Source organism: Colias philodice, chromosome 9, assembly GCF_061535455.1.
Source record: "Colias philodice isolate Cphi_HAF_F1 chromosome 9, ilColPhil1 Martin Lab GWU primary, whole genome shotgun sequence".
NCBI lineage: Eukaryota > Metazoa > Arthropoda > Insecta > Lepidoptera > Pieridae > Colias > Colias philodice.
In genome coordinates, this window is record NC_143094.1 from 238,294 (window position 1) to 310,382 (window position 72,089).

The 72,089-nt window shown below is 33.5% G+C and overlaps 3 protein-coding genes across 4 annotated transcripts; 1 reads left to right on the forward strand and 2 right to left on the reverse strand.

Annotated features, from left to right (window-relative positions):
* The first annotated feature begins 8,444 nt into the window (after nt 1-8,444).
* Nucleotides 8,445-38,164, forward strand: LOC149485525 (rhomboid-related protein 2-like). Of its 2 annotated transcripts, none has more exons than XM_089698777.1 (7): nt 8,445-8,523; nt 34,446-34,542; nt 34,897-35,262; nt 35,370-35,522; nt 35,942-36,117; nt 36,395-36,576; nt 36,818-38,164. In XM_089698777.1, exons 2-7 carry the CDS (start codon nt 34,513-34,515, stop codon nt 36,940-36,942), a joined length of 1,032 nt encoding a protein of 343 aa, XP_089554903.1. In that variant the 5' UTR covers nt 8,445-8,523; nt 34,446-34,512; the 3' UTR covers nt 36,943-38,164. The 2 variants fall into 2 exon arrangements, with proteins under 2 accessions (XP_089554903.1, XP_089554902.1); XM_089698776.1 differs by lacking the exon at nt 8,445-8,523 and adding an exon at nt 20,110-20,363.
* Nucleotides 38,165-43,285: 5,121 nt separating this feature from the next.
* Nucleotides 43,286-57,807, reverse strand: LOC149485526 (uncharacterized). Its single transcript, XM_089698778.1, has 11 exons — nt 57,742-57,807; nt 48,836-48,883; nt 48,174-48,386; nt 47,852-47,926; nt 47,449-47,679; nt 46,937-47,155; nt 46,037-46,805; nt 45,555-45,964; nt 45,334-45,447; nt 45,050-45,235; nt 43,286-44,898 (listed from the first exon to the last, which is right to left on the reverse strand). The coding sequence occupies exons 1-11, from the start codon at nt 57,782-57,784 to the stop codon at nt 43,943-43,945; spliced, it is 3,264 nt and encodes a 1,087-aa protein (XP_089554904.1). The 5' UTR covers nt 57,785-57,807; the 3' UTR covers nt 43,286-43,942.
* An 8,802-nt stretch (nt 57,808-66,609) lies between these two features.
* On the reverse strand, nt 66,610-67,976 carry LOC149485527 (uncharacterized). The gene is made up of 2 exons (XM_089698779.1): nt 67,792-67,976; nt 66,610-67,141 (listed from the first exon to the last, which is right to left on the reverse strand). Exons 1-2 carry the CDS (start codon nt 67,930-67,932, stop codon nt 66,998-67,000), a joined length of 285 nt encoding a protein of 94 aa, XP_089554905.1. The 5' UTR covers nt 67,933-67,976; the 3' UTR covers nt 66,610-66,997.
* Between the last annotated feature and the right edge of the window lie 4,113 nt (nt 67,977-72,089).

The following is a 72,089-nucleotide window of genomic DNA, read 5'->3' on the forward strand; positions in this document are numbered from 1 at the left end:
GGAATTTTCTGTGACAATAAAATGAACTTTAACTTCGTTAATCAATGATCGGGACATGAAATGACTGTAAAGGTATATGAAAGAAAATTTAAGGTAATCAATATATATTCCTACTAATATTATAAATGCGAAAGTAACTCTGACTGTCTGTCTGTCTGTTACGCTTTCCCGCTTAAACCTCTCAACCGATTCTGATGAAATTTGGCACAGACAATCTTTAGACCCTGAGAAAGAACATAGGCTACCTTTTATTAAAACACCACGCGGGCGAAGCAGCGGGCGGAAGCTAGTGGTAAATATATTTTCCAGAGTTACAAGACAAAAGCTTCTCTTAGTATTCCTATTTTAACACTAACTTACAGTTATAATGCGGATTAGACATAACAAGCCCTAGTTCAACCACTCTACTCTACAAACAGAGCACTGTAAGAGCTCTGAGTGGACAAACACTTTACAAGGAAAACATTCTAATTCACATCTCTTCTGGTCAAGTGAAGCGTTAGTAATGTTTAGAGGCGATTTTACATTATTATAATATTAATGGTCAAAAATTTCCAAAGTTCATATTATTATGGTTGTATGTTCAAATATAATTTGGAGAAATTTAAAAAGACAGTGTTTTGTTCAATGGTTTTTGAGACAAATTATTATTTAACACGAATAAATTTAGATTCAGATTTTGCTCAATTACGTGAAAAGAACTGAATCGATTTTGAATTATAACACTTAATAAATAAGTTATACTGTGAATTAAAATATTATGCTCTATAATAGCCTTTACATTAAATTATCAATACTTATGACGATTCTTTAAAAGGCATTGCAAAGTAAATGCAATATACAATGATGACGTCAGAGTTCGTTCCCTGAGGGAAATGAGAGCGTGTTTATATGACGATCGCTTCCTTCTTTAAATTATACGCTCAAAGCTCAAAGCTGCACTAGTTTCATACAATAATAAGCTTTTCTTTCTTGAGTGTTGTTTCCTTTGAAGAATAATGCATTAAGTGTTACAACACAAAATTTGGATCAAATTTATTCATTTGGAACCTACCTAACGATAGATAATGTTTAAAATTTTATTTGCAACCTACCTAAAGGTAATGTTTAAAACAGGTTGCATTTCAAGGCACTTACCTAGATTTTTTAAATTCTTACTTCATACTCAAATGGTCATTACAATCCATATAATATGGAATTTTCTAGACTTGGACATTTGATTAACTCAAAGTTACCTTTAATAGAATATTTATGTGTTACAATCAAGTTACAATATAATTTTCTTTGATAATATGAATTCGTATCTACATTTAGGTGTTAGATAAAATCACATAATTATCTTCGAATTTGTTTTAATATGTTGTGGAAAAATGAAATAACGATTCTTAATTACAGAAAAATTCAATCATCTTCTGCTCTTTATGCTTTTATGGCAATCATTAGAAATTGTAGAGCGTCTTCAACGATTATACGCACGTAGAATTTGTAGTTATTGAAATGTGTGCATGTATTTAAACTATATATTAGAAGAGTCACGGGAACATTTTATTCACCTTTTTCATCATCATCATCATCATCAGCTCTCTATGTTCCCACTGCAAGGACACGGGCCTTCTTTGAGGGTTCAGGCCATCCACCACGCTGGCCAAGTTCGGTTCGGTTTCTGTATCTTCGACATGAGGTTAAAATCAACTTTTTACTAATGCTTATTTTCCTAGAACAACAAATTTGTTTCATGCAGAACGCGAATACTTTTGTAACCAAAACACACGAACATAGTAATATAAATTAGCGTGTTCCAGTTATTGGTACAGTAATATGATAGCGGAAGTTATTCCACGGTTCGCTCATTTTCCAATGTTTGCTGACGTACGTACAGACACACATAATACATAGTAGCGACCTAGATTAGCATCGGTTTAACAGACAACGAATTGCTGTTCGCGTTGTATAAACTTTTTAAATGGTTTCAAAGAAAATTGAATGATATGTTAAAAGAGCTGGTGTAAATGGTTGTTCTGCAACTTATGGATCGAGACAATTATATAGAAAAAACTGAAACTAAAAGCATCTTATAGAAAGGTGATCTTTGGTCTATTTGTTTGTAACGAACAGTTCTTGATCAGGAATTTTGTTATAGAGTACTTCTGAGATTTCTATATTCATCCATCAATAAATTTTAGCGAAAAACTAATTTTCATCGAAAAACTTTCCCTTCATTAACTCCGCTTTGATATAAGTAATATCGTGATTGGATAAGATTTATTACGACATTCCCACGAGCCTGCGATTGCGATAACTTATGCCATACAAATAAGGAATGTTCGTAAATAGATATGATTTACGGTATTTTCCAAGATTTTTCTTTCCCTTTTATAGCTTGACACTTCGTTATGTGAGCATTATATTCTATAATTTTATAAAACTGAAACTCTTAACTCTAATGAAATATTTATTTTTACTTGACGATCATTATCTTCTTCTTTCTTTTACCGGTATGACATTCTTATACTCTATTTATGCAGATTTTCAGATAAGATTTTTATAAAAACGTCCAGCTAGAGTCTATCATTTTCAAATAGGTAAATAAATATTTGAAATAAAGACATATAGCAAGATTACCATAATAGCAAGTATACAAAAACAATGTCATAAACATTTCATATTAACCCAAAGAAAACACCTTTATATGAATGTTACAATCAAAGCAAGCGATGACAAACAATTTAACGACCCTTTAATAAAATTTTAATTACGAAATATTATAGTTAGAGTTCAAGGTGAGCGGTTTATTGCTATTCCTCACGCCAGGCGCTACGTGAGGGCGCCGTAAATATCACATTAACTGAAGGGTCAAATGTTATGAATACAGAAAATCTAGCACGCGATTGTGAATAATCCTTTATCATTTTTATTATTATTTCACTAAAATTCGTAAAATTATACGCTTCTTTACATCTAGCGTGTTATTTTATGTTTATTAAAGTTAATTTTAACGTAGAAGATCATAATACATATAATCGTGAGAGATAAAATAAAAAACTTAAGATAATACCACAGATAATATAATACTATACATAGATAGTACGTTACTTAAACGAAACATACTACCTATAACGTTTAGTTTGTACTGCAACTAATAAATTCAACATTAAAATATTTATAAAACACTCTAATAAGGGGTGTCTGGGAAGAACTGAAAAACTGAAACTTAATGAATTATATCTCAGTAGATTAGCCATCTGGTAACAGTCGCAATGATTTATGTTTTTGGTATAGAATTCATTAATTATTTGGTTTTTTCTATCTGGATTTAGTCTGAAACTGCTTGTTATTTTTAAAAGAGAGATTTATACTTTATTGTATACATATAGGCCTTAAATTTATCTACTACATAATCAACCTGTAGATATGATAATTTATATACCTACTAAGGCAATATGATATGGACAATCTCGGCCCTCGGGGCAATAGAGGCGTACAGTCATGTTATGCTAATTGTTGTACATATTACCTATCAACATTAGTCTTTGTAATAATAATTGAATTAACGCACTGTACGGTCATGTTGACTAACTTACAACCGTTCCATTGTCAAACAATGGTATATGGTGACATGATGTTATTCATTTATACCGTTGCTTTATAGTGTACATAGGGAAAGAAATTCGATCTTCTCGCTAATGACTCTGACTCGCATGCCATAGCACGTATCGCGATAGGTAAACATACTTTCGGAAAACTGCATACCTACCTAGTTCAAAATTGGCGATACGTGGAGGTAACATTCTAAAATAAATTTTATAAAAATAACTTACTTTTTTTCAAAGATCAATACATAGAAAATATAAAAATATCTCGCTCGACGTAATTCAAATTCTTGGTAAAACCGAAAACAGTCCTAGAAGACAGGATAGAGGGCTGGGCAGCGCTTATAATATTCTTTAATACCTACCTATTTATTGTCTCTTGATTTTGCAGCAGACTTTTCAGTTTTTACTCATTAAAATATCTACCAATAACAAACGAACGAATTTCACAATAACTCTTAAGTACCTTAAAGATGAAAGGTATTCGATCGAAACCAAGGTTAACACATTTCTATAATATATTTCTACTGTAGTCTGTAGGCTAAACCGCAGGCCACAGCATTCGCAGACAATACACATCAAAGGGTAGGTACCTTATAGCACTGATCTATTATGTAATTATTTATTACAGCTATAGTTGAGCCATTAAATGTTTATGATTACAGATAATTCACACTCTAAAAAACATTTTTCTAAAACATGAAGCGCTACTAAGAAATCTAGCTAAATTAATGTTTCGATTCTGGATTTGTAAAAATAATTTGGAGAATTTTATGATCCTTTTTTAATACAAGTGTTATTTCAGTTTGTACATCTAAATTCTACAAGGCATTTAGTGATATACCTATACAATTTAGATTCTACTACTCTGCTGATTCTTCTTTAAAAATAAAATAAAATTATTTTTACATGTATGTGGGATTTAATTTCAATTAATAAGTGTCACAATAAACACATGCATTTAATAAAGATTTTATCGTTTAATCAACAGAATATAAAATCAGCAGCTGTGAAAATAAATAATTGCCTGTAAGTATATTACGAAGATTTATTTCACAAACCAAAACACCTCAGTTCGTTGCCCAGAGTCCAGACTAAAATGAACATTATGCCGCTTTCGTCAGATTTGCAGTGACGTATTTGGGTTATACTAAAATAATAAAATAAGGGTTTTTTATGGCTTTCTTTGGTCAGCGAGAGAATTAAAACAAAGCAGTCTGCTGTCTGATTCATAAACTTATATCCCAAACGCTCACTACACAACACAAGATGGTGGGACACTAAATATAAAATAATAAAAATTTCACAAAATATAATCGGGTAAAACGTAGTAATCCACATAGTGAAACCACTAATTACATACCACACTGCAGTTTGCATTTTTCAGTCGAGTTCTATTCAACGTACGAAATTGTTACTTCAAATAGACCTTAGACATTTAAATTTTGTGAATAAAAAGTCCCGTAATTACTATGTTTTATCTAATCCCGAGGAATTATGTTAAAGCATACCTGCAATTACAGCTATAAATTAGCATCAATAATAAATTGATGGTAATGATATACATTAATGTCGAATCTGGGAATAGTAACGGCTTAGTTAAAATGGTGTAGATAAAAATATATCGTGGAAAGCTTCTCAAAATATACGAACGTACTCGCGGCAATAATTCTCTGAAACCTGGAAAGGATCAGCGTCACTTTGGGTAAATAAGCAATATTTATAAACTGGCAACTTTAAATTTGCCAGAATTTTTTTGCAAAGTTTTCAAACGATTTGTTTTGGCGGTTCGTTAATATATTCGTGTACTTTATTCGAAGTATTGTAATAGCACAGACTAATAATAATAAACTACGTATACAAATAGGTATACCTAGTACAAGACTATCTGGTCAGCTTAAATAGACAAAAATAAATACTACCTATTTGCGTATTACACATAAAAATAAATAGTAATTTTTAAGTAGGTACCAACATTTCCATAAAGCTATGTGTGCTGTCATTTCGCCGTTACACTGTACGTACGCGGTGCTTCTGTGTGCGTGTTATGTTACTAGATAATGAAAAATTTCCCAAATTTTTGCCCGACTACGGAAGAAAGAGGGTTATGTTTTTCGAGTGTAGGTATGTATGTATAATATTTCTTTGACACGCCCTGTAGTATAAACTGTTGGATCGATTTTGAGTTGTGACTTGTGAGGTGTCATTGCAATCATCTGAATTATGAAGGTAGCTGTGGTGGTAGTGACGTAGGCTACATAAATTATTAGCAGTCATGTTTTAATTTTTATTTTAATATAAATTCGGGTTTTTGATATTATTTTATAATATTGTAAAAATTATTTTATCACCTATCTAGTATCTACTAAAGTTATACATGGACAAAATAATTTTATTCAATTTTTATTAAATAAATTACATTAAATTTATTAAATAAATTACATTAAAAAAAGTTTTTATTTTTCAAAACATATATATATATATATATATATAAGAATATCTTTTAACCATTTTACCCCTAAAAATGGCAAATTCATTTTCAAAATACTGGCAGCATACGTTGAAGTTTTGAATTCCTTCGTATTTGTAAAATTATTATTTGTATACAAAATTAAATAAGCCAAATAATCTACAGAAAATCTGTAAAACGATGTTTTATCTTTTTGTTTGTTTTCGGGAACAAACTAAAATATCAAACCCCTTTTGACGTATTGCATGACACTAGAATCGCTTATAGCACTAGCGGAGGAAATTCGTTTTTGATTTCGTATTTTCTTTGACAAGGGCGATGAATGATTGACATGCTCCATCTGTATTTTATTTTGTAATCTAAGGTATTCATAAACATTCTATAAAAAATCAAATTTAAAAAATACTATGTAGTACTTGGTTGTAGTTCAATCTTTTTTAAATGATTAAAAATAAATCGAAATAATATTATTTCGTGACATCTATCGGTAAGCACAAAAAACGCAATAACGTTGGGAATTGAAAACATTAATGTGCTTTAGAATAAAACACTAGATGGCGCTACTTATTTAAATTAAACAGATCATCATTTTATAATATTTCCAATTGTTCCTATTTTTGAATTTCATAAAATATTCCCGAATAATTAAGTAGGTAAACTTTGGTGGTCTAATTTTAATTAATTATAACATAAAAAGTACTAGAGTATCACTACATATTATATTAGAAACAGCGCCATCTACTGTTTTACGTCGTAACTTTTAGAATCGTCAGTTTAGAATGATGTTAGTAACGTGGTCTCAATGTCCTTCTAAAAGGTGGCAGCACTCATTAGTGCCTTGGTGTGTGATCCGAGTACAATAATCATTTTTGTTTTTCAAATATTATAAATGGGAAATTTTTCTATGGGCTACTATATTCTAATCTGTGCTATGGGGGAATCTTTGCATAATAATTATTAATGTGTGTACATCAATATTATTAATTCTAACTGTAAAGTAAGTTCTTGATAGAATAAATTTTGTTATGTAAAACCATGGACAAATATAATTTATATTTGTCTATGGTAAAACTCTAGTAGTAGGTACCCTTTAGGTACCTATTATAATAATATTATTTTTGGTAAAACTAAATAAAACAGTGTTTATTATATAATATATATATTACCTACCAAATGGAGCAGATATGCTCGCAGTTAAATAAAATAGCAAATAACTCGAATAGCACACAGATTCATTTGAATCAATATTGAAATCCGAAAACCATCTTTCATCGAATCTTTAAAGATTACTTATTTATTTTAATTCGATTTTAATTCGAGAACTATGTGAAGGTCGACTTCAAAGCTTGGCGATTGAAGAAAACCACTAGTACGTAAATTTATTAATTTATTTTTAATTTTTACAAGAAAATGTTATAAATAATAATAAATCTTCGTTAGGTACTTAATAACATTTTGTATATTTATTAAAACAGAAAATTCCTTAAGTTGCTACTGTATTTCAATGATTCCTAACATATTTTTTTTATTGTCCAGTCAGTGTAATATAGTTTGAATTTCAGTAATGGAATTCCAAGGGAATTCCGATGTTTTTAGAAAACGGAGGCCTCAACAAGTTAAATAAAAAAAATGTTGTGTGCTACAAAACTTTTTTCTTTATTAAGTTACATATAAGTTTAATTGTGAAAAAAACCGTATATAATTTGATTGTATTAGAAAACCAGCGCCAGAAATTTATTAATTATAAATCATTGAGATAATATTAATACGTACTAATATTATCTCAATGTTATAAATACATATTTCAGATTATTTTATTATGATTACTTTATAGGGATTGGAAAAAAATTTAGTGTAACATTTTTTCGTTACGCGTGACATTTTACCGTTACGAGCCATCTTTTTCTTATCCCTACCACGCGTGATTCGACGTATTTCTGTAAAGTTGCATATAGTAAATAATTTTTTGAAAAATAAGATCATAAAGAAGTTTCACTTCTTACGTGTGTACACTAGTACACGCACACATTTTTTTAATTAGGTACTCAATCTCAAAATTAAAGCATAATTCCAATCATATATTCAATGTTTATTATCAGGCACATTTCAATAAATTATTTTCAAGTGCAATCGAACCTAACCTTCATGCGCACACACGCTTTCAGATCTTTTTCAGATTTCCACGCGTTTGGCGCCACCTGCATCATGGGACTGCACTGAAGCTTTCAGGATTTGCAGTCTGTAGCAGGACGTTGCCATGGCAACGCACCGGCCGATGACCCCGCCGTCGCGACGACGCGGACGCCCCGTATTTTATTTGTAAACACAAAACCTATTCATAGTTCTCAACAAGGAATAGCTCGGGCTGATGACGTTTCAAATAATCGCGGATAATGGTGGGATAGGGATCAATGTGAATTAGTGTAGTGTAGTGTTGGTGAAATTCGCACGTTGGAGATATTGGTAAGTCTTTAAGGTCGTATTGCTCGACATTTGTCAATATGCTGAAATTGTCATAGCGTTTTGCTGATAGTGCGCCTGAAATCCCCAAGGAAATCTCTATCATATACATATCAACAATTCATGATGGACGCAGTACTTCGTAACAGTATAGTTTTTTTTGTCCTTTCATGAATTTAGTAGACCTAGGTATATAAATGTATACCAAAATAAAATTGTAGCAATAATTTATGTCTCACTTAGAATTGTTACCTACTTTCTTATAAAGTGGGAGATATTATTAATATTATGTTTGAAACAGGATGCTCACATCTACATCGTATGACATCGTATGTTGTAGAGACCATTATTATGTATGCATCATTCTTGCATGATTTTACCTTATTATTGTGTTATTCTGATCTTCGACTTATTCTCCAAAATCTTACCTATTAAAGTCTTGAGGTTTATGACCAATGATATTTTATGTATAGATACGTTATATACTCACAATATATCCAAAAAAAATGCTTCATATGCAGTGTCAGGCACACACAAATACAATTTTCATTTTACTTTTTATTACATTGACAGACTGTATAAGAGAGACACGGCTCTAATAAAATGATATAAATAAAAAAGACAAAGATAGTTTGTCACTTCCGCGCAGGTGTAAGCAAAAGTCATAAGAATTCACCAATTAAATATAAATAAACAAATAGTTGCCATGGTAATTGGCATAGATAAACGACACAGAAGGTTCAATGTTAGATTTCCTGCACAAGTAAATAAATGTGACAATTTCATTTACTATTTTATGATTATTATGATGTCGTACTAAAATGAAAAAAAAAAATAAAAAACTTTTTTGGAGATATAACTGTATTAAGTATTTATTACTAGCTGTGGTGTTCGTTTAAGTCATCATCATTTCACCCGATAATCACCCACTGCTGAGTAGTGCTGAGCATACTGCATATAGTCCTCCTTATAGAACTCCATAAGGACCGATCTTACGCTATTCGTTTCAAGGCAGTTCCTGAAACCCGTACAAGGTCATCACTCCAACTTGTAGGATAATTATAATAATAGTGGTGCCTAGATAAAAAAAAAATGTGTGCGTGTACTAGAGTACACACGTAAGAAGTGAAACTTCTTTATGACCTTATTTTTCAAAAAATAATTTACTATCTACAGTAATATTATAAAGAGGAAAACTTTGTTTGTTTGTTTGTTTGATTGATTGTAATGAATAGGCTCATAAACTACTGGACCGATTTTAAAAATTCTTTCACCATTCGAAAGCTACATTATCCACGAGTAATATAGGCTATATATTATCACGCTAAGACCAACAGGAGCATAGCCACGCGGGTGAAACCGCGCGGCACAGCTTGTATACAATATTACAGAAATACGTTAGTCTAACACGCTCGTCGTTTCGCTCCTTGCTACCTATTTAAATATTTACACCAGCCGCTGCTGCAACTCGCTCGCTTCGCTCGCTCGGCTCGTGCGGTAGTTCAAAAATCAAAAGTTAACCTAAGATGCTCGTCGCTTTGCTCCTCGCTACCTATTTAAATATTTACACCGGCCGCTACTGCAACTCGCTCGCTTCGCTCGCTCGGCTCGTGCGGTAGTTCAAAAGTTAACCTAAGATGCTCGTCGCTTCGCTCCTCGCTACCTATTTGAATATTTACGCCGGCCACTGCCGCGACTCGCTCGCTTCGCTCGCTCAGCTCGTGCGGTAGTTCAAAAGACCAAGGGAGACGCCAAAAAATTCGAGTTATATAGAGTTTTCAACTTATAAAGGATTTCGACTTAGGCGGATTTTGATTGGACATAAAGAGTTTGAGGTTTATTCTTATAAATTATATTGAATTCACAAAATCATAATTGAACACCAATCAAGCAAACACGTGTTAACGTGAGTCATAGATTTATTATCGTATACTCCTAAAATGTTTTCTAAGAAACAATACTGTACTTACATTGTCGGCAAGTTCTTAAAGGCGGTAACTTATTTTTGTTCGAACAATAGAGGTAATAAATATAAATTCCTAATGTCGAAATCTCGAAACAGTCAGAAATTAATGACGCACATAGTATATACATATTATGACAGAGGTTAAGCTTAAATAACTTGAAAAATAAATAACATGATCTCGCCCACGTGTTGGTGTTTTAAAAAATTCAATCAAAAACTGAGGTTAACTTTAAATACAATTTTAGAAAAATAAATACCACAATCAACATTCAAGTATTAGAAAAAATTGATACCATAATTCCACCCACGTGTTAGTGTATTGAAAAATACAATCAAAAAGTGAGGTTAATCATAAATAACTTAGAAAAATAAATACCATTATTACACCTAAGTATTAGAAAAATAGATGTAATTACTTATTTACTTTTTTTAGAAATTCACTGGAATTAGAATTAAAACAAACCCTTTGATTTTGCTGATCACTTTAATATAACATGTATAATGTATATAGTCACGAGTACGGCGTAACGCAAAAATGTCACGAGTACGGCGTAACGCAAAAATGTCACGCGCGCGGCGTAACGCAAAAATGTTACACAAAATTTTTGTCCACCCCCGATAAAGAAGTTTCACTTCAAAAAAGGATGAAATAAAAGAAAGGATGAAGTATAAGCCTTTTTTATCTAAAACACAAATAAAATTTATGTTCAATAGCTATTTACAGAAAAGCAAATAGCCTTTTTCGTCAGTAGCGATAATCTTTTCTTCAATATATACCTACGTATATTCAACATCATTTTTGCCATCACGATTTCATTGTATATAATAAATAGATATATTTGTTAATTATATGCACTGTGTGGATTTAAATATAAAATTAATCATTACCCAAATCGAAATTAATAAAATAACCGTTCTATTTTCAATAATCGTATCTACATGATAATCTTTGAACACAGTGTGCGCTAGCTTTGTCACACTAGTGACTGAAGCAATGTTTTATCCCTTTCATTATTTCAATACACGTGTCAAGCAAGTGTCATTAATAAAGAATTGTAAATTGTTATTTTTACTCTTAAACTGTAATAATTTAATATATTTTGCTGTGATATGATATTCCTTTATCTTTCTTTATTTTTTTGCACGAATACGTGCACTTTCTGAACACACAGGAAGGCATTTTCGACAACTTTAATGTACCTATCGGCACACGCGCTCACTGGGACCGGTGACAATCTGACTGATTGCATTGGTCCCAAATAGGACCAATTCACGGAATCAGTTTTGGTGCGTTGATGACGTATCTACCTCTTGTTTCTATATATAATATCATTGTTTATGACGACATAATATTCAAATAACATTGTTTAGAATCCATACTATAAGTTATAACATGATAAATGATAAATTATGAATATCTGTCTGCATATCTAAACTAGAACACCGATTTGGATGAAATTTGGGATAAAAATAATATTTTTTTTGTAATCAACTCTTTAAATGTAATACTAACTGAAATAGTTTGGCACAGCGAGGCGATAAAATAATCCTAACCCATCATTTTTATTAGCCGTTTCACTTATAACATCTTCAAGTTTAATCCATTATCTAATTGTGTTTATAAATTAGCAAATGCTTCTGGCAAGCATCGCTTTAATTCACTAATAGATAGTAATAACATTACACCATTTAATAGCATCGCACTTGACCGAATTGAAAGCAGATGAGCCGACGTAAATATTTGCCTTGGTCTGTTGAAAATGAATGCAACATGTGTTATGGGTTGTGCAATTTATATAATAGCATTCTGTTCTAATCCTGCTAAAATTATAGGTTCGATATTCGTTGCTGTATTACGCCAGAACGGTTAGACTTTGACCGATCTGTATATGGAAATAAATTTAGAGCAGCTAAACTAAAGAGTAGATATGTAAATAAGCGTCCAAAGACTGTCAACCCGGGAAAAAATAGCCTATGTCACTCATGGATAATGTAGCTTTCTTATATTATTTTCACAACATTGCTCCTTAGCTCAGCGATAGCAACATCTATTATATTATTTATATTGTCAATAATAATGCTAACCGAATCAGTACAAAGCTAGAAACTTGTACTTAACTTAGATTTGTGTAAAAGTAGCCAAACATTATTCCTACTATGTAAGTATATAATGAAGGCACTGCACCGGTTCGAAACGAAAAACGGAAAAGCTTGTTAACCACGTGATGTCGGACATCCTTTCTGTTCGAAAAAAATATACCTCCATAGTCTATTGTATTCTCTTCGAAAAATGTAGTCTTTCTCTTCTCTGACTCACTTACGCTAAGCAGATAATATTTATAGGATTTCCCTCGTAATATTTCAAGAACACGCAGCCAAAACGAAGACAAAGGCCAGCTTATAAGGTCAGTGCCAAGTGAGTCACAATTGTTTAGCTTTTAAACTAGGTGACCCGTTTAGCAGTATGGCTGCGACCTCGGAGCGGCGACCAGCCGTCTATCTGATCGCAGCCTTACTTGCTTGTCCTTGTCTTGTACGGTAAGAGGGAGGGAGACGGATATGCCATGTCTTCTGCGATGGGAGGGAAAGAGATGGCAGTGTCTGATATCTGATCCTTCCGAATTTGCGTATGGTCAGGAATCAAGTGGTAATTAGGCAACGTATATTTGAATGTCAATTTGGTATAGGATGAATGCTGAATTAATGCTGATTGAAGGCTCTTGTTAGAGGATATGGTAAAACTGCATTAATGTTTTTCAATTCAGATGTTGATAAGGCATTCAAAGAAGACGAATCCTTTGAATGTTACTTTAGAGTTTTCTACAGTTAAATGCAAAGATTTAAACCTCAGGATTGATTTGGATGAAATTTACAATGAAATAGTGCATAATATGTCGCAGGCAAATTGTAATATTTCGCCGATTACAAGGCATTTTGTAATATGTCGAGAATTTGTAATCAGAAATTTATAGTATATTTTCAATTAATGAGCTTCGCCCTCATACACACGCATTTCAACTATTTTAGAATTTCTCACGCAATATTTTAATAAAACAATGGTGATTGGTGATATCATGCAAGTGTTTTATATCATCATGTTATAATATGTCGCATGATTTACGACGTAGGTACTTAATTACGAGGTAAAACTAGTCATAACATATTCAAGTACTTACGCAAAATTTATTGCACTCAATTTAGTAATATTATCATTACATTTAGTTTAACTCCATCGCCAGTCATTTTTTTCTTAAACCATGATAATATTTCCTATTGTACCTGCACATTCCCAGGATTGTTAAATAAAATCCACCCAAAAGATAAACGCAGAGTTACAAGTAAATGGACAATGGTCGTACTGACAAAAAGTCTGACTCATGGATCGATACCTGTAGGCTTTAACTGTGCAGAACCAGACGAACAATTATACTCGTGACTCAGAACTTGTAATTAGCAAGGAATATGACAATTACGCCTTTTTAAACAATAGGCTGCCTGGCATAAAAGCCTTCTGAGTAAGCTGTTCTATTGATTGTGAGATTTGCATGCGTAGAGTGTAGACCAATAAAAAAGTATTATTGGCCTGTGTTTCCATGTGAGTTATTTCATATTTGTTACCAGCGGCTGCATTTCGGGATGAAAAAATGTCTTAGTTATACAGTAAATAACGCATATTAAAGATTGTAAGAAACTTTGCTTGATGGACACGTGAAATTTTAATTTCAAGAATGATATAACTAAATAACTAATCTAATGTATTATAAATTATTATATAAGTCTGGCTATACAATTCAGCAGAGAATTTTAAATAGCACACACATAAATATTACAATTTACAAGTCAATTAAAAGCTCGCAATATGCGATTGCATCACGGGATGAACTACAGCTAGACGAGACGGTATCGCATGGAAATATTTTAATGAGAATGAACAAGCGGCGTAGTAATTACAATGATTATGATGCAGACGAAACGTGAAGATGTAGGGTGCTCCACGCGGGTCGATGCGGCGGCGCTTCGCCCCCGCGGCTCGCGTATGGTAATGCAGTTTGATACACTTGTTATTCATGCATGATAATTTTGATTTGGTTGATTAATGGTAAGTCTACTGATTCTGATTGGTGATCGGCGCAGAGGTAGACTTCAATTAAATTGCAGCAACAACTGCAAAAAATAACAGCATCAATTATTATTTTCTAATATTATTTTACCTATCGAATCGACAGTGCAAACTTGTTATGATTTTTCGTCATTTCATCGTACTAATATCAATTTAAATAAAGACCACGGTAACATATTATTATGCTAGAATCAAGTGTATCATACAAAATCATTATCTTCGATTTCTTCGATTCTTCTATCTACCTTTTTTATCTTCACTTAATTAATTTGATGCATGCCTGAACATAAGTACCACATGCTATTAGGTGACGGCGTTGTTCCTTCTCCTTGAATTAAAGTCCCTTTGTGTGACGTTACTTGCACCCGTGACCGAGGTCGCTTATCAGCTCTTATCAGGCGTTGACCCCTGCCCTGTGAATGCACTAAATTGGCGCTAACCAGGTTATTATAATCAGGTCACTGGATTTAGGTTTAACTTCCTAGCCATTTTGCCATTTTTTAAGTCATTTTACTGATAGTAATGTTTATTTTGCTTTTTTACGTAATTTTCGTTTCTAAATGCTGTTTGTGCTTGTAAACCTGACACAATATGTTAATGTTGTTCTTATTTTAGTGCTTTCATTAAATTAATGAGACATAGGTGACTGAGTTATAGAAAAATCGATTTTTAAGGTTTTTAATACTTATCGGTTTCTCTTCTTTATTAACGCAGAAAATATTTCAACCAGTTAGTACATTAAAGGCAGTTTGTAAGTAGCGTGATGATAATATCTCATTATTTAGCATGGTAGGCAATTAGATTTGAATTTTGATTAGGTTTCCGCCCGCGGTTTGCTTGCGTGCCTGTGCGCTACCAACCGAAACACGCATTTCACAAAAATATGTTAATTTAAATATATATCTAAAAATACATTTATTTTGTCCTAGCTAGTTATGGTATACGCGAATTAAGCCTGGTTCAAAACCAGATAGTGTAGATCGACGATCGTAGTGTTCTAACAGACGAACGGCAAGTTGCGAACGGCAGAGGCTACTTCAGCCGTCGCTCACCACCTGTCGACGTCAGTCGACGGCCGCGGCGCCTCGGTGGCAGCAGTCAATAAGTCGACGGCTGCTTGCTAATATGCTTATATTAATGCTCTAATGTGCTTGCTAAAACATACTCAAAAATAAAAAAAGACGTGTGGCACTCGGGGACTGCCGCGGTAAAGCTATTGCATGCTATGCCTTCAAGCCACACCTCCGCGCCTGTCGGAGTGGGGAGCGTGAGGTTTTTCGTTACGTTTCGTTACATTTTTGCAAGTGATTACTATCAAGCTAATTTTTCGTGAGTAGCTTTATTTTGATGAGATGCCCAATAATTTCATGTACGAAACTCTCGATTGTGGTAGCTTACAGAGGTAACAAGGATAAAAATTTTAGATTTGACGGTTCTCAAATATTTATTACGCAATTTGTAGGATTATATAAGTATTAAATAAGTGAAAATAAAAAAATCAGCTGGTTAGTAATCATTTATGATGACTTCGTCATCGATACACATTGGAAAGGGGGACTCTTTGATCAAACCATAGATTTTGTAGGACAAATATTTTTTCGAATAATTTAGATAATTATCTTGAGATTGAACAAAAAAAAAAACATTCAGTTAGTAATTAATATTTGAGAACCATCAAATCAAAATATTTTATCCTTGTTTCCTCTGGTAGCTACCACAATCGAGAGTTTTGTACATGAAATTATTGGGCATCTCATCAAAATAAAGCTACTCACGAAAAATTAGCTTGATAGTAATCACTTGCAAAAATGGGCGATGTATCCCGGACTATAAAACTACCACTTATTCTGATTGCCCGTATTTGACAGTTTACGTGACATTTTAATATTATCGTGTAATACTTTATTGGACGGATAAGTTTTATCCAAGCATTGAAAAATCGGCCCAAACAAATAAATAATTACAAACAAAAAAATTTTGTTTTAAATAAGTCCAAATAATAACAAAGGGTACTAAGATAAAAGTATTACAGGAAATTGTGACATTACAAAATGCAGAGCAAAAAGAACAGGAAAATAAATGCAATATGACAATTTTTTATGCAGACAGACTTATTTTACGGAGAAAAATGAAAAAGGGAAACGGACTGCAATAGCTGCGGATTAAATCCTTTTTAAAATGGGTTGCCTGGTAATTGTTAAAATTGCCCGGTTTATCGCTGAAAGATACAATTTTTTATTACTGCATAATTTTCTGTTTACCTCCTTAACTTTATGCACCTCAATAATGGGCTTGAATTCACTCATCACTTCACAACATAGTATATAAAACAAACTCGCTTTCCCTGTCCCTATGTCCCTATGTCCCTTTGTACGCTTAAATCTTTGAAACTACGCAACGGATTTTGATGCGGTTTTTTTTAATAGATAGAGTGATTCAAGAGGAAGGTTTATATGTATAATAACATCCATTAAATAGTGGAGAAGTACTGTTATTTTTGAGGTTTCTAATGTGATGTCGTAAAAAATTACATTTTTTCCGCTTAAATTGCAAACGCAGGCTGAACCCTACGAGTTTTATCAAAATAATGTACTAAGTATTATACACATTGAAAAGGTCTACAGAAAAGTCCGCGATGGTATATGTCTGTCACGGCTAAAGGTAGGTGAGAACATAAACTTAAGATTAGCCGGCTAAACTTAGGTTTATTTTCGACGAGGTGTTAATGTTAGTTTGTTCTATCTTTAGCCGGCTAAACTTAAGTGTAACCGCAGGCCCGTGGCTAAAAATGTCGGGGTGGGTAGATTTGGTTAGCGCCGGGCCGGTGGAGGGCTTGAGGGGCCCGCACAGTGCCAGAAAACACTCGCCCTGTTCCTTACATGTATTATAGTAACCAAATCTACCCACCCCGACTCAGGGCAGAAAGCTGGTGGCTAGGTTAGGTTAGGTTAGAACTCTTAAGACCCGCACGAGCCGAGCGAGCGCAGCGAGCGTGCTGCGGCAGCAGCCGGCGAAGTGCCAGAAAACACTCGCCCTGTTCCTTACATGTATTATAGTAACCAAATCTACCCACCCCGACATTTTTAGCCACGGGCCTGCGGTTACACTTAAGTTTAGCCGGCTAAAGATAGAACAAACTAACATTAACACCTCGTCGAAAATAAACCTAAGTTTAGCCGGCTAATCTTAAGTTTATGTTCTCACCTACCTTTAGCCGTAACATGTCTATCTCTTATGGATAACCCACAATAACTTTTTTTTGTCATTAATTACTTTTTACGACAAATAATGGCTAATTTTCGATGCGATTTTAACCAATACAGCATTAATCCTTAACCAATTAAATACCTTGAATACATTGTTCATTTAATATAGATCTATATGGCCCTTTACACCGTATGATTTAAGTGAATATTTTCGAAGATATTACAAATTTAAAAATTGCGGGACGTAGCATTTGCGGCGCTACAGGCCGGCCGCCCGGCTATCTATTTTATACCCGTGCGAAGCCGGAGCGGGACGCTACGTTTTTATATACAACGTTCACAGTTTTTCTGTAGTGTATTTAGTATCAGCATTGCACCCGTGCGAAGCCGGGGCGGGTCGCTAGTTTATCATAATTTAGAAACCTAAATTCAAAATTACATAAATCTATTTTATGCTTACTAAAGATATAATTTATGTGATAGTACTTTTTATATATTTTCACTGTTTGTTTACAATCCTTTCTCATACCATTATTAGTCCATGCTCATACGTAGCAACTAACAACGGAGTAATTTTATCTTTTTGAATATTATAAATGCGAATGCGAATGAGCAACTATGGAGTTTCTTGCCGGTTCTTCTCCATAGATACTGCTTTCCGAATCGGTGGTAAATGTTAAAAATATGTATTGACGTTTCAAAAGTGCTTCTCGAAGAAGTCTAATTGAATAAATAAATGTTTGAGTTTGAGTTTGTGAAAGTGTGTTTATTTATTCGTTTGTCTCTCTTTCAAGTCGCAACGGAGCTATGTCATGACATTCTCGTACAGCATTCCCCAGCTGCTTATCAAACGTCTCTCCCTTATCAGAGGCTGAGGATCACTCGTGCGAACTATCCGCGAGTGAATCACGTCTGATAAACTAGTGCCCTTTTGTTGTGCGAGACAATGTATTAATGTGTATTAAAGTGTATTTACGAAGCTTAGAGTATGTTATGCAGTTAGAGGGATAGCAAATGTAAACATCCATTATGAATATGTATTTCATTTCATAGCTTTCCTCCCGCGACTTCGCCCGCTTTGTCTAAAATCAAATCTATACTAATATTACAAAGCTGAAGAGTTTGTTTGTTTGAACGCGCTAATCTCGGGAACTACTTGTCCGATTTGAAAAATTCTTTCGGTGTTAGATAGCCCATTTATCGAGGAAGGTTATAGGCTATATATCATCACGCTACGACCAACAGGAGCGGAGCCACGGGGGTGAAACCGCGCGGAGCAGCTAGTAAATTATATACTTATATATTTAAAAAAAACTGCATCAAAATCCGTTGCATAGTTTTAAAGATTTAAGCATACATAGGGATATAGGGACAAGGAAAGCTACTTGTTTTAGGTATACTACTCGTATGTGATGCGTATAATTCAGCACGCAGCTCAGGTTCGCTTGCATTTTACTCTTACTGATACGCATCCTCACATCTAATATATTATATGTTTTTTACAGTATTATAATATTATATATGTGTAGTTGTAAATAATTAATAAACAAAAATATGAAGTTTAAAGAGTTAGACTCATTAATTTAAAATGCAATGCGATTCTGTAATTGAGACAAATTTATAGGTAGCTAAGAGCACGCGATTAATACTAACGAGATCAGGTTTATCTCAACCGCAATTAAAAAAATCTGCGTAAGTATAAAGTATTCATTTCTGTCGATACAAAGTAATGAATTAATCCCACATAAGGCTGGCTTTACACTGTGTTAATTCGATTCTGAATCTAAAGATCAAATGCATGTCAATTTTAAAATTTTATTTGTTTATTCTTATAGAGAATCTTGTAAATAAGTATTTCAAAACATTTTATTTTTATAGAAAACCTTTTGAAATTGTGTTCAGTAACATATTTTATTTGATAAAATCCTTCGTCCTGTAAGCACTCAACAGACGAGCAAAGGTCAAGACAAAGCAAAGTTCCAAGTTTCCGAAATTCCGATTAGTTTATACTAAGATCATACTATTCGGAATTTCTAACACTTGTCCGTATCATTTCGTCAGATAAACTTATAAATACTCTGATTAATCGTTAAGTACATGTGTTTATAAATTGTATGCGAATTGAGACGGTAAATCCAGCTAAGTGTTTCATGCACATGCACAAACATGCATTTTAGTTTGTACCTAGTTTAGTGTTATATTATCTATGGTCTGTACCGCCCTTATCTGTCAATGAGTGACGTAGGCACGTGTGAATGGTAACCAGACCTCAGTCAGCTATTTGTTATCGCATCAGTCTTGCTATCAGAGCCCAAAGGGTCGCACGTGCGGCGTGTCGCTAAAAATTGTCGTAAAACATCGTTTTTTCGTGTGAATTTGTGCGATGTTTGCGAAGAATATTGAGAGTAAATAAACTATGTTTGGTGGACTCTTGAGGAATGAAAATAAGTGCATCGAACTGCAATTTTTGTAGTATTTTCATATTTTTCTTGTTTTCGAATATGGAGTTTAAAATTTTAAATGAGGCTTGATGTCTGGCTGTCGTTTTGGTGTAAGTTTATCATTTGTTTATTTATCTAATCTTATCTAATAATTATTGTATTTACTTATCTTTTACCTACATTTCTACGACTTGAAGCAATGATGGAACATCGAGTTTTTGGATATAAATATAATTAAGGTAATGCAATATTTGAGTACAACAGAATTTCATTTTTCCATAATTTTTCTCTCAGAGGCTGTTTAATAAGTTTCACACTACACCTATGAATAACTCATAGCTTATTAAAGCATTGTGTATCTTATTTTTCATTTAATTCAATCCTATTCATTTAAGTAATTATTATGTGATTTGTGAATTGTGAATTTAACGTCTTTTAATTGAAAGTACCCGCATTCGCAGAAAAACGATAGACATATTTTTTTTTTATTGAACTCGTGGTGTTATTTTAAGTCTTAGAGCATTTAAGTGGAACCGATTAATTAATTATTGAGTATTGACTGATAAGGGAGCACCAACAAGCTCATTAGTGGCTTATCTTTTTGGGAATTGATAGGTAGCGATAATCCGTTTATAGTAATGTGTTTCACTTTTATGAAAAATAAAAGGAATATATCAATAAAATAATATGACGGATTTGTTTGCAATTTCATCATTACAGTGTCATTATTCGCCATTTATAATATTTGTTTACACCATCAAAATAATGTGTTTTATGTGAATAAATAAAATAATAATCATTAATTTATCCTTTTGTTTTGGCATCTGGAAAATGGTTGAACTGTATAAATACCTCATAAGTCATAATTAGTATAATTGTATGGAATTCTTATAGCTTTATTTGGATATATTTATAATGTTACTAGCGGTCCGCCCCGGCTTCGCCCGTGGTACATATGAAAAATAGATGTTGGCCGATTCTCAGACTTACCCGATATGCACAGAAAATTTCACGAGAATCGGTCCACCCGTTTCGGAGGAGTATGCAGACTAACATTGTGACACGAGAATTTTATATATAAGAAAGAAAAATATAACATGCGCTTTATTATGAAAATTCCGCTCATTTATACACGCAGCATTCTATCAGTCCTAAAAGGTAACCATACGTTTGTTACCTTTACCATATATCTAAGTAATGTCATATACCTAACACCTTTTTAGAATATAAATGCAGACTACCGCATAGTCTAGATTCTGGTGCAATATTTTATTCCGCGTATTGCTAAAACGCCAAAAACCTAAAGCCCCTATTTTTTAAATGCTTAATCCCAAATTACTCACGAAATTCACAACTGTAACATAGTCTAAGGATTTGTTGTGAAAAGTAGTTTGATCTGCAGTGTAAAAGAATAGTGGCAGCATAGAAGGCAGTATATTATACACCTAATGTACCTACATGATTTCAGGCTCAAAAATTTGTCGAAATTGAAACATTGTTACTATTTCACGTCGGTCAGTTTATATGTACATGTACAGTAATATGTACATAATATTAATAAACAAAATAAACATTGACCTTATAAAATATTAATGAAATAAACGTCACTTCCAAAACTACATCGATAGCCGTATCTTTAATTTTAACAAAGGGCGCCTTATCTGCAAGGACATTAATTATTGTACACTAGCAATGCCCTGCGGTTTCAACCGCATAGATAGCGATATCGTTACAGTGAAAAGTCTACTATAGGTCGGACTATAGGTTTAATTTTTAATCATCATCATCACCTTTTTTTTTTTTTGTTTTAGTGGGGAAATCTTTCATAGATACCCACGGCCTCTGGGGGAGGGGCCGTGGGTTATGTCGGATTCCTACTGACCAAAACCCCACTGTGTTCCGTCAAGACTCAAGACGCATATTGGTAGAATTCCTCCGTGACCCCCGCACTACGGCCTGCTCGAACAGTATACCTACTATTTTCTGTAGATTGACACTTTTAAAAATTCGTTATATCTTTTGAATGGAATATCCAATTCTTTTCATTTAAAAAGTATTTTGCTGGTATTGAAACAGTCTATAATAAAACATCATTTAATGGGATAAGGATTAATGTATGTGTATGGATAACATGGTTTGATTACTGTCGGCACTTCTATTTACTTTGAAAACGTAAAAAAGTTGTTGTAGTAACATAACTACTGAAGATGGATATATGGTATCGCGGACTTTCTTGTAGATATTGATCCATTCTATAATACCGTAGAACATTTTTTTGTTCTATCTTCAATAGATTCCGCAGCGCACGCGATGACAGAAATTTTATTGAGGATTTTTTTACACCTTGGGTTACATTATTGCATTTTTGGTAAGGATCTCTAATTTTTAGGGTTCCGTAGCCAAAATGGCAAAAACGGAACCCTTATAGTTTCGTCATGTCCGTCTGTCCGTCTGTCCGTCTGTCCGTCTGTCACAGCCGATTTACTCGGAAACTATAAGTACTACAGTGATGAAATTTGATGGGAATATGTGTTGTATGAACCGCTACAAAAATATGACACTAAATAGTAAAAAAAAGAATTGGGGGTGGGGCCCCCCATACATGTAACTGAGGGATGAAATTTTTTTTTTCGATGTACATACCCGTGTGGGGTATCAATGGAAAGGTCTTTTAAAATGATATAAAGTTTTCTAAAAAACATTTTTCTTAAAGTGAACGGTTTTTGAGATATCAGCTCTCAAAGTCGTAAAAAGTATGTCCCCCCCCCTCTATTTTTATAACTACGGGGTATAAAATTCTAAAAAAAATAGAGGTGATGCATGCTAATTAACTCTTTCAACGATTTTTGGTTTGATCAAAGTATCTCTTATAGTTTTTGAGATAGGTTGATTTAACTGTAATTTATTATATTTGCTGCTACGGAACCCTTTGTGCGCGAGCCCGACTCGCACTTGGCCGGTTTTTTTTTTTAAAATGCAATATAGCCTATGTTGCTCAGTAAAGATGCAGCTTTCTAATGGTGCAAGAATTTTTGAAATCGGTCCAGTAGTTTATGCGTGAAAACCATACATACATACATACATACATACATACTTACAAACTTTTTCTCTTTATAATATTAGTATAGAAGTATAGATTTGTACACTAACGCGGACACTAACTCGGTTTCATTTTTAGGCATTTTAACCGACTTCCAAAAATTAGGTTATCAATTTGACACGTATTATTATATACCTAACCTCATATTATCCTAAGTCAGCATAAAAATTATAAGTACATATTTGCATTATCTATGTTGGGCCTTCAAAAGGTGGTTTTTGCGAATAAGTCAATCGGTTGGTTCAGTTTTATTTTTTTTGTTGCATTTAGAATTCCATGGCAAATAATGCAAATTTCCCAAAATTGAATTATCTAATAATTAAATAAACAAAAATGATGTTTATAAATATAAATTAAACTGGCACGAAAACGTTTTGTAAAGCTAGCTCATCCAGGTAAGAATAGTAAGGACCCGACAAGCGTGGTGGAAATTAACAACAAAGATACTTTTGTACAGAATGAGTCTTTGTTGTGGGTTTATAATAAGCTATTGAATGTTTACCTATAATATAATAACCATACGAAGGGCATTGTTCTCGTAATAACTAAAATAACAAATGAATACTTCACTTACAACGGTTATGTGCAGTCCGCTTGAATACAAATATATTTTTATATCCTATATTGTTGTAACAATGCACACTAAATTGAGTTTAAACTGAAACATTTTATAACTTCCCTGAATTTTAATTGTATTGCAGTGCATTAATTTTTTAAATAATTCATTATTCGTAAAAAATGTGTTTCTATATTGGTAACTAGGTCAATGATTGATAAAATAGCTTAATAGGAAATATGGATATAATTTTTTCCTTGAATCAATTTTAAATGTTTAATGTTTTCCTCTGTTAAATTGCACTTATTTTGAACTAGAGCCGCATTAATAATATTTATGAGGAGGAGGATTATCCATACAACCGCTGTCGCATAAATCTAACATTGTCCGTACATTTTCTGAACATTTTTGCGAAAGATGTTTATTTAGTTTTCTTTCCTGTTGGAAAGGAAAACTAACTACATCAATACAATAAAATAAATACCTACAATAAGTTTGTAAGGTTATTATATTTTAGTTTCGTGCCTATACCAAATAATATATTATGTATAAAGCCATATATTCACACATCCATCTTCACAGCCACAGTAGTATTCTTGTACATAAAGCTATTTGTAAATAGTATGATTACTGTATTCATATACAGGGTGTCCCACTATTGGTATACTAAGCGCGAAGGGACTTGTAGGTTTGCATACACTGATCATGAAAAAAATACTTAAACAACAAAATTGCGTCAAAAAATTTTTTGCTTCATTTTTCCTGAAAATCCATGTTTTCTTCTCTGGCTTCGCGCAGCCGGCATATATCGCTTCGCTAATATGAGCATTTTGTCTATGAAAACATAATCTTAAACGTTGTACGTGTACACATAGAGTTTTAAGACTTCATCTATTAGAAAAAAAAATGCGTCTGGAATTTTATAAGTACATATTTTTTACGTACTCAGCGTATGCAAAACTATAACCTCCTTTGAGCTTAGTATACCAACAGTGGGACACCCTGTATATCTAATAGATCTAAGTATAAAATATAGCAGGGTGCTTGGTAGTATACAAATTTATAAGTTTATTATGTGTATGGTAATAAAATACGTCAATTAATGTAATTAGTTCAGCGGTAATGAGACACTTGAGGTCGACGCGCTAATTGAAAGGCTCGTAATAATGTGGTTATGACTTTTTGATTTCATCTTATCGAATTGATATGTTTTTTTTTATTTTAGTAATTATCTGCTCGTCTAGGTTTCGTCTACTATCAACTTGGGAGTATTGCAGTAGATTTAGATATCCATGGAAAATATTTCATCGAAATCGATCCAGCTTTATAATACAACAATTTATGTGCCGGCTGTACGAATAAATATTGATGTTGTGCCAAAAAATAGTTCACGATGATTTTCAGTTCGGTAAGTTTGTTCATTGTTACCATGACAACGTACATTCACACGGCCTAGGTAATCAGTCGTGTCAGTTTTGTACAAAATCTAAAAAAAAAACCATAAGCACCATAAATTATAAATCAAATGAACACCACCCACGCTCTCTATATTTTCAAGGGATTCGATTCGTAATTGTTATATTGCTTCAGTGTGTATCCTTTTTAGAGTCCAGGAGAGAACAATTGAACCTATTTCAATAATTAGACAGTGCGCGCACGAGCAACTTTGTCTCCGCAACTATTTTGTCTCCGCAACTATTTTGTCTCCGCAACTATTTTGTCTCTCCCACCTATATGGGCTAGTATGAAAGTGCGCGCACGTAGCGACGCAACTCCCCATAGAGCTAGCGCGCACGAGCAACTTTGTCTCCGCAACTATTTTGTCTCCGCAACAATTTTGTCTCTCCCACTTATGGGCTAGTATGAAAGTGCGCGCACGTAGCGACGCAACTTCCCATACAAATTGATGGGAGAGACAAAATAGTTGCGGAGACAAAGTTGCTCGTGCGCGCTAGCTCATACAAATTGATGGGAGAGACAAAATAGTTGCGGAGACAAAGTTGCTCGTGCGCGCTAGCTCTTAATTTTATTATAGAGTAGAAATTTAAGAAGAAAAATGATAGTTTTTATCAGCAGATAAGTGATGTTTAACTTCCAATTTGACGACTGAATATAATCTGTGTCCTAATAAGCTAACTTATATACGAAACCTGTACTTGAAAGTTGCAAAAGTACAGCTACTACAATACCCACAACAGCTAACCTTCAAACCGCATAATCTATCGTAACTACAACCCATGAAACATTTATAAAGCTATAATACATTCACAACCTTTCAATAGAAAAACTATTTACATAATTTTATTGCTCTCATTTATGGGCGAATACACTCAAGGGTAATAATTTTTATCTCGTGAATGCGAACCGATACTCGTACATACTTTATTATTTACGATCGAATGTAAATCATTCGAGGGAAGTCGATTTATTTTCTCTTTGACCTTCGCCTTGGCTTCTACAGTTCAACACGTTCAGGAGATTTGATTTGTGCTGTCTATAAATATTTGCGTAACGGTGCATTTACACCAAGCGAACATAGAGTTAGAGCTAGAGTATTCTTTCGTGATCTTTTAGTATAAACGAAATCTTTTAGTGTATTCAGCGTTGTTCAGTATTGAAAAGAACAACGAAAGAATGTTCTACGCCAATTTACACTGAAAGAAGTTCACATAGCAGCCAGTGGGATTAGAAAGAGCATTCGCTCGTATGATCTAAATGCATCGTAAGACATAGGTTACACGCTCAGTCTGGCGTCAGTTCAGTCCATCAGTCTGCTCAGAATGACGGGAGAATTGTCGTCTAACCGGTTGACTGACGGACTGATGGTTCAGATTATTACCGTGTTTTTCATCCATCAGTCTGGCATCAGTCTGGCATCAGTCGTTCGTTCGTTCCATCGTTCGTCGAGGCGCACAGATTCTAGGCATCGCCATATGGTTGACGTTCCATGTACCCGGACTAAGCGGTTCGGATCGTCATTCTTTATTCGAACCGCCATGCTTCCTGAATCTGTGTTCCCCGACGAGTACAATATGGGGGTCTTCAAGAGGAGAGTGAACAGGTACATTCTAGAGAAGCACGCTCCATCTTAGGCCACATCTCAGCTTACCATCAGGCGAGATAGTGGTCAAGCGCACCCCAATCGCAGCGTAAAAAAAAAAAGACTGAGCCCGTGTAACCTATGAATTAGATATATGTTACTGAGCTTTCTATTGCTACTAGTCCTTGTTAGCAATTTTGATTAAACAAAACTACAAAAAAAATAATTTGGAAAATCCAAAAGTGCACGCCTCATAATTTTTTTTTAATAAATATTTATTAATTATTATTTTTGTTTATTTAATAACAATTAAACCACATCGAATCAGACCCTGAAAAATGAAAGGGTTCTATTCCTGAGCATACTCAAGCGTAAGAGAAAAAAAAAGACTCGATTAGTAAAGTATTTCGGTCGCTATCGTGTTAACAAGAAAAAGGATCCTCACATACAGACACACGGACGTCCAAGACAGAACTTTTTTAAACTGTTTTTTAACTAGTTTAAATAACAAAAATGACATCAAAAATATCATGAACGTTAAAAATAGTGTTTTTTCTTAATATGTGTGTGTATGTATTATCTTACAAGTGCAATGTATGATACATAAAGACATTTTAAGTTTGAAAAATCAGATGTTTTGCGCGAAGTGACAGTAGTACCCACCTCAACGCTTCGCTTATGAGGCGTGCAATAGTAAGTATCTTTTCATTAAAAATTGTAATCCATTCAGGGATTTAAGTTCATCATGTGCCATGGCTATGTCATTGTAAGGTCATAATATAGATATGTACGCGAAAACATTCAATTCCGAATAACGAGGAAAACCGCTACGATTCAATAGAATCCCCTAACAAAATATCAAATTCTCGTAATATTTGTTTATTTTATCTGCATGGTAACGAATTGCATTGACGCAAAAGACGTTACACCCTTGAGGAAAAAGTCGTTTTTTATTTTGTGATTATAATTAATCTATTACGTATTTATTCACTAATGAGATACTTTAATCAAACACTATACTTTCAGACAGGCAATCACTACCTACATACGTTTTTCTACAGTTATACAGGGTGTAATCGTTAAGTGTGCACAGGCGATTTTTCCGTAAGTATTACAGATAACAAAAAACTTTAAACTGATATCGAAAGTACTTAACATAATGAGTAAAATGGCCGTAATAAATTTTTAAAAATAAATCGAGAAATATCAAAAAAATTATCTTTAAACCCTCCCATACATTATGTATGAAATATGAATATCTCATATACATTTAATATGAAATATTTTAGCTTTCTTTTTCTGTTTTGGTTTTCTGCTTTAATTACTTCGCAAATTTGAAGTGGCATTTTCCACGCTTTTTCCGGACATTTTCACGCATTTTCCGGATATTTTCCGGGGATTTTCCGAGCATATCCCTGGCATTTTCCGGGGATTTTCCACGCATTTCCCAGACATTTTCCGGACATTTCTCAGGCATTTTCCGGGGATTTCCAGGCATTTGCCGGATATTTTCCGGACATTTTCACGCATTTTCCGGGGATCTTCCAGGCATTTGCCACGCATGTCCCAACATTTTCCGGACATTTCTCAGGCATTTTTCGGGGATTTTCCAGGCATTTTCCACGCTTCTCCCGGACATTTTCACGCATTTTCCGGATATTTTCCGGACATTTTCACGCATTTTCCGGATATTTTCCAGGCATTTTCCAGGTATATTCCGGGAATTTCCCAGGCATTTTCCGGGGATTTTCCGAGCATTTTCCACGGATTTTCCAGGCATTTTCCACGGGTTTTCCGGAAATTACCACGCATATTCCAGATATTTTCCGGGAATTTCCCAGGCATTTTCCGGGGATTTTCCAGACGTTTTCCAGACATTTACAGGCTATGTCAGGGAAATGTCCGGAAAATGCCTGGTAAATATCTGGAAAATACCCGGAAAATGCGTGAAAATGTACGGAAAATGCGTGGAAATGCCTGGGAAATCCCCAGAAAATGCCTGGGAAATGTCCGGAAAATGTCCGGAAAAATCCCGGAAAATATCCGGAAAATGCGTGAAAATGTCCGGGAGAAGCGTGGAAAATGTCACCTCAAATTTGCGAACTAATTAAAGCAGAATACCAAAAAAAGAAAAAGAAAGCTAAAATCTTTCATATTAAATGTATATGGGATATTCATATTTCATACCTAATGTATGGGAGGGTTTAAAGATAATTTTTTTGATATTTCTCGATTTATTTTTAAAAATTTATTACCGCCATTTTACTCATTAGGTTAAGTACTTTCGATATCAGTTTAAAGTTTTTTGTTATCTGTAATACTTACGGAAAAATCACCTGTGCACACTTAACGATTACACCCTGTATAACTGTAGAAAAACGTATGTAGGTAGTGATTGCCTGTCTGAAAGTATAGTGTTTGATTAAAGTATCTCATTAGTGAATAAATACGTAATAGATTAATTATAATCACAAAATAAAAAACGACTTTTTCCTCAAGGGTGTAACGTCTTTTGCGTCAATGCAATTCGTTACCATGCAGATAAAATAAACAAATATTACGAGAATTTGATATTTTGTTAGGGGATTCTATTGAATCGTAGCGGTTTTCCTCGTTATTCGGAATTGAATGTTTTCGCGTACATATCTATATTATGACCTTACAATGACATAGCCATGGCACATGATGAACTTAAATCCCTGAATGGATTACAATTTTTTATGAAAAGATACTTACTATTTTTTTTGTAGTTTTGTTTAATCAAAATTGCTAACAAGGACTAGTAGCAATAGAAAGCTCAGTAACATAATATGATTGACGCAGGTGAGGGTCGTGCCCGATTAAAGCTAAGCAAGTAAGCGGCTTGTTAAACCAATTACGGGTCAATTACAAACGAATACATGTTTGCATTTTATGCAAATGTGTGTGCAGTGTGGGTGGTCTATTGTTTTGCTGCAAGTCTATAGAATATGCTGGTACAAGTGCTTAGGACGTAATCTACCACTCTGATGATGTGGGAGTTCGTAGATGTCACTGTAATATTTTACAGTTGTAATATTTTAGATTTTTTAGAAATACACGTTGTATCATGATTTTTCCTTTACCAAAGGGAGCCGTGAATAAAGTGAAGATTTTTTTAAATTGTAAGGCATAACATGTTCATAATGCGATCATGGGACTGAACATGAGTCGCCGCCCATGATCGAACATGTCAGAATTTTTTTTATTTGTTTTCTGATTCAAATTAGTCTTTACATATCTAGTACATATATCATCCTGTAAAAACAGTAAGTTTAGTAAACACTATTGTCCCCATTACCAAATTTCCACAACGACGGCTTTTCCCTCGCCTAAAACTAATGAAAATCAATGAGGTTAGTCACTGACCTAATAAGGTTACTGTACTTAAAGTATTAAATAGGGCCACAAAATGCCAAATGGCATGTTTTATGTTTCTTTAGAAACAAGGAAACTGTGACTAATAGTTACTAGATTTATTTTGTGTTTACATACTGTCTATAATTTTAACGTTATCCTGCTCCTTACGTGCCATCAGACATACAAAGTAGGTATATTATTTTCATACAGGAAAAATATTAGGAAAATGACTAAATCCAAAAACTTATTATTTAACAATCTTAACCTGAATAATATGCAGTTCTTAAAAAGTATGCACAGAATAACACATTTTTCATATATTTGAATCTAGAGGCATTAAAAGAGGAATATTATATTATAGCTTGTTTTCCTAGCTATGAAATAAGTTATTCAATACGTCTACCTATGCATGCATATTTATTATGACTAAAGCGAGCAAGTCTAAAAAGGCTATCTTCATCACGAAATACACCGCGAATATTAAGTGTTGGCACTAATTACACTAAATGTATGGTGTGGGTGCATTAGTGTGTGTCTCGCATAGCAAACACATCCCGATAATAAGTGAATTGTGCGTCGCAAAATGGGTGTGGTACACCATGCCACGTGGGCATACTTATAATTGATTTTGCGTGTAAAAGCTTTAAATGAATTGCAAACAAGCCATGGTTTACAATTCTCTACCTAAACGTGTGATCTAGAGGGATGTTAGTTGGTAATTTATATTATGTTTTACCCATAATTTTATATTATATTAAAGGTGTACACTGTACAATCATGTGCGGAATAAAATATGATCAATAAGGCATCATCAATTATGACGTCGTTGGGAATCATAATATAATGTATGAGTATGAACTTGTTTGTCTGTTTGTATTTAGATAGGTTTCCTTTAATTTTTTATTTATTTTAATACAATAATCATAGAAAAATCCATGTGCCCCTTTCTTTTATAATTTTTTTACAAACAAAAGTGCAAAAGGCGTTCATTCGAGAAATGTTTAAAAAATATTTTATACTATTCCTTTTAAATATAAATATAAACTAAGAATAAAATAATGATAAATACAGAAGTATATTCAGAAATTTAACACGTCATGAAGTTCCCGTAATCCCATTGGGGTCAATTATCTTTCGTAAAATACGTGTAGATATCACGTGTCGCGCCTCACGGTTTTCAGAATGTGATTCATTCAAATAACACACAATAGTTAATTGTTCATTAGATTTACATAAATAGAAGCGGCCTTAGCGGCTCAAGATATTAATATGGTATTTCCTCGATTTAACCGCAAACTCGAAAACCCATGAAGGTTGCTTGTTTATTATTTTTACAGGTACAAGTTTGTCTATTTAGATACTGTAAACTATATGTAGGTAGGCAGTGAATTTGTTGGTAACTGATTATAATAATAATCAACGCTGGACTACGCGTCTAGCTGAAGATCTGATTTAGTGTTGAAAATGTTTTGTATATTTAATGAGAATTTTCAACCTTTCTTTGTTTGCTTTGATATTATGTTGTATGACGCTACAAATATATGTCGGCGCAACGACGATAAACGACTACCCTCAAACTACTAAATAATTATAACTAGCTAAAGTTTACTTTGATCTTTTTAAATAAGTGGTTGATTCATTAATCAACCACTAATGAAATAATTAAATTAACGAAATAATTAATGTTTGTTAAAACTGATGAAAATTCATTGTAAAAATTCGAGTGGCAACACTCAAACTAATTCTTGTGAGTCATTGTTTGCTTTAAATACGAGCGCCCGATGGCACAGAGCACATTCACTCGCCGGCCGTCGGAGCGTTCGGAGCTCTCTCTATAATTTCCACGTAGATTAAAAGGGCAGTAAAAATACCTACGGGCGTTCTACTTCGAGTGTGAGCGCCTGCTCTGATGATGGTGACGTCAGAATCGCTGACGTCACTCTTTTTAAAAATAGCCTTTGGGCCCCTTCTTCCGTCATCAGAAGTGGGATAGAATTCAAGCTCTCTATTTTTAAATGTTAACGTTTACGTAGTTTTGTAACGGCATACTGGCGTTTGTGTTTTTTCGTGCGTTGTGTAAAGTAAAAGTTTGTTACGTGGATAATTGTAACGGGAGTGTAGTTCATCGAAGGAATTGTGTGTGTTATCTGAGCTGTGCCTCTCTTTGTGATAAGCATAAATCTACGAGAATCTCCGAGAAATCTACGAGAACCTTCGAGAATCTGCCTATATCACAAATGAGTAGGTGTTGATCACATGATACGCGAACGGACTGTGTCTGTCATGTGGAGTGTTCAGTATTCTGAAAGGTCAGTGTGGCCGAGGCAGTGTGTTTTTGAAATCCCGAGATGAACTACCGTAGTGTTGTAATACGAGAAAAGGCGTACGAGGACGTACGATTGTCAGTATGGCCGTGTTAGATTTAAAATCTACGAGAACCTCCGAGAAATCTACGAGAACCTTCGAGACTCTCCGAGAACCGACACAAAATACGCCGAGAATCGTTCTCTTCTTCTTTGTCGATTCACTCTTGGCAGAGTGGTCGTGGTCACGTTGAGACATCCACATTGGTAGTGGAGGCGGACACAGCTTTCCGCACGATCTCCCGCCATGTCTTCCTGTTACTAGACTGTCTGGTGCAGTCTGATACACAAATTCCTATAGCAGATTTCACTTGGTCAGTCCAGCGCATTAGTGACCTGCTTTTACAACGAGACATTTACAACGAGGCTGGTGCAGAGCGCGCACCGCCTGTCAGTATGGCCGTGTCGGCGCAACGACGATAAACGACTACCCTCAAACTACTAAATAATTATAACTAGCTAAAGTTTACTTTGATCTTTTTAAATAAGTGGTTGATTCATTAATCAACCACTAATGAAATAATTAAATTAACGAAATAATTAATGTTTGTTAAAACTGATGAAAATTCATTGTAAAAATTCGAGTGGCAACACTCAAACTAATTCTTGTGAGTCATTGTTTGCTTTAAATACGAGCGCCCGATGGCACAGAGCACATTCACTCGCCGGCCGTCGGAGCGTTCGGAGCTCTCTCTATAATTTCCACGTAGATTAAAAGGGCAGTAAAAATACCTACGGGCGTTCTACTTCGAGTGTGAGCGCCTGCTCTGATGATGGTGACGTCAGAATCGCTGACGTCACTCTTTTTAAAAATAGCCTTTGGGCCCCTTCTTCCGTCATATATATTTTTACAACTTACCTTTATTTATCAAGAACTTGAAAGTTGAAACGGCTTACCAAAAAACAGTAATACTGATAGAATAGGATGATGAAAAATAGGTTGCTATGATAGAAACATTATAATAATGACTGTTTATTAAATTCATAAGTGGACTGTGGAAGGATAATATTCAATTGCTTAGTTTGTTTATTCTTTCTTTGCACAAAAGCTTCGATTTCGTACATTATCGTAATCGTTTCAACAACTGTTATGTCACAGTAATATTATCATATATTTTCGTGGTTTTATTATTTATATTACCGTTGAACGAACAGATTTGTAGTCTACAAATAAATATACGGAAGACTGGCAACTAACTCTGAAAAGCTTGAAATTGTGCCAGTATTTAGAATCAAGGGCTAAATATTTATGATAAACATTTATTATAGTATCAAAATAACTATAAACTACATATTATAAAATATGTTTAAACTATGTTTCATCATTCAAATTTTAACACCATCAATATGGGGTTCAGTTTGTATGAAAATCCGACATTTTTGAAGCTAAAAGTGAATCAAATCGCGAGCAAAAATCAAGTCGAACATATCTCAAGTGAAAAATCCCGCGTATCAATAATATTTGCATTATCTAAATGTGCCTCTATAGTATATAAACCTACTTTGTAGACCGTAGGGCGTGACATATGAATAAAGACCACCTTAATCGGAACTGATAAGAATAAACGCTTGTTACTCGGGATCACGGTAAATCTCTGCTTAACTACACGATAGTAAACCGCAACAATAAATACGGACAAACTGTTTCCCGTTATATTAATATAGAGGGAAATCCTCAACAAATCCAAATATAATTTTCCTATATGTGCGGTATATATTTGATGGTTTCTGTATGTGGTGTCACTTTGTCGACAGGCGCTCAAGGCGATGCTGTGACATGATCTTCTGTGGAAGATGACAAGGGGATTGAACGACAGAGAATATGGCTCCACACGCGGAGGATTGCGAAGAGGTTATTTATGTTTATTTTTTTGCCAATATTATTTTACTCTATGATAAAATCCGATCATCTGTTTATGCTATTCAAAACTAAAAAAAAAATGTTTATACTATATCCAAAATTTTCGCATGTATATAAATTCAAGGATATTTCACATGAATGTAGAGTCTTAATTTTGTGATAATCTTTTCACTTTAACCCATTTCTTTCTTGATCTCATATCATAATATTATGTTTTATGTGTCATTGCCATCTATAGACTTGTAATAACCCTGATATACATGTTATTCCTAAACTAACTTTACATTTTTATACGATCTTTCTATTTATGAACATATATGCTAAATTAGTTTACTCGATCTACAGGAGGAGCGATTAAACGGGGAGAATTATCAGCCAGTGCCAGTACACCAGGGAAGGAGGGTACTGCCAGACGACAACGCTCCCGCGCAGGCGTGGATCGAGAACGAAGATTCGCCGCAAGGTCTCGATAGCAGGACCAATAGTCCTGGTGAAAACCGCCGCCTACTTGGACATAAACCCCTCCACAAATCCACGACAAGGCTTCAATCAGGATTAACTTTGGGAGTATGGAAGCAGTCGAAATGCTCCTTAAGCGCTAAGAGCGTGAAGATAAAGCCCAGGGTCAAGAGCAAATTTGAGAAACGAAAGGAGAAGATCGTAGAAGCTCTCCGGCCACCGTATTTCATCATCAGCATGATCATTTTTATAGTAAGTTCAGGTAGTTTACCCTAAAATATTCTTCATGTCAATGAATTAAGTGGTGATATAAATGTAGGAAGGGTTGGGCAAAGACTAATAATTATGTTTCCCTTCAGGTATTGCTGCATCTATGTGGGCCGGAAGAATGGCGCGCGCATCTAGAGTGGTCTCCCGGTGCGTGGTGGCGGGAGCCGTGGAGGCTGATCACATACGGCTGTGTACACGCTAGTACCGGCCACCTGGCACTCAACGCGCTTGTTGCTTTAGCTGTAAGTTTCATGTTCAATTTTACCATGCATATTTATGCTCTACATAGAACAAGACAAACTCATTCCACTAAAAACATGTTACGTATTTCTATTGAAATCTTATACTAATTTAAATCAAAATCAATAGATATTTAGCAGTTTAGTTTTTTAAGGTGAAACTTTTATTACATCGTCTCAAACTTTTTGGTCTGTGTAGCGCATGTCGCGTGACGGTCGGCTGCCGAGTAGGTATAAAGCAGTGTTCACTTTTACCGTGGTTTCATAAAACCACACAACATTTTGTTTATAAGTTCTTCGAAATTTACTTCATTCTTATAAAATTATTTCGTAATATTTTTCATCAACTTAAACAATTAACGGAACTGTTCAACAATTAGCGATAGGTATTACGATTATTCAATTTTAATGCTTTTTTCCAGGTTGGCTGGCGCCTAGAACGTGAACAGGGTTGGATGCGGGTTGCGCTGGTGTGGGGGGGCGGTGTGGCAGCGGGCGCGCTCGGTGCCGGCGCGCTGCAACCGCGCGTGCGAGTGGTGGGGGCCTCTGCAGCTGTGTACGCGCTCTTGACCGCTCATCTGCCTAATGTGTGTCTTAGGTAACTGTCTACATAGTATCCTTATGTTTCGTATTTTTTTTAAATAACTTAAACGTAAATGTTGCTTAAAAGATTTTTATTTCACTGATGAATGCAATTTTTAAATAAAGACTATTTTTCTGTATAATAGAAAAGTATAATGTGAATTTTTGACAATATTTATATAAATGATGATCTATACATTTTCCACCAAGAATTTGGTAGTAGCCAAATAAATTCTCTACCTCACCTATTCTTTCTACATTCTAACTGAGCAAACATTTTTGTTTTCATTTAGATTTGGGCACATTCCCCTCTGGTGGTTTCGGCCTCTAAGCGTAGTGGTGCTGGGAGCGTCAGAAGTTTGCTGGGCCTTCATCCGTGTGTCGGAAGGCAACGCTAGCTCAAATCATGTGGCTTGGGCTGCGCATACTCTGGGCGCTGCTGTCGGTGTACCGCTTGGATTTCTCGTATTTAATGGTAAGCTATTTTGTATTGACCATCTTTATTCTAGTAATAAAATTTTATATTTAATTTTGGGCCAATGGAACTAGAAGATTTTTAGAGACGTAAAAAGTTAAATATCCTCTTATTCTCTCTCAGATCCCTATATTATATAGAGTACCCCGCACATAGAACTTATAGTTTTTCTTACGCTGATAACGAAAGTGAAGAAATAAAAGTAAGACATAGTTCTAACAAATTGTTATTTTAATTACAGGCGAGAACAGCACAAGGAAAAATATGCTCTGGTGTAGAATAGTATCGAGCTTCATCATGACGGTCGGCGTGTTGGCGGCTATCTGCCACTATCTCTTCTGGTACGATGTGGACCACTACACCTGAGGAAGACTTGCCTCCTACCTCGCATCAAGGAGGAAATACAAAGTCTGACAGTTTCGATTATCGAAATATAATGTGATCTTTTGATCGACTAATGTAATACTGAGGTATTGGATTATGACTGGCTTTAGTTTCATGTAAGGAGCCTGAAAGTTGTTCTGATAAATTGGAAATTTTAATGTCAAAGTGAGTGTAATCGTTTTTTGTACTGAAGTACAAAATTGATTGTAATTATTAGCGGAACGTTTTGCATTGGATGTTTGTGCCATACGATATACAGAGAAGCAAAGAAGAAATATTATTATCTAAAAATCTAACGTACAAAACAATGTGTTCAAAAACGTTTTTACATTGTTGAAATTGTTAACATTTGGCCGATATTAAATGAAACGCACAAGAGTCTTCCTCTAATATTGTTGTATGATATTTTAGATAGGAACCTAACGAGTACTTAAGCCTAACGTGTAGGTACTATATAATATCTCAGAGAGAGATGTGTGATATTGTTGTTATAAAACGTTTGTCGTGGACCAAATATTGAAATTGTTTGTACCTTACATTGTATGAATTGCGCCATAATAATATTTGAATTTCAAGCCATTACTTGGTCTACAACACTCGTTTCTTTACCAATAGGTAACTGATTAGAATGATACAAAGACAGAGTTTGTCAATTGTACAGTAGGTATGTAAGCTAATTGTAAGAATTTTACATGTTATCGGTACTTTTTTACCATTTTTTATACTGTTCGATAAGCGATTGTTGTAGTTAAATGTTATGAACATAACCGTGTGACGTTATTTAATATTTTTAACTATGCAATGATTTCAATGAGATCTCGCGATTTGTTTTGTATCAAAACGCATTAGGAATTGATGTTTGGAGGGACAAGTTAGCGAATTATGTATTTTTATACTTGTTTTTGTGAGTTATAATTATTGTAACCAAAGAGATTATTAATCTAGTCCTATGCTTTATGTTGTTGTAGAAAAATTATGTGAATAAAGAAATTCTTTGAATTTAGTTTTAGGTTCTCCCGCATAATATGAAATTACAAAGAGGGTTTCGGCAATTAATATCATAAAACTAAAATTCATTCAAAAATATCATTTATAAACCTATGAGTCACTGATTTGATACAACCTTCTCTTAAAATTTTATTGTTATTATATAATATATCACGATGTAACTCTTCTTTGTAACTACATAAATACTTAACAAACCGTTTTTCTCTTAGGTATTGAAATACAGTAGAACCTCGATAAGTTAAAGTCCAAGGGAAACACAAAATATTTTAAGTTATAGAGGTTTTAAGTTATCAAGGGTCTATCCATTTTTCAATGCTTCTATAGCTTTTAATTTATCAGCGTAGGTGAGGGTTGTTAGTTTTCTTTTTGGACTCATTTTAAGCCAGTTTTATCACACAGTAAGTAAAGTAATGTTTCCAGGACAACAATCAAAAACTTATGATGCAAGTAAGTTGTTGTCATAAAGCTAACCGCCGCAAAGCTTTGATGAATTTCGATAAAGCAAAGAATAGGTAATGTATTGTTTACGTTAACACTACATAGTAAACACGTGCAAGCAATAAATACCGAAACCTTTTGTTTTGACACTCTTTCAAAATGACTCATTGACAAACAATTTTATGTTATAGAGGTTGTGGAAACATTTCTTGAAGTTACTGAGGGCCAATACAGAGATTATTTATTTAAGTTATAGAGGTTGCGTATTTTAAGTTAAAGAGGTTTTGGGCTCTGATGGGAAGGGAACACATTATTTTTTGAAGTTACAGAGGTTTTTATGTTACCGAGGTTTAAGTTATCGAGGTTCAACTGTACATACTTTATCTTTTCCAGATGAATTTAATTGCCGATTCCTAATTTAATGTAAAATTATGAAATTGAATATGACTTACATTCATTTATGGCCCTGAAAGTTAATAATAAGATTCGGGCCGACCTGTAATTAAATAATTTTACTACTTACAAACATGTTAACTTTATTGTAATGTCTTTTTAGTGGTCTGAATTACTTACTACATAATATTCTATAGGTATATTAAGAAGAGCTGGAACGTCAACACATTTACACATTGCACATGTTAGGCCGGGAGATACTGACACAAAATTTCGGGTCATTTGTAACAGGATGGCGGTCTAGAGGGGTCTTAGTACGCAATGACAAAAAGAAAAATGATGGTCAGAACGCTGGTACCGGTGGACTAGTCGCATGGGCGTTAGTCACACTCGTCGGATAAATAGCGAAAGTCCAACGATTTGTAACACAAAAATTTTAGAATTTACCGATAGCCCTTAAAAAAGATGTAGGCGGTAGTGTCATGCCATACTTTGACGATGTGACTTACAGTCCGCCATACCGATGTGAATGCGTTGATTTAAAAAAAACAATTCTACCATTTGTACCGGGCTAACTTTTGCACAGGTAACCATCGTCGTGCAGCCATTTACTAAAATCGCCATGCCATACTTTTCGGACGATTCCAAATGGTCGCCATACCGCGGAAAATCTGCAAATTTTTTTAATTTTTTTTTCTCGCCAAACGATTTGTACCACCCTACATTTTTTTTTCAACAACTCCTGAATGATTATAAATAGAAGTGTGATAATGCCATACCTGTGGGATGTGACGAATGTGTATAAGATTTTTTTCTTATTGTAAGATTTTATTCGTAGTTTGAACGATTTGTAGAAGTATGGCACTAATTTTTCCCTCTATTAAAAGTATGGCAAATATAATAATGGTCACGTTGCATCATATACTTTCCAAAAATGCCGTACTGGTACAAATCGCCAATTCTTTTCATTTTTTTTTACGTCTTGGCTTAAGTCTTACAATCATCCGCCCCATGTTTGCATTCTGCGATATTTTTTTCTAGGTAGAATTGTATACAAACAAACAGAATATAATGATCCCATACTGTAAAAAATTATTTTACGTATTGTACCTACAGTCGTATTTTTGAAACGTGACGAATAAATTAATTTTTCAAGTATGGCAGCACTTTTTCCCCCTACTAGAAGTATGGCAAATATAATAATGGTCACATTTTATCAAATACTCTCCAAAAATCCAAATGCAATACTGGCACAAATTGTTTGGCGAAAAAAAATTTTTTTTTGCAGATTTTCGGCGGTATGGTGGCCATTTGGAATCGTCCGAAAAGTATGGCATGGCGATTTTCGTAAATGTCTGCACGATGATGATTACCTGTGCAAATGTTAGCCTGGTACAAATGGTTGAATTGTTTTTTTTTAAATCAACGCATCGCGTCGGTATGGGGGGTTGTAAGTTACACCGGAAAAGTATGGCATGACACTACCGCATACATCTTTTTTATGGGCTATCGGTAAATTCTAAAATTTTTGTGTTACAAATCGTTTGACTTTCGCTATTTATCCGACGAGTTCGACTAACGCCCACGCGATTAGTCCGTCGGTACCAGCGTTCTGACCATCATTTTTCTTTTAGTCATTGCGTAATAAGACCTCTGTAGAACCGCCATTCTGTTACAAATGACCCGAAATTTTGTGTCAGTATCTCCCGGCCTATGTATGTGTCATATTTTGCAATTGTTTATAAATACAGGGTGATGTAATTGGTGTAGTACGAATATCTAAAAATCTATGAAGAATTTTGTGATACAGTAAATGGAAGAATTATAGACTATTTTACAGTATTTAATAAAATCATTTAATTTTTTGTTCATTTTCATTAGAAATGTCAATTTTTCTCACCAAGGTGGAAATTTGGATGATAAGGATCTTATTAGAAAAATATAAATTTTGACTAAAATCGGCATTTTTTTTTTCAAAAATCAAATTACTAATTAATAATCAGAGTTATCACATTATTAAAAAAATAAGCCAAACTATACACCATTTTTACCTACTTGATGCAATCCTCAAAGATCATGGACATAGTGTATTGCGCCTTCCACCATACCATCCAGAACTCAACCCAATAGAGTTACTATGGGGCATAATTAAAGGGAAAGTCGCATCACAAAATGTGAACTTTAACTTGAAAACTGTGGAAGAATTATTTAGAAAGGAAGCAAATGCTATTAGTCTGGATATGTTTAGTGACGTTTGGAGAAAGACGCGAGAACATGAGGAAAATATATTCAATTAGAACCAAAAGTAGATAATTAGACTGACTCATTTATAATAACACTAGCGGTCCGCCCCGGCTTCGCCCGTGGTACATATGAAAAATAGATGTTGGCCGATTCTCAGACTTACCCGATATGCACAGAAAATTTCATGAGAATCGGTCCACCCGTTTCGGAGGAGTATGCAGACTAACATTGTGACACGAGAATAATAATTGAATAATTATTAATACTTTTATCCAATTGATTATTATTAGAATAAATAATTAACTTCATCAATTGATTTACTTTTAAATTATAATTTTACAGGTAAATTATGAGAGCTTTCATAATTATATTTGCATATATTTATCTACAACGCACCCATTTTACAATTCAAGTCTAAAATGAAACTAGAGTCGCATTTATTTTTGAACATACTGTAAGTGAAATTGCATAAGTGTGAGTACTGTGAACATGCCAGCTTTCCTTAATTGACCGATAACATATCATATTTTTACATTTAACCAAGAACAAGTTGTCTGTGTGTCTTATGCGTACTTAATAAACTGGAACGAAATAAAATACTTTAAAAATCTTTATTGTTTTATTTTTGTCAGATGTTTAAATAATTTAAATTTCCTTGTTTTACAAATGGTTTTACAGGTAAATTAGCTTGGAGAAATTTTTGCATATGTAGTGGTGTGTATATTACTCAGATCTTAGAGCGCGTTTCCACTATATCGATATCCTAACATTACTATTTAATTTTATACTTATTCCTAGCAACACTTTTGTTTTCAATAAAAACAAGTTTTTATTTGAAAGAAAATGGTTTTGACTTTATAAAAAAAAATATATCATTCAATTTTACGTCCTTGAGCAAACGACAAGGCGACTACCGTGAAACAATAAAATATCGTGTCCATAATAATTTGTTTCATAATTAATATTTGACCATGATAATTACGAAACAAAACAAATAAATAAATCGTCACTTGATAGTGGAAAGTGGAAACACGCACAAAACCAGAATAAACCAGTTTACGCTGTCCGCAGGTGCCACGTGCAGTCGTTTGGTACTGTTAGAACATAAAGCACATTTCATTCAAAAATTATAATTATTATGTACGTAGTTTAATTGATAAATTTTGTATTTGTTGATTGTTGTTATTATTTGTTATTATTGTTATAATATTTGTTGAAGTGAATTACATGTCCCGCAGCCGGAGGCCCCAAATGAAAACTCAGATGTACTTAAAAACTACATTTAATAGCTAAAATCATGCTAAAATGAGACTTTTACACCCATGTCTGCACGATGCAGACCGGAGTTAAAGAATGAATTTATACAGTTTAATAATTATAAAGACGTAAGCTTGGATGCTAACTAAGGGAAATCGCATCCACATTCTATTCCCGTGCGAACGGCGTATTCAGCAGTTTTGTATGAAGGCAGGGCCATAACTAGTGTTTAATTTGTGTGTAAGTGTTGTAACTTTATATTGTTAATTCAATATGGCTCCAGTGTTAAAACATGGTCGAGGCAAGCCTTTGACTTCTCAAACTAAAGAATTAAACTTTAAATGTCGTTTCTTTTTCAGGTTAGTAAATTTTTCATTTTAGTAACATTGTTAATGTAAAAGTTATATGTATGTTAAATGTGCAAATATTAAAATAAAGTCTCATCTTTTTCAGAGGAGAAACACATATAGTTTAATTTAAAATCCCTTATATATACAGGGTTACTTGTAAAACACCGGCAACCTCGCAGGACAAGATAGCTAACATCATAAGTAACAACATTTCGACTTTTGATAATTTGTTAGATTTTATTTTCATACAAAAATAAATATTCATTTAATTTTCCGTCTGAATATTATAAACTCTACGCCTCCCAAAAATTACGTAAACAAACAGCGAACGAGAGGGGGAAGGGGGCGTCGCGTCGTCCATCCGATAATTAATAGAACATAGACTTACAAATGTAAGGAGAGTACAATAAAAGTTTAAAAAATCATTTAAAAATAATTTATTGCGTTATGCCAAAAGTCGTAGAACAAATGTTGTTACTTATGATGTTAGCTATCTTGCCCTGCGAGGTTGCTGGTGTTTTACAAGTAACCCTGTATAAAATAAAAACTAAAAATAAAATGTTGTTTTATTTTATTTGCTGACCATACACTACTACAAACGCAAAAATTTCTCCAAGCTAATTTACCTGTACACTGATCATAATCGGGGTAGTAACATGCAAATATTATAATTTATTTGAGTGATTGGACACTGCAATTATAATTTTTTAATTAATTTAACTAGTATATTTGAAATTAATGATATTTTAATGCTAACGTCATGACGAATATATATTTTAATCAAAATATATGAGGAATTGTTACCGAAACAGATCTAAACTTTATGTATGAAAATACATATTATAAAGAAGTGAGATCAAAGCCAACGGCTAAACACTGCTTATCTAATTAACTAATTATTATTATATTATCTTACTGACTACTTATGCTATTTTGTATCAATCATAGAAGCGTTTTCAACGAAAATTTTACGAATTTACATGTCTATAAAATGTCCATGGGTACGTGTATAATAGTTTTTTCCTAGGTGGTTTCACAAAACTGATTAATGGAAAATTCTATGACTATAATGACATAATCTATATAATAATTGGCTTCATCATTAAAAACGCTTCATGTGATTAGTAACAGCGCAATAGGCGTTGTGTTATAAATGCAATTCTTCGAGGTATATTGACTTCCAAAATAATCCGTACGTTTACCGAGATTTTGTTGTCACTTTTTAGATAAACGTTCATTGCCAGATTAAATCTGTATGGAAATTAGTATCCTGATAACATCTAGTATATCTATTAACTACACGTTAATGGCCTACATTGCACTCCAAGTTCCGTACATTTGCATTCCTGACATGGTGAGGAGAGTTCAGCTATCATCCTGCCGACATGGTACATTCGCCCGTATATATTACATCCCGCTAGCTTTGGGAGGCCTGGTATTAAACCTGGTAACATATTCGATGGTCTGGAAACTTCTACGGTCTGCCCTGATTGACCCTTGCTTGTTATTTCAATAGTTTTAGTTGTTATCGGTCGAGAAGTTGGTTTTAAGAATGGTTTTCTTGTTGGCGTGAATGGTTTGGGCGTGATAGGCCGAGTGGTTGTCCTCTTTATTGCAGTCGCTTCTCCGAGAACCAAGTGATCGATCCTGTCAACTGTGTTTAATTTTTTTGATGGAATAAATGAGTACTGATTTGATGGAACAAAATTCGATACAACTTGCGGTTTTCGAGTAGTCGTGGGGGCTGGTGTCGTGGTTGTCCGTCTAGGAATATTCGTGGCTACATTTGGAGGCATTTTTTTAAATGGCACAGTGGTAGTAGTTTCATATGTTTCGCTGAGCAGCAGTTTTAAGACGTTTCCTAAAGAAAATCCTTCGTCATCGTCTTCATCTTCATATTCTTGTGATTGGGAAGAACTAGGATTTATTTGATCCTTTGTGGAAATATCGTGTTGTGATGTTTGTTTTTCTGTCGTTGTTATTACAACTGGTGACGTAGACAATGCTGTTGTACTCTCATTCTTCGGAATAACTCCATAGGTTTCTCTTATATCAGCATCGATTGCGGGATTTCCATTGTTCGTTGTGATAGTCATATTATTAGTAAATGGTTCTGTTTCAGTGATATTTTTAAACTCAAATTTGTTTAGCAAGGAATCCAGTGTTATGTTATTTACTACATTAGTTTCGGTTGTAGTAGTAGTTGTTGTTGTCGTCGTCGTTGTTGAAGTTACTTTTGTTTTATTTGCTGAAAAAAAAAATCATATATTAATTTTATAACCACTTTATTGCAACACATTAGGTATATTGAAATCTCAACTTATATTTCAGATTGTATATTGTTTTCATACGTAGTTGCTACATGCTAATGTATATGATAAAACGTGTTTCATTCTTACCTCTTTCACAAACCAGTTCACCACAGCACTGGTTCGCAGTCACAAGGCGGCGTATGCATCCCGGGGGAGTGTTGCAGGGGCGAGGGGAGCAGTGCAGCTCTCCCCACGCGCATGTGCAGATGGAACAGGCTTGCATGACGGAGTCTCCTTCATCCACTTTTTTACCATCATTCGATATACATTGACCTATAATCAAATTTACTTTTAGTACTAATATTAATATTACGATTGCAGTTAATAATATACTTGCTAAATTAATTTGAGGAATGATAAATAATTTTTACCTTTCTCATCAATTTGCATTGATGTTGTTAAATGTGGTATAACTGGCCCTGGAGGTGTACTGTATACTGAATAATATTCTTCGATTATACCAGGTCCTTTAGGAATGAAACCACCTGAAAATAACGTGGTGAAGTATTCCATTTTATTCGTAAATCATTTATAGGATAATATCAAATATTATTTATTTGTATTGAAGAATATATTGTACGTAAAGGTCTACCTTCAGTTTCTGCTGGCGGGGAAAACAAATTGATTGCAGGTGCTTCAACCTTCATATTTTCAGTCGTGATGGGTATTTTTGGTTCGGCTTTAATTTCTTTTGCACTTCCAAATGACGTACCAACAGTAAATTCCATTGGACTTTCCAAATCATCCACATGACCTGCGTAGGTTTCTGGTATTTCATGAGGTAAGGGATAAAGAGAATCATCTTTATTCGTGAAAACTGGATACTGCGTTGGATTATAAGTATCTTCACGTCTTGTTATGTATGGAATATCCTTTGTGTCAATATTTGGATAATAAACAGGAAATTTGTCTTCTCTTTCTAATGCAGGATACGCTAACTCTTCTTTAGGAGCAACATCATCATCATCAACGACGGCATCAGCTGCTAGAAAGGGAATGATTCTGAAAAATACATTATTTTAGTGCTAAATTATATATATATCATCACAAAATACATTTTTATTAATAACTCACTTCAAATTAGGTAGTGAAGGTGGCAACGTTGGTTCAGTATAATCGTAATCAGATTCTTCTTTTGTTTTCTTGGTAATATTGTGAGAATCAGCCAACATTGGTGATACAGTTTTAGGAGTTACGGTAGTAGTTGAAGTAGACACAGAAGAAGGGAATGATGTGTTAGTCCTTAAGGAACTCGTAACATTTATAACAAAGCTTTCGTTTTCATCGAAACCATCGTTGTAACTTTTTTCAGTGATCAACTCGTTCGCTGGGAATGTATGGGTTTCTATATCTAAGCTATCGACAAAAGGTATTCGTGGCTGTGTCTCCATATGCATTTTTAATGTATCGTTTATATTCGTTATATTGTATAGCAGCGATGTAGACGATAATTCAGCTGTACAATTGATTGTACCGTTTATCATTATTTTCACAGAACCATCAGGTTGTTCTGTTGTTTGGCTCTCTGCAACTTCCTCAGTAGTGCTTTGTTCAGTCATTGTTGTCGAGTCTTTTGTATAGTCATCTAATTTTACTGTTGTTTCAGTCATCACCGTACTATCACTCTCTTCAGTTAATTGAGTTGTCGAAGTTTTAACATCTGTAGTGGTAGTAATGGGTTGCTTTTTACTTGTAGCGGTGGATGTACTTTTATCTGTGGCTGTACTTATAGTTTTAATAGTGGTTTCTCGCTTAGTAGATTTCGAAGGGTGAAAAGATCGATCTTCGCTTTGCGATGGTTCTAAATAATTTTCTGGATGGGCAAATAAGTTATGAATTATACCTGAAAATGTAGTGAGAAGTTATTAAGTTATGAAACGAATAGAAACATGCAATATTTCGATACATCAAAGTTAAAAAAATACGTTTTAGCTTTATAAATATGAAGTACGCATAAAATAACACGTCGATTACCTAATGCTGGTTTCATCTCTGGTCTCGTGTGATTGCATTGGTACTGATGAGGACAACACTGTCCAGCTTGTACCAATGGTTTGCAGCCCTGAAGATTCGGAGCACAAGATAGATGTTGACACCGGATCATGCCTCTCAGACAGAAGCACTGCGTGCAATCGTCTCCAGATGCGACTCTTTCTCCTTCACCTATCCACTTGCCATGACTCGTTTCACAGTCTGGAATATATAGATAATATTTTGAGATAAAATGATCCTATGAAGTCTTTGAAATTTATAAACAGGAAAATATTTCGAAGTACTCTATGTACATTTTTTTGATCAGACTATAGGTTGAAGGTGAGAAAACATTCTGTACTTAATTTTGAAGTAATAAATATGAGTTTAATTCAAGAGGAATGAGAAAAAACTCATAGTATCAAAAAATAAATAACTAGCAATAATAAGAATAATGAATAACGATACCCAATATTAACATCTGCTGGACTCTACGCTTTCTATTCAATGCATACCATTTGGATTTCTCTCCGGGGCCACATCGGTATCATGTTCGCAATAGTATCGCTGCGGGCAGCAGGCGCCCGGCGCGGGGCGCGGCTGGCAGCCCGGCGGGGGCGGCAGGCACTGGGGTCGCACGCAGCGCCGCGCACCCCCCAAGCAGAAGCACTGCTCGCAGGCTGTGGTGGAACTCATTGCTGATCCGGCTGCGTACACCGTGCCGCCTTCGACGCAAGCGGGAAGGGCTGGAATTTAAAGATGTACCATTAATATGTATTTTAGAGAAAAAAGTTGTTAACTAATAAAATATTTTGTATTGAATACTTGTCAGATTATACACTCACTTATTTTATGTTCTTTCGATAGGTACAATAAAAGTTAATGTAATAATAATAATATCACAACATTTCAGCTTACTAAGTCCGACAAAGTTTGGAGCAACGACTTCAGTGTCTTCCAATAGAGCTTGTCCATTGACAAAATTCACTCCATCTGAAATTATGAGGTACAAAGTTAATTATAATTTTTAGATATATGGAAAAAATTGTATTTTTTCAGTTCCTGGAAGTAATTCATTATTGATTGAAAATTATGCAATAACTATATAAAACTTGTACAAGGTATAATTAAAGTAATCGTAGTACAATGTGGCTCCACCAGTAAATGTTAAGTTTTAATGAACTTTAAGTTCACGTAGAAATTCATTCATTCTATGTAGCTAGTCAGTCCCTCTACATACCTGGGCACTGTATCTGCGGGCAGCACTCCCCCCGCCGCTGCATCACCTGGCAGTGCGGCGGCGGCTCGGGCAGCGGTGCGCAGGCGCGGCGCCGGCACGACAGCGCGCCGCGTGCGCACGAGCACGCCAGACAGGCCTCACGCGTGCCCACCGTACTGCCGTCGCTGTGCCACCGCCCTTCGTACAGGCAGCCCGATGGGAGCTCTACCTTGCCTATAAGGATAACTTTTATTAGGGAAACATTGATTAACTTATATGTATTAAAATGGTTAGAACCAAACATCTCATCATCAAACGTTTTATATTATATAGGCTTGAATTTGACCTTTTTTAGTATCTCGAATATTACTACAATATATTATTCATAACCATACCTAATTAAAATAGTTATAATAATCATTTTTAAATCTCTCATTGGATATTTTGGGTAGAGAAAAAACTGCTCTAAATAAAACGTTTGTAAGTTGATGTTTCTTATATCACGCAAAAACAGCTGAATAGATTGTGATGGTTTTTAACAATATCACAATAACAGAAATAATCGATAACGCAGGATCAGGTGGGATTCAAACCCGCGTCTTTCGCCCGCAAAAGAAATCGATGTACTTTACGTAACTTCATATAGGGTTTTTTTATAAAAAACATATCGCTATATTACTTACTATTGCCTCTTAATTTACGAATAGTTCTATCTACGCCTTCGCTACAACCTGAAATGGAAACAATATATTTTAGAAATACGTCAAATTATCACAAATCACAAATAATACCACAAGAGCTACAAAATTATCGGGTATTTTCGCGATAGGTTCGTTTCAAACAAATGAAGGAGTCAAGTTTTTAGTCAAGGTTAAAAAATCACGAGCGCGAAGCGCGAGTGATTTTTCCTGAAAAACTTGACGACTTTATTTGTTTGCAGGGAACCTTGAGGGAAATGCCAGATAATTTTGAAGCTCGTGTGGTATTCGGGAGATTATTTTTCCGTCCCAAATGTCGGCCAATAATTTCACAATTGAATTGAACCTGTCAGTTTGACGTCAACGACCAGAGAAAATTTTCAAAAAATTATCAGTATAATACCATGTAGGTTGTACCACGTGACGCCGAATGGTGCAATTCTATTGGTCGATATTTGGGTCGGAAAAATAATCTGCATAATAATAAGCGCCTTATCGAAACTCACAGCAAATATTTTGTATTGTGATACACTATTCTACTAAATATGAAATAAATACGTTATTTCTAAACCTTTATATTATAATCAAACCTTCGAAACTAAGTTATTAATCCTTAACAAAAAAAACCTGTCATACCTTTAAACTCATCAATAAAAATAATGCAACCTAGAACTTCCGTGAACAAGGCACGAACGTAAAAATTGCTTCGGGTCAGTATGGACAAGTCAGGGTAATTCAGAGTGCCATATTGTCGAGCAGGTTTGCTGTGGGGGGGCTGGGGGAGGGAGGGTCGTGGGAACCGGCGGGAGAGGGTCCATTGACTAACTGTACTCCATCGATGTGCCATATCGGCCCGATTGGTAACGTATGGCTTTGAAGTGTATCAATGTGCTTTGATTTGAAAAGTTTAGACAAATAAAACTTTGATTCCAAGATAGAAGCTTTTTCCTGTTAATTTCACTACTATTCAATATTACAAAACCTTTTGTTTTCATTGATTTGTAATGCAATTGGCGTGGATTACATAAAGGTACAATGTAGAATGTAGATCCGAAGTTAGAGCTTTATCTCTTATTTGCACGCAATGTTTATAGGAAGCTCAACTTTACCGGTTAAGAATGATAATTAATTGATAAATTCAATTTTAAAATAATGAATTTATCTTTAGACTTATATTGGAATTGGACTGACTTTGAATTGAGAAATTCTCATACTAATATACCATTCAATGCATGACCATCTCGTTAGAAATGAGTATCACAATTAATCTACTGCTTCATATTTATAATAATAAATACACCTCACGTGTTTTACTTTTATAAAATAATTACCGTTATTATTTTCAAAAAGCTAAACAATACGATACATAAGAATCACACATTAACGTCTTCAATTATAAGTATGAGTTTAAGAAATATTGTAATTATAATAATAGAAATGAAAGTTGGAATGAAAGTTTTTCTAATTAGTAATGAGAAAAACATAATGGCGGATTACTTTCCCATATGTAACCCGAATTATGTCGTGCGAATTTGAGATGACTCAAAGCTTTTTAAAAACAGTTTTGAATACATACTTTTACTTGGAAATATAAAACCCACTTATTGCATATTATGTTATATTTTAATATAATATTCAACATACATTTCTAGAAATAGTTAAAAATATGAAATGGCTCTACGTTACATATTATATCTTTTATAACGTAAAAAGCTGGCTCTTTCAAAATGACTTATTCATTCAACCCATTCATCGGAATCGGTAATTCATCAATATTAAATGACCAATTGGAATCCTTCCAGTTAATTTTAAAAACGAATAACGATAATATAACTGGTTTATAAAAATGGTCCAGACACCAGAAATGCTGTCTACCTGCCGGTTAACTTGATTGTTAAATGGATCTTCTTTTTAGCACAAGGTCATGGTATTGTATTGAAAAATCTATAATTTCACTCGATGCTATTATTATTAAACTAGATATCTCGTGATTTTCACACAATACTTTAATCATACAATCGTATCTACAAGATCACCTATCAATACCTACTCAAAAGAACCACCTGATAATATAAAACACACGTCTATCTTCAACTTTTAATCAAGCCAAGTTGTTTAATCAAGCCAAATTGTCGACTTCTTATTTCCATGAAAAATGCAATAGACCTAATACAGGATACGATACGATACGGATACGATAGTTTGCGAAAATGAAGAGTTATTAATAGTAATTATATAAAATAGTAATTACTTTCAAATAATACATGCTGTATTCTCTACAATAGAGTTTTTAGACAATGAGATATTATATCAACTACGCGCTTACGCTAAAATTTACTCACGTTTTGTACCGTTGAAAACTATTGTTCTGTTCTAAATATTAATATTTGTATCTTAATGAGATGAAAGTCAAGGTAAGATTTGGCAGACAATGGGTTCCCGCGTGAGGAGACACGCCATGGGAGCGGTCTGCAGCGACGGGCATCAAACCAGTGACCCACGAATTATGCCATTGTTCTAGTTGATTATAAAAACTACTTGATGAATATAAAATGCACATAAATTACTTCCAAGTATAACTGCGTTATTAAAAACTATTTTAAAAGTAAAACCTTTTTGATAAAATACACGTACAATAACTAAAATCGTGTTCTATATAGTGTAAAATATAATATTTAAAGCATAGAAAACCCGTATAATTAGCAGCGTAAAAACGACAAAGGGACCCGTATGTTAGTGTTTAAATGATAACAAATAGAATTTGAAAGTCGAATATCATCTGTATTATTTGCCTTGTAGAAACATTTCTGCACATTTATTATATTATCTAGTTAACCGAAGAGTTGATAAGTTGAAGAGATGTAACCTCGTTAAAAAAATAAAGTAAAATAAGAGTAATTCAGTTACAATACCGTCAATAATACTGTGCCTCCAGTGAATAAGGGAATAACTCAAAAACAGCACTTTTCAGGAGAGACAAAAAACTATATATCAATACTAAATCTTTATTAATTCAAAATTTTAAGCTTGTATGTGTAAGATATGATGTTAGACTATATTTTTACATATGAACACATATTGTAACAACCCCATAAATATACTTTTTTCGTGTTTTTTTGTAGTTGTGGCCTTATGAACGAGTACTTCATGGAATAACTCAATGTATTCACATAATTTTTTTTTTACTCTTTGCAATATAACGACTTATGCCCTTATGTACTATGTTCATAATCGCACAACACGACTTATATTATTGCCAGTTATGATTTTATAGAAATGATGTGACTTATTATGCTTGAAATTTGTGTACTTTATGACTCAATTGAGGCATTTTAGTGGAAAAACTATGCACGTAGCTTGAAAAACGAACGAAATCAACGGGTTTTTTTATCGTTATTAGATAATAAAAACAAAGCAACATTTAGGTATTTATGCATTTAACCCTAGAAGTCCAATCTACGTAAATTTGACGTATGAACTCTTCTATATTTACCATCGAATCGCTGCAAAATCCAGAACCAACTTATTAGCCGTCGAGACCTAGCAGTACATAGTTGGCTCATCCAGGTAAATTCCGCCATTTGGTTGTAAAGAGGATGTTGTGCGTCATTTTGACGTATAATTGGGCTTTTCGTAACTTTTAAGATTGTTACAAATTTTTATTATGTGATTTATTTGAATAATTTTTTTCCAAGTCACGTTTCACATGATATCTATAGTATTATACTATAGATTGAGCATAAAATGGGATCCAAACAACTTTTATACTAGGACGAAAAACCTTCAATTTTAGTAAATGACGATTATTGTCCTCCGCTGGATTTGGACTTCAAGCAAGGGGATTGGGTGGCTGAAGATGTTGTCCGGAGTAAAACCGAATATGTTATGGGGTTTTGTTACCCATGTATAATGAAAGTCGTAGATTGTAAAATAAACGTTTAATCGATCTTTCAATAATACTGTACTATGTTGTTAATGCTATACAATGTTTCACCATTCACCACAATGAGTCTAGTCTGTACAGGTTAGCAGCAGACAATCATTGAGTATTGATACGTATCAATTGCGTATTGCGTTTTGCGTATTAACTATTGTCCTAGTGAAAATTAATCGTCGAATCAATTTAAAATTCGATCAAGTGCGTTCCGTTTCGTAAAAAATAGATACCTAATAAAAGTGGCAACGCCACAATGTCATGGTGGTATACATTGAGGATACAAGCACTATGAAGAGATAAGAGAAGCCCGAAAACCATATTCCTGTATGTTCAGCTAATACAGGAAAAGTTATAGTTGGTCAGTGGCGATATTTTACGGCATGGTATAAAATTTTAACAATTTCTATATCATATAATATCAAAATAATGTAGATAAATAAAGAAAATACAATGAGCCGCAAAGATTTTATGAAAAAATTAAGCACAGATTTGAAGGTGCCTTGGATGCAAATACGACTTGTGGCACGCACTTTGAAGAGACTCTACGTGACAATAGCCCAATTTTTTCAAAATATGTGGTACCAGAGTATCCATAAAATGTTTAGGACCAAAGAAGTATCGATATTGCGGATTTTTTTCTATATAAAAGGCAAATTACCAAAGCACAGTGGCTAAAACGCTATATGCGGAAAAAACAATATTCATAATTGTCAAGACTGGTTATAAATATTTTTTTTATGCGACTATTATAGACTATAATATTATTGTCTTGATTATTGTAATTAGATAATTTAAAAAAAAAAGATTAAAAACGAGTTATTTTTTAAAAACTTACCCAATTATATAAGAAGAAAATATAAGTTTAACATTTTTGTTGGCTTTTTTTAGATGATTCAATTATCGTTCTGTATATAAATAAACAAAGAGTATAATATCATGAAATGCACTTAATGTGTTAACTGTATTTTTAATATCTATTGCAAAAAATAGTTAATTTCCATAGAAATATATTAGTATCCCAAGTTAACTGATAAATACCTTTTTTAAAAAATATAAATATTTGTTGTTGCAGATTTATTGAAAAAAAAACGATTTAAAAATAATAAGGAATAGGTATAGTGTGTTGTTTCCGTGCAGTATTCAATTAATAGACCAATAGCAACACGGCATTAATGCCAAACTGTCTCATGTCGTCACTTGAACCAATGACACTAAAAGAGTTGTTCCTTTATGCTCATGTTAGAAAAATGACACAAATGCGTTTATACTAAAATAGTGCTAGGACTGATGGAACAAAATGAATTAAGTCTTTATTCAAAAAGTATAACTACACATACGTCTTTGTGTTCGTGGGTACTTTTGACTCGAGACGAATAGTTCCTTTGCGATTGCCTAAAATGATGGATAAGGTTACTTATACCGTTAATCACACCCTACTTATACCGTTTGGGTCATTCGAAAAAATGGGTTAGGACGCAGCTAGAGATATGACCTTTTGATATGTTGTGTATTTTGACGAGCTGAATCCAATGGTGCAATAAAAACCAAAGGGAATAACTCGTCTTACTCCCTTATTCACTGGAGGCACAGAATAATTCATAATACGTACTTTGAAATTTTTATGGAGAGTTACATCTATTTTTATAATTTTATATCTTTAACATCAAGGCTCTCTGTTAGTAAACAGCACATATTTATGAAATATGACAAATACCAACGGGACCAGCTTCGATTCCGGTTTAAGTTCATTCATTCAACAGAGTTATGTGAAAACTTATCGTACTAAACTAATAAGGTCTAATTTCCTTTAGATTATTACTTAGATAGCGGTCTGTTTGCATAGATTACCGCGGTGGTTGACATAATGTGACGTCATAGAGAGTAAGAAATATAATATTACGGTATAATCCATACTAATATTATAAATGCGAAAGTAACTCTGTCTGTCTGTCTGTTACTCAATCACGCCTTAACTACTGAACCAATTTGCATGAAATTTGGTATAGAGATATTTTGATACCCGAGAAAGGACATAGGATAGGTTTTATTCCGGAAATCCTACGGGAACGGGTTTTTCTTTGAAAACGCGGGCGAAGCCGCGGGCGGAAAGCTAGTCACGTATAATTCAGCTGGCATTGACAGTTCCTTAAGAAGAAAATATCCGAAGCCTAGAATGAGATTTTGATGAGACACAATTCCCTTTATTCGCGCTTTTCCTTGAAAACTAAAAGGGCAAATGTACAAGTTTGTATTTGTTCTTAGTTTGACTGCTAATTGGCGCGATTGTAGATCTTCAATCAATTCCACATATAAAAGTATGAGTTGCGGAGAACATAATAATATGTATTAACTATCTCTGAAGCAAATTTCCAATATGGAGAAGTGATACATAAATAAGCATTTATTTTCTTACTAAAGCACAATAGTTTCTAAGTATTACAAAGTATTACAATTTAAACATAGGAATTTAATGGCTTGTTTTTTATGACAATCATCATGGTATTCATGTTATATTTTTTATGTAAAGCACTTCATACATTTTACATCTTTATACAGTTTTTACTGTGGCACTAACAAACAGTTTTTCCACTTCACTAAAATAAAAGCATTCTCACTTAACAGTACTAATCATAAACCTCACTCAGTGCTTTGTATTAGCTTAAATATTTAGGCTGAGCCTCAAAGGAGGCTTTGTTTATTTCAGAACCGTGTCAGTGGCGCGCTACGAACTATTTGCATAACAAAATATGTATTTCTTTTAACTCATCGTGCTCAAATGAAAGATTGTACTTACAATAATAAGACGTGTATTAATTTTTTTTATGGGAGTTAAATTTTGTATTCTATGCTTCTATTGTTCGAAATATATAATAATGATTAAGGAATATTTTCAATGTGAATATTTTAAAACAGAAGTACATTAAGCCTACATAAACGTTTTGCAATAATAATAAGTTCACAAGAATTCAAGAGGATGCAAAAATATCGGAATCTGCGAGGCAATTTTGGTCCAGCCGGCAAAAGCGAAGATAAACATCAAAAAATACAATAGGACTGAAACCTCAGGTCATCGCTTCAAGGACATGAGCCAGCGAAAGAAATTTCTTTTATTACCGTCCGTCCGCGTCGGTTTGCGTTGTGTCGGTCCCGCGTCGGGTCCGCATCACATGACTTATAAATAATACCCATTGTGTAGCCATTAATTTAATTGTGACGGGAAGCGAGCCCTTTTGTTTTATACGAATAGCGGTCGGGAATACAATGTTGCAGATCATATTATATACCATTTAATTATATAATAACGCGGTTGCCAAGGAAACTGGAGGATTTACTTCCAATGTTAGTAGATTGCTGATAAAATCTTGATAACGAACTTACGAACTTTTAAAGTAGCTTAATTCATTTCACTGATACGTTAGAAACCATAGATTAAATTTAATATTATGTATATCTTTGGTAGAGCTTCCTGTCCTTTCTCTGATTTCTGAATAAAAATTTTAATTAAAAAATATTATGAGGTGTATATGTCCTTTCTTCTGGGACTTTTAATTTTAAATTATATCGTTTCTTATTTGAAACATATTTTGCATATTCACCATATCGTTTGACAACAAAAAAAGTTCGCAGCCCTTGGTGTGTGTAGCGCGCGTTGAACTCTTTTTGATGAGCCGGTCTCGACCGCAGGCTTTACGTGCTGGACGCTGGTCTAGCCTGCTTAACATCACTCGACACGCTTGCTAATTATATTATATTATAGTGTCCATCCGTGCAAGCTTTGATATTATCAAAAGTATAACAGAAAAATAATTCTACTACTTATTATAATTTGTAAATTGAATATTATATAAAAGACAATTTGTAGTCAAACAAAATTTAATCCAATGACTGCCGACCTGCTCTTAGGGTTTTAATAATAAAAGATATAATATATAAAGCCCTTTGGTCATAAATGTCCAATTCCAAACCCAATATAATTTGATGTAAAATATTATCTGGGATTTAAATAAAAGATGGAAGGACAATCTTCATAAATACATATATATAATATATAATATATCATTATCTACATTGAGCCCATGGGACAAACCCATCATAATACGTGATATCGAGATTACAAGAAACCTGTTCACGATCATTGATGCGCATGCGCATCCTATGAAATCACGTAGATCCATTGCAATTGAAAACTATAATTCTTATAAGACTAGAGTTATGAATATGCAAAAAACGATTATATACATTGATTATCTTTTAAATATATATTTAGAGATTCTCACTCCGAGATTTTTTTAACTGGGGAAATCTTACATAGATACTCACAGCCTCCGGGGAAGGGGCCGACTCCGAGATGCCCTAATATAACTATTCAAATACAACAGTTAAATTGAAATTTTTCAGATTACTATAAAGATTAATACTTACAAATATTAACAAATAATATATTGTATTCGTTTAAAGAATCGAATTCACAACACAAACATAAAGACTCATTAAATTAATAATCCGATAATGTTCATTGTCTATCATCTATAATTAATATATTATAATAAGTCATGAAGTTGTTCCGTTATGTAAATTGAGATCGAGACAGATTAGCTCTTATCTCATCTCAATCGCGGCAAGCTCTTCAAAGCTCAAGCATCTATTATAAATTATAATGCTGGGAATATTGCACAAGTTCACGTATTGTTATAATTCAAATTAAGTTATGACTTCTTATATATAAAAACATCTTGACAATATAAACTTATAAAAATCGATGTATTTTTAAAAACGTAATTTCAAGTTCAATGTATCAATAATTCAGCCTAACAAATTTCTTTCAAATATCAATAAAACCATACCACTCGTGTATCACAAACCAAAATACAAACAAAAAACAGAAATCCACGACTTAAAAGGTCATAAGGCGCTTATCCTTGGGCAAGGGTCATTGACCGTATTTGCGTAGGACCTGCGAACGCGAGGAGGACGCACAGAAGGGACAGCGGGGCCATGGCGCACGTGCAGCCTCCGCGACGGCTAGCCGCTTACTGACTATCAGAGCCTATCAGTACACACTACACCCACTCACATCTACAAAACACCATACAGAACTATGAGCTTAGGCGCTTTTACACTGGACGGATACGGGACGCCAACGTCTGAGATTGATTGCATTGTTTGTAAAAATAAATGTAAAATTTGTAAATGATACAAACACTATAAATAAAAATGATGTGAACGATTTCGAAAAGACACAGGACTGCATTTTAGATTCGCTTGGTTTACTCTATATAAGTAGAGCAAGTGAATATAAAACAAACAATCCAGAATAATAAATAGTCACAGTTCATACATTTTTAGCATCTACTCAACTGTATCATTTTAACTGTGAAATGGAAAAACGCCCAGTGATAACTTTTAAAAGTGTTGCATCGAAGTACATTGCTGCTTGTGTTTGAAAATAAATAATAAGCTCTTCGTTTTCTATAAGAACCAGCAATGGACATCGATTTAACGGGACGATTATCAGTTATCAATACAATGTAATGTAGGAACTGACATTCACACAATATATCAAACAAGTGCTCGATTTATACACTTTTTACTTTGAACAACTACTTGGTGGTTGAGGAGCTTTTTACGTAAAGTTGTATGATATGAAATTTATTAAACGAAATATATGATTTATGAATGAATTACGTTTATCATGTACAAATATAGACAGAAATTGTAGTGTACTTATTTTTTTAATTTTCGTGAAAATTTAAATTTTGAACTTAACTCAAACTCAAATATTTATTTATTCAATAAAACTTCTTATAGAATCACTTTCGAATCGTCAATACATATTTTTAACAATTACCACCGATTCGGAAAGCATGGAGAAGAACCGGCAAGATACTCCATCGTTGCTCTTTTAAAATCATGTCAATATTGCTATAAAACTTAACTTAAAAATTTAAATTGTTTTCATGTACGTTAATGTTTCATTACATTTATAAATGAGATACTAGACTGTTAATTTTCAGAATTTCTAAATAAATATAATTCGGTGTAATTAAAAAAAAACGCTCTACTATTTTACGTATTAATTGTTAGCAACAAAGTAGTCTAAAATTCTGTCTTCACTTTTTCTCAACCGAAACATACGTACCATCAATGTCGTGGCGTCAGAAGTCATTGCAATTAGCAACAATTAAATGCACTGGTCTTAATGTCTTGGGATTATGGTGAACAATTTGTAATGAGCTTACAATGTCCCTTAATTATTATATTACGTACCCAAAGTGTTATAAGAAATGACGAAGGGTGATTGTTTGTTGCTGACAAATATTAAATACCAAGCTAACATGAGATATGTACCAAGTCTATTTAGTTTTATTTAAATTTTATGCTCTAATCATTACACGATGTTATATTTAAAATAAATTAGAAACTAATTAAACTTATTTTAATAATATAAAATCAATTAAAATATAGATGTGTCCTTTTCTGGTTCACTCTATGTTATTCAAAAATTATTAGAAACAAAAAATAAATTGATTGTTATTTGTAATTCTATGAGTTATTGAACATTTCTGTTTGTTAACTTTGTATGTAAAATGTTATAAAAGAAAGTGTAAAAGGCTTTGTATGTAAGGCTTTGTATGTAAAATGTTATAAAGAAAGTGTAATATCTTATCTTTCATGTACATTTTCTCACGATAGGCTTTGTCCTTAAGGCACCTGCTAGTATCATATCCAACTTTACAGCCAGTTATTTTAACTATATGACTGATAATTAGGTCTAGGCGGATGCTGGTTGAGCCCTAGGATTCCTAACGGTGTGCGGCGACGGCGGCCCGTGTGTTCCGGCTTAATTGTGATCATAATTAACACAAAAACACCTATATAGTATCCACCTTACCATTTTCAAAGACATTTTAAACTGTTAAAGGAAAACCTTGGATGTAACAGTACTGGATTCTCCAGTAATTGAATTAGCTAATTATCGATAAGTAACGACACCTCGGCAACTGTTTAATCTATTATATACCTCCTATACGAATGTTTATTTGCTTCTGATGTAGCCTGTAGGTGAAGAGTTTGAACTTCAATAAGTTTGTGATGGATTGTCGCGTAAACATAATATGAAACACTTTGTATTTAGCTATTTAAATGATGTTGATGAACTTATTTGGAAATACAGGCAAAAGGCTTGGTGAGTTACAAAACAATACCGTTTACGAATGTCGTCACAATAATTATGGATGGTGATCGGATGTTACGTCACTGGCCTGCTCTACCGCGACTGCAATTGAGGCCATAGAGTTATCGATGTACCCGCGGGTTAGCCGTAGCCCGTAAGTTATATATTGTATTGACTATAAGTTATATCATGGACTTAGTAATAATATGACTTCCGAAGAGAAAGCTTACAATTTAAGAAAATTCATAAGAATGAGAGTTGTCACCAGAAACAATTTTTTGACTCAAAACTATTTTTAAACCGAATGAACACGATCGAAGTACATATTAATAGATATAATAAACTTAGATCATTTTCCCGTTTTCACGTGTATATTTTTTTTAGTAATCTAACTTTATTTTTCACAATCTTCAGTATAACGATCGAGGTTATATAATTAGAGACAACCCTTAGAGGATGTATGAAGTATATTGTAAAAACCGCGGAATCTCAGCCGCGTCGGTCAGCGACACCATGTTGGATTCTGCACTATTTTTAATTATTACTCAACTGAAAAACAAAGATTCATTTACTCTTATAGATAGAGTAGTTTTTCAAAATCTTTCGAAATAAATAAGACAAGCTAAGTATAAAATCCATCTTATCAATTGTAAGACCAGAAAAATACTGGAGTTTTCCAAGTTACAGAGTAAAATTATGATGTCTTTCACAGTTAAGATTAAACGAAATTCTAAACATATGGTCATAGGAAATAGGGATCTCTATTTCCTGACACTTCTCACACAAGCTTTAATAATTATAAAGTCATTATATAATTGAAAAACATTTCCTTGGTCGGTGAAAACAAAGTGAATAATTAGAATAACCTAAAACATATAACTGGTGGAGGATGATGATAATTACAATGTGTCGCTAATTAGGTATTCTCGGGAGTGGTCACTGGAGGGTGTGCAGACGAAGAGGGGTGGGAGGAAGGTCGCAAAAACATTGCGCTCCCACACGCCGCTGTCACTAAGCGCATCATATTTATTGGGGTGTGTACAAACTGTGTGTTACATTTATTTATGTTTATTTTATACTCTTATATGACATCGATAAATTAACATATTATAACTCATTTTAATTTATTATGAAAAAAACATAGACTTATCTTCCATACTGACGGTCCATTTCAGTAACTATTAACCTGAAAGAATTTTTTAAAGCTCTTTTAAACTATTGAACTTAATTTTGTTGAAACCATGTTGGTTTACCATCTACATAGAATTTAGAATATTCTAAATACGTTATTCACTCACAAAATGTGTTTTCTTGACAATATACATCCTCTCCCAAGGTTTTTATCTATTCCAAAATTCATCAAAATCGGCTCGGTGGTTTAGCAAGATTTTGAGATAGAGTTATTTTCGTATTTATAATATTTGTGAATATAATATAGATTTCTAGGCTTAATATCTGTATCTAACTTTGTGCACTTAGCCCAACAACAGAGCACTTTATAATGATAATATATCAACTCGTCAATGGCACTACATTGCTGAGTGTATAATTACCAGTGTTAGATAAACTCGGATTTGCCCAGGGACGTGCCAGGGATACACAATATATTCCCTATTTTAATATATATTGAAAGAAGGTTTGATATATTTTCTACAGAAAATCGGCTCTTATGAATATAGAGATAGATAGAAGACTAATCGGCTATAGGATAATTACAAATAACTATCTTCTTTATAAAATTTCTTTATTTGATTATTAATTCTTACTTATACATACTAAAAGGTATTGAGGATTATTTAATAAACAGTTTTGTTAACAGGAAATCTGTGCTATATAATATTATAGTAACTTAACACTTAAAGCTCATTTCTGCCCTGATAAACTATCTTGTACATGTATAACTCTTCAAAATGTTGATTCCATTAAGTATCTAGGTGTTATTGTTGATTGCTATCTAAATTTTAATAAACATGCAACACTTCTGGCTGCCCGCATTCGTAAATTGATAATTATTTTTAAAAATCTCCGTCACATCATGAACTTCAACCTCATTAAACGGATATACTTTACATTATGCCAGTCCTTAATAAATTATGGAATATCTGCTTGGGGTGGCATGGCTAAGAGTAACATGCTTACCATTGAGAGAGCACAAAGATCAGTTTTAAAAGTCATGACCTTTCGGCCAATTGATTATCCGACCAAAGATTTATATAAAAAATGCCAAGTCCTAACAGTGCGACAATTGTTTTTGCTGCAACTTATTTTAAGAAAACACCAGGAACTTGAATTTGAATTAAACAGCACTGATAAACGTAGATCCTACTTGGTATGTGAGGTTAAACGTTCTCAACACTATTTTCCTACGAAGTTTTATGCTATATTAGGAGATTATATTTACAATAAAGCAAATAAAATCTTAAACATATATTCTATGAATAACTATAAATGTAAAAAAACAGTCACAAAATGGTTACAGGAGTTGTCTTATGAATCCACCGAAAACTTACTAAAGAAAAAACTATAAAACTATAAATCTTATTTCACATATAAATATTATAAAATATATATAATTTGTTTAGTATTTAATCAATTACATACTAAATTTATTAAAATTATAAATCAATATTTGTTTATTTTACCTATTTTTTGTATTTTTATTTATTCTCTTATTTATTTATAATTTACTTGATATATTTACTTTATTTTGACACACATATACACGCCAACACACACACACACACACACATTACTCATAAATTTAAAATTTTATATTTATTTAGTAATCATATTTGTATAATATGCTTGCACATACCATTTATATAACTAGCTCACTTTTCAAGTTTTTTGTTTTATTAAAGTTCAAATGACTCAGGGAGAAGCTGGTGCCTGTATATACAGGCTAGTTCTTCGAACTAAGCCTAAAACGGGTGCCACTTATACTTTTTACTTGTGAACAAAACTATATTGAATATGTCCATGTCTATGTCTATGAAAAGAATAAGAAATAAACGATACATTATTTATTTATTATTATAAAGCGGAAGAGTATGTTTGTTTGTTTGTTTGAACGCGCTAATCTCAGGGACTACTGGTCCGATTTGAAATATTTTTTCGGTGTTAGATAGCCCATTCATCGAGGAAGACTATAGGCTATATATCATCACGCTAAGACGAACAGGAGTGGAGTCATGCGGGTGAATCCGCGGAGCGCAGCTAGTATTCGCTGCAAGGAAAAGTAAATTGAAAATCTTCCTATAATTCAATAAATAGAGCAATAAAAATTTTTATTTTAAACAATCACACCCAAAACTGTACCATGTACTTATAATTTCCCTTATTTACTAGGCATACATTTCCTAATGTATTCCGTCACCGAGCGTCAACAAAATAGTCGCAGACCACACGCGCGGCTAACGGTAGATCATAACATTAATTAACTGTATCAAATACCGCGGTGTCGCCTCACACTTCCTTCTACATTATCTATTCACACGTACAGACGATTCGATTCCCACGGGTGGGACTTTTTCAAGAATATCGTGTATTTTTCTTGGAAAACTGTACTTGTTTATACAGTTTTCATGGAAAAAATCGAACGTAAAAGCTTCAATCAAGGAATTTTCAAATCATTGCACTTCAGAAATCAGCTTCTAACAAATAAATCGCTCTACAATTAATGTTATGCTTAATTTTAACTTTTTTAACGTGTAACGTTACTTTTCTTTGTAATTATTTTTCTACTTTCTACAGGGAAAATTTGGTAAAGTAAAAAATATTATTGTTATTAGTATAAATAATATAAATATTACATTGGTACGTAAGATGTACCTACCTACATGTACTAAGCTTTTAACTTACAAAAAGCTCATCACTATAAAATATAATGATACTCTTAAAAGGCGCCATCTGTTTTGTGAGTATAGAAACAGATATGGATGTAAAGTGATTACCACAGTGATTACTTTGTGAAGTTTTCTTTAGAGACACTAGATAGAGCTACTATCAGTTCCAAAAATTAATTATAAATACGTACTTGAATCATCACTACATAGTATAAAACAATGTCGCTTTTTCTGTCCCTATGTATGCTTAAATCTTTAAAACTACGCAACTGATTTTGATGCGGTTTTTTGTAATAGATAGAGTCATTCAAGAGGAAGGTTTTAGTATATAATTTATTAGGTTTTAGACAAAGCGGGTGAAGCCGCGGGCGGAAAGCTAGTTAACTAATAATATGATTAAAGGAATATATAATAAAGGAGAAATATACAGTATTCTTTTTATAATTAAGTAATGTCATTTTGTTTTGTTCACTGAATCCCAATGTAGAGTTTGAACGTTTGAACTAAACTCTACTCTAGAAATAGTCAATCAGACGAATACTTTAACTAAATATACATATTATAATTCTTACCTTTAGTGTATTTATTATTTACTGCTCTCTTTGTATATACAAATAGTACTCCTAATAATATTGTAAAGAGGTAAAGTTTCCGTTTCTAACTTTGAATGTATACAATTTAAATTAATTTATTTGCAGGGGCTTTTCCAGTGTATGTCTGTGGCAAGAGGTTTATTTTTCTTCACTATATGCATCTACCCAGCGATATTACTTATCAGGCATTTACTCAAGATTGTTTTGAGGCATTAAAAACAATTGCTTGTGGCTCTCACACTTGTAAACATTAGAGACGATAATGTAACAATGTATAGATATTCAATATGTAATGCTCACGAAAAACAAGGCATTAGATGCGCTGTCAAGATAAAACTAACGAGACACTTTCATCTGATAAACTATCAATGGTTATTTATTGTAATGGCTGTGATGTAATGTCTTATAAATATCATATTATGTGTAAATGTTTTATTGTATGTACATATCTACAACCGTATTTAAGAATGTTTTTTCTTTAGGCATGTAAGTGATCCCACTAAATGCATGAGTGTCATACTTATTATAGTTTTACTCTTTTCTGTAATTTTTCCATATACGATTTTGAGGATTGTTCCTATACTATATTGTTCTGGTCATTATATGGGTCAATCAATTTTTTAAGGTCCCGATCATAATTTTCTCGTATTTTTTTTTTACTTAATTTTCAGCATTTTACTATTTCATTTAGAAGATAATTCTTCGTAGATTAAGATTATATAAGCAGCAGTGAGGTTGATTAAATACATTTGTGGATTTAACTTCACGAACCGATCTATTCACGGGAAATAATGTCCTTTGGACAACTTACACAATAGTACTTTTTTAAATGTTAAATTCCCTTAAGAATTAAAACAAATTCTTCTAATCTTAAATAATAAATAATATTTTGATATTTGTTCTATTTACACCCAAAATACGAAATATTTTTATTAAAATTGAAACGAATGATGTCTTTTGAACAACCAAATAATATTTCATATATAAAAAAGTTTCAGTAAAGCGGAAATAGTGATATTTTTTACAAAAAAACTATTAAGGCGAGGTTGTTACGTATCGTATTATTGATTTTACTTAATTAAAATGAACTGATTCTCGATATAACTGAATGAATGAAGTATAATGTGATTTACATATGGGGACATCTTAGTCGTCTTGATTTTTGAAATGTTAAAATTACAATTAAACTAGACATAAAATCGCGTAATAAAAATGTGTTCCCGAAACAGCCGAGTAATAAACAAAACATGAACTATTTAACTGTTAAAGTATAAGTTTTATATAATTATTGTCCTAGGGACAACCAAATTGTCCATGGTACAACCACTTTCGTTGGCCAAGTGACTGGTTGTCCGCGGGACATTTTTAAAATTTTGAGCCGCCAAGCAAATACTATTGTTATTTTATATATTAATCTCAGCTCACACTAAAATATAGACGAAAGCGCATCTCGTGTAGTATAATTGATAACAATGCATCAAGTACTTACGTTTTAATCACAGTTGTCTGACGGACTGACAATAAAGCCACCCCACACTCACCAACGTTGCTCAGACGACTGTTGCCGTGATTTTATACAAATCAAAATGGCGTTTGAGCCCGACAGTTAATTATTGTGTTTAGCTTGTTGTTTAGGAATCTACCGCGCCATCTGTGTTTTGTTTCCATAACTAAATTACGGTTGTCTGTGAGACCTGTGCCATGTAGATGATTTATGGGGACAAAAGTAAAATGCCTGAAAATCGTATTTATATCCAATAAAAAAAAATTATTTGTATGTTTTTATGTCAATAATCATGAACTGAAACAAGAAGTGTATTTGGTATTTATGGTCGTGATAGTATGTGTTCGTGATGCGAAGTTTGTTAATGCATTGTAGCTTGGGGACAAATGTGTTAGTACTGGAAAATTGCATTTAGTCTCTGGACAACCATGAAACTACGCACAAATTAATAAAACAAGTAAAATATTGTTCACAATAATGTTAGAAAATATTAAAAGGAATATAATTAAAACCAATTTAACTCTTTATGATTTCATGTTTATTAATTATCGTTCAGGGACATGATGCGTGTACCGTCGGACCATTAAAAGTTGATCGACCCATATAATTTTAACATTTTGATTTTGAATTGCAATTCTTATTTTATGGGTAATGATGATAATGAAGAAAATTATGTCATCTAGTGGTTACATAATAAAACAAAATGTATTTCGTTATAATTTATTATAAAAATTCAAATGTATCTAAGTATAAAAGATGTAATATCACATTCACTGTGCTTGCTTCACCAATAAATTAAATATTAGTCAACAGTTGGCCCGTGGGGGCCGTAAAACTAGAAACGGACATAACATTTTATGAGGATTCTTTACTATTATCGTACTTATGTAGTAAGATGTAATCCGTGTGGAATTAAACATTTCCAATTTGAGATTAATCTCCTCTTAAATATTCTTTTAAAAGTATAATGCCATTCAATACAGAAGGTTTTTTGTACTATAAAACTTGTACTCATTTCAGGAATATTGGATTGTATCCCATTATATTTTCTTCGTATGTCCGTTGCCAGCAGCTTATCCTAGTATTGTTCTAACTCAGTGTTGTCCGACGTGGTTGACCTGCGTCTGGAGGTTGTTGATGACCTCTGAGGGGAGCTGGTCGCCGAGGATTTCGAAGAGGTTGATCTTTTGGTTTCCGGGGATTGATTCGTAGGCGGCTAGTTCAATGCCTTCTTCGACCTGGTGGCAAAATCATTGATTAGTTTAATTTATTTTTAAATTAGCCTATATATGCTAATATGTGGTATCTTTGAAAAATTGATTTCACAAAATTTTCAAAGATCTAGAGAGTTTCTTGATGTGAAAATAGTTTAATTATTCTATGCAAACAACCAAAACTTTTATTGTTTCTCTTGCACTTGCAGTGCCGAAGTGCAAAAGTAGGTGACATGTCCGTGTGCATTTAAAGTAAATATTTACCATAAAGTTTCCGTTTGTTTATTAGTATTCTGAAAAGCAGCTTTCTGAGAAGGCGAGCATTATGCACATTTACCAAGAATACAGCATTTATATTGTAATAAGTTTACAAGCGATAGGCTTACTTAAATCAAAGTAATGGAGCTTGATTGGACGTTATCGCGTAATAACTTTATGTGATAATAGTCTTTAACAAGTTAGACTTATAATTTTCATTCAATCTTGTAAACATCGAACTATAAATCAGTATTGACAGATTGTTTCTTCTTTACAAGAATTAATTGTTATTAAAAAATAACTTCAAATTTAGATCGCTTTTAGTTTCGTGGAAATGCCAACGCATTTAATATTTTAATCTCCTGCACTCTATTCAAGCAATCATCTAATTCATTTAATTCTACTCATCTTCTTACCTTCTGAATAACAGCATCCTTAGGGATCAGGTACGTGCTCTGCGCCTGCTTGATCGCCTCCTTGCTGTAGGCAGCACCCTCCCGCTGCGGCGCGGCGCTCACGGCCACGGCTACCAACAAGCAGAGCACGATGGATTTCATCTTAGAATAACTCCTGGGAACACCTGGAAGTAATGAAGAATTGATATAGCTTTGGGGAGAATAAATATGTCTTTATAGCTAAAGTACTTGATACCATTTGTTATGAAAATGTGAAAGGAGACTATTTTTTGTGGGCCCACCAAGACTCGGTAACGTATAGTCATCAAAAAAAACGTGTAAAAATATAAAATTATATTATGAATTTTGTAACTTCGTTGTTTTACAAACGAAACCGGAATCAGGAAATCGAATTAAAAAGCCTTATTTTGATATCATCCCTGCTGTAGTGTGCTGTCTACAAACCAAGAACAATGGCCAACATTAAAAAAAACTGGAACGAAACGTTTTTATCGATAGAATGAAAATAAAACCAAAAAGCGAAAAAAATTGCCTTCAATAAACCACTTTAGAAACTGTTTTTATTCTTATTTATATGGAAGAATATGATTGATAGCACATTGATAGCGATTTTAAATCCTGTCATTTATCAAATAAAACAGTTTGTTTCTACTCAGCTAAAAAAATCCGTGTAACGAAATGTTATATCTATTGGCTGCTTTGACGGAATATGTCAGATTCCTCCTGTCGTAGCCCCCTGCGTCAATGTTTGCAATGAATGTAAACAATGTTTTTTTTACCTATTTAAAAATGATATTGCTACAACTTAAGAGCGTTTAATATTACAATTGAACATGAATAATAAAATAGCTGTGCAAATGGATACCTACCTATCCTAATATTATGTACCTACTCCTAGTCATAAAACATCACCTACCTAAATACCTACATGCCTACTTAACTAATAATTTCTTATTGAATCAGTATTCGCAATCGCTAAAATCGCATCAAGGTCCAGAAACTTGAGGTACACCCACTTATATCTATTTATAACCAAATCGGGTCTCTGTGTTTGTGGTACCTTCGTTGTGTCTGATTTCCGAGCTTTAAATCGTGACAATGTATATGATGTTTTCTAATATTTATTTATTCATTTATTAAAATATATTGTACCCAATGATTCGGATGGGTCACACAAGACAAATCGCTCATTATCAGTTAGTTTTTATGTAGTAATGAGGTGAAAGTTTGCACACGTATTTCTAAAGATTCCGGTTAAATCATGTAAAAGTAATGTCACCATTGTAATCTGGGGACTTCAAGGAACAAATTAACACACATTTCATTAATATACGCTAAGAAATTGAGGTGGGCCTATTCTCCAAACAAAAAAAATCGTCTCCTTTTATTAGGATATAGATTTCTGACGTCATTACATATTTGATATTGGATATGTTAATATCGTATCAAATGTGTATACTATTATTAAGATATTGATTTCTATAGCTGTGTACCGTGACTGATAGACACGTGTCATGTATTATATTAAACTATAGTAATATCGCTATATTGTGATTATTTATTATTGGTATTTATTTTTATTCTTTTGTTTAAAAGAGCTTTAGTAATCAGATATTTACCCCAATTATGTATACCAAATCTCACAAAGTACTATGTACAATCACATTATCCCACTGATATTATCCCAGTTGTATACGGATGCCTGTATGACGTCATAATTTGACATAATTCATATGTATGACAGGGTTAGCGAGCGTGCATCTCTTTACGCAACGCAGTTACGTTACCATCCATAATATACAATTGAAAGATCGTCTACTGATGCGTCGAGCACACGTCGCACATAAGTAACATGTCAGTATTACGAAATTAAAGGCTTAATATCATCGATAATGTTGCATAAGAGGCTGTCGCAAGACGCTGATAACTGCCAAATGAGGAGAAAGTAGTCGAGTCACGATCTTGATAGTGCAAAAAGGCTTCGTCCTGCGCGTGCGCAGAACGAAGGCTTTTACAAGAGCTAATGGATTGTTTCTACGTTCGAGAAAGTTGGTCCCATTAGTGGAAAGGAATTTTAGTATGCTCGGATTTGGATGAACTTTCGTTTTGCTTTGCCAAATCTGTATTTTCTAATATATTTTAATAGGCTTTTATAATATCATCGATTTCCTCAATTTAATGAATATATACGATTAATTATTTTGTGAAGAATTATTTTTAGTTTTTTATTTGTTAAAATGTCACACGCCGAAAAACGAATGCCAAATTTTTCCATAAGCTCAACACGCGACGTGTAGATTGTCCGGTATTGTAATCGTAAGTTTGAATGTCTATTTTGTATTGATATCATACCGTGTTTCATCGATAAAGCTTGCATTAAGATAGTTTATGACCTTACTAAGAAGATAGTAACTATCTTAGTTTAAGATAGTATATTATCCTAATGTAAGCTGTATCTAAGAAACATGGTATGATGTAATGACATATACATATGTAGATGATATTTGTATATCTTAATATATATAAATCTCGTGTCACAATGTTTGTCCTCAATGGACTCCTAAACCACTTAACCGATTATAATAAAATTCGCACACCATGTGCAGTTCGATCCAACTTGAGAGATAGGATAGTTTAAACATGTAGGTACCACGGGCGAAGCCGGGGCGAAACGCTAGTACTCGTATATGGGTCTTTGTAACTTGTTTTGACGGCGCCATCAGCAACGTGATTTAACTGGTTATGTATTAAAATAATCTGATATAGAAACCCGTTAAACCAAATGCTCTGAAGCGATACTATCTAACTATAAACTATGTCTTATTGGGAAACATTTGTCCGGTTTGTTTCGTCGAGATATTTAAATTCTTCACTATATTTATGAAATAGTCTTTATGAGAATGGATGTTTAACGTTATAGAATGTTTAAGTGAATACTATAATTTACCATAATATAAAGAATTATATTGCAGGATGAGCGGATAAATATAAATAATTATTTGGCTAGGTAATTTGTTAATACTATAAGACAACTAGCTTTCCGCCCACGGCTTCGCCCGCGTTTTCAAAGAAAACCCCGCATAATACCCTTTCCCGTGGGATTTCCGGGATAAAACCTATCCTATCTCTCAAGTTGGATCGAACTGCACATGGTGTGCGAATTTTATTATAATCGGTTAAGTGGTTTAGGAGTCCATTGAGGACAAACATTGTGACACGAGATTTATATATATTAAGATAAACACTTTAAATATTATTCTTCTCTAGATTCACAGTGATCTTTATGTGTCTAAGGTTCATTTCAACATACAGACAAGCAGAGAAAAATAAATAAATCTACACCACAGATCGCTGACACAATGTTTCAAATTAAGTAATAACATACGCAACTTTGTCTTAAGTTCAGATGTAGAGGATTATAATTTATAACGATTTATGACATAATATGAATCTGGCACCGATCTCATTCCCTCGCGTGATGCAATACAGGAAAGTGATGCTAACTCGCTCACACTCACTATATGCATGTCGAAATTTAAGATATTTATCACTTTTACTTTTTATATGGTTATTGTGTTATATGAATAACCAAGACAAAACAAAAAAAATATTTAAAAAATATAGTTTTTTTTTATTATATTTATAGCCATTTCTATTATGATATTGTTATCATCATTTCAATCATTGGCGAAAATAATTTTCAATCATGAAAACTCAAAACTGTGTCTACTTGACCAAATAATATGATATAGGTATTAATATCTACGATTTGTGATAGGGTAGTAAATAATGTTAGTTGTATACTAACGTTGTATAAAAACTACTGAACCGACACATTAATAAAAAAATTTAAAAAAAGAATCATGTTGATTCTAATAGGCTACTAAGATAATACAAACATGAAGTGATCAAATCGAAACCAAATACGAATGACATCACAATCTTATAAAGCACATATAACATACAAATATTAAAATTGATTTTCGAAAATAGACTATTAGTAAATATTAAACGATCCTTTAAATAGATATCTATAGATAAACTATTGCTGTGAGGCTCCTAGTTTAACATAAGAACTTAAAACTTATGGCTAGGGAGCCAGGTGCAAATTTGGTTCATTATTTCCTCTCAAGAGATAATTCGTCAGACGCATGAGAGTATAGTATTATAAAGCCTCGTGAACGTCAGCTGGCGCTCGGTTGGGGGGGTGAGCGGTTGTAGCCTCCCACGCACATAGGAAAAAAAATACATTCATTCATTCATTTCCTCTCAGCTAAAAATTTGTCAAATTGTAGCTA

Bases quoted from the DNA above. Each gene is read 5' to 3' on its own strand.
- LOC149485525 (XM_089698777.1), top strand. From the start codon at position 34,513: ATGGCTCCACACGCGGAGGATTGCGAAGAG. The intron at 34,543-34,896 runs GTTATTTATGTT...CTCGATCTACAG, and splicing joins ACGCGGAGGATTGCGAAGAG to GAGGAGCGATTAAACGGGGA. The intron at 36,577-36,817 runs GTAAGCTATTTT...TTTTAATTACAG, and splicing joins TGGATTTCTCGTATTTAATG to GCGAGAACAGCACAAGGAAA.
- LOC149485526 (XM_089698778.1), bottom strand. From the start codon at position 57,784: ATGGCCCCGCTGTCCCTTCTGTGCGTCCTCCTCGCGTTCGCAG. The intron at 47,927-48,173 runs GTATGTAGAGGG...TCATAATTTCAG, and splicing joins CCCGCAGATACAGTGCCCAG to ATGGAGTGAATTTTGTCAAT. The intron at 47,156-47,448 runs GTATGCATTGAA...TATATATTCCAG, and splicing joins CCCGGAGAGAAATCCAAATG to ACTGTGAAACGAGTCATGGC.
- LOC149485527 (XM_089698779.1), bottom strand. From the start codon at position 67,932: ATGAAATCCATCGTGCTCTGCTTGTTGGTAGCCGTGGCCGTGAGCGCC. The intron at 67,142-67,791 runs GTAAGAAGATGA...TTTTGCCACCAG, and splicing joins AGGATGCTGTTATTCAGAAG to GTCGAAGAAGGCATTGAACT.